Source organism: Triticum aestivum, chromosome 6D (genome assembly GCF_018294505.1).
Source record: "Triticum aestivum cultivar Chinese Spring chromosome 6D, IWGSC CS RefSeq v2.1, whole genome shotgun sequence".
NCBI classification, from domain to species: Eukaryota; Viridiplantae; Streptophyta; class Magnoliopsida; order Poales; family Poaceae; genus Triticum; species Triticum aestivum.
The window spans coordinates 339,968,203-340,040,291 of NC_057811.1; the positions used below are offsets into that span (position 1 = coordinate 339,968,203).

Sequence of the window (72,089 nt, forward strand, 5' to 3'; positions counted from 1 at the left end):
TATCCTTAAAATATTTCCGTTCTCATTAAAGGGTGATGCTAAGATATGGTTTAATTCTCTTGATCCTGGTTGTGTGCGTAGTCCCCAGGATATGATTTATTACTTATCTGCTAAATATTTCCCTGCTCATAAGAAACAAGCTGCTTTGAGGGAAATATACAATTTTGTACAAATTGAAGAAGAGAGTCTCCCACAAGCTTGGGGAGGCTTCTCCAATTACTTAATGCTTTGCCTGATCATCCTCTCAAGAAAAATGAAATACTTGATATCTTTTATAATGGACTAACCGATGCTTCCAGAGATTACCTGGATAGTTGTGCTGGTTCTGTTTTCAGGGAAAGAACACCGGATGAAGCTGAAATTCTATTGAATAATATGTTGACAAATGAAAATAATTGGACACTTCCTGAGCCAGCTCCTGAGCCAATTCCTGAACCTATTCCTAAACCAACTCCGAAGAAGAGAGGTGTTCTATTTCTCAGTCCTGAAGATATGCAAGAGGCAAATAAATCTATGAAAGAAAAAGGTATTAAAGCTGAAGACGTTAAGAATTTACCTCCTATTGAAGAAATACATGGTCTTAATCTACCGCCTGTTGAAGAAACATATGATCTTAATCCATTACCTATTGAAGAAACTCATGGTCTTGATAACCCGACACAGGTAGTAAAGGTAAATTCTCTCTATAGATTGGATGAATGTGATATTCCTCACTATAAGTCTGCTAGACAATGCTTAGAAGAGTTTGATAATTTTATTGTCAAACAAGAAAACTTCAATGCTTATTTTGGTAGACAATTGAAATACAATTCCGATATGCTTGAACACTTGGGTGATTATATGTCTAGAGTTAAAGGTGAACTTAAACTCATTACTAAACATGCTTCTATGGTTACCACTCAAGTGGAACAAGTACTTAAAGCTCAAAATGATTTGCTCAATGAAATGAATAGTAAGAAAAATGATTATGTTGTTAGAGTGGCTACTAGAACTGGTAAAATGACTCAGGAACCTTTGTATCCTGAAGGCCATCCTAAGAGAATTGAGCAAGATTCTCAGAGAAATAATATTGATGCACCTAGTCCTTCTAAAAAGAAGAAAAAGAAAAATGATAGGACTTTGCATGCTTCTAGTGAACCTATTGCTGAACCACCTGAGAATCCAAATGATATATCTATTTCTGATGCTGAAACACAATCTGGTAATGAACATGAACCTAATGAAAATGTTAATGATGATGTTCATGTTGATGCTCAAACTAGTAATGACAATGATGTAGAAATTGAACCTGCTGTTGATCTTGATAACCCACAATCAAAGAATCAACGTTATGATAAAAGAGACTTTGTTTCTAGGAAACATGGTAAAGAAAGGGAACCATGGGTTCAGAAACCCATGCCTTTTCCTCCCAAACCATCCAAGAAAAAGGATGATGAGGATTTTGAGCGCTTTGCTGAAATGATTAGACCTATCTTTTTGCGTATGCGATTAACTGATATGCTCAAAATGAATCCTTATGCTAAGTATATGAAAGCAATTGTTACTAATAAAAGAAAGATACCGGAAGCTGAAATTTCCACCATGCTTGCTAATTACACTTTTAAGGGTGGAATACCTAAGAAACTTGGAGATCCAGGAGTACCAACTATACCATGCTCCATTAAAAGAAACTATGTTAAAACTGCTTTATGTGATCTTGGAGCCGGTGTTAGTGTTATGCCTCTCTCTTTATATAGTAGACTTGATTTGAATAAGTTGACACCCACTGAAATCTCTTTGCAAATGGCTGATAAATCAACTGCTATACCTGTCGGTATTTGTGAGGATGTGCCTGTTGTGGTTGCAAACGTTACTATTTTAACGGACTTTGTTATTCTTGATATTCCCGAGGACGATAGTATGTCTATTATTCTTGGAAGACCTTTTTTGAATACTGCAGGGGCTGTTATTGATTGCAACAAAGGAAATGTCACTTTTCATGTTAATTGTAATAAGCATACGGTACACTTTCCGAGGAAACAACCTCAGGTCCACAGTATCAATTCTATTGGAAAAATTCCATCGATTATATTTGGAGGTTTTGAATTTCCTCTACCTACTGTCAAGAAGAAATATGATATTCTTATTATAGGGGATGTGCATATCCCCGTTGAGGTAACATAGTGTCATTCGAAATTTCTCCGGTTCCATGTTAGTCGGAATGAGTTTGTTAACAAGACTTGATCAACCTTGTTAGTGGATTCCTTTTGATGAGCATGAGATGGATGAAACTAGAAGGCACAACCTTCTGTACCCTCTCTCTACTTTCTGTTATTTAGTTGAAATAAAGTAAAAAAATAGTATTTTTTCTGTCTGTTTTCTGATTTATCCGTGCAATATAAAAATACCCCAAAAATAAAAGTTCTCCAAATGCCCTAAAAATGGAATATGATTTTTTCTAGAATATTTGAGAATATCTGGCACTGAGAACACAGCAGGAGGGGCAAGCACCTGGCCACGAGAGTGGAGGGAGCGCCCTACCCCCTGGGCGCGCCCCCCTGCCTCGTGGGCCCACGGTGGGCCCCCTCCACTTATTCCTGCACCCACACACTTCTTCTTCCTCCCACAAACACCAATATCCAGCTCAAGCACGAGTTCTAGCTCATTTTGCTGCGATTTTCGATCTCCTTGCTCAAAGCACCTCTCACAAAACTGCTTGGGGGGATTGTTCCTTGGTATGTGACTCCTCCATTGGTCCAATTAGTTTTTGTTCTAGTGCTTTATTCATTGCAAATTTGTGTTGCCTAGGTGACCATGTTCTTGAGCTTGCATGTAAAATTTATATGGTTCCAAGTAGTTCTAATGCTTGATATAGGCTCTAGTCACTTGTAGGAGTAGTTGCTATCAATTTTGTTGAGCTTGGTTCACTTTTATTTGAAGTTACTAAAAATTTCAGAAATTTTTCAGAGGAAGAAATATGCTTAGGAAAATGTTCCAAGGTGGTTCTTCAAGGAAGCAAGGACCCAGGCTTGCAATGCGTGATGCTGACGATGAGCCACCAAGGGACGCTCTAGTGCGGCCTTGTGAATGGCCTTCAGAGAACTTTATGGATCGAGCGGGAATCAAGGAAGAATTTAACGCATATTTGCGTAACGCTGATCTTGTGAGCTTCAAGGCAGAGAAGTGCAGCCAATACCACTATCTCACTAGTTCCTTTGTGAGGAGGTTTGAATTTTCATCTTCACGTAATTCTCCAACGGTCCTGTTTGATCTTTATGAAAAATCTTATACCATGGACTTAGAGGATTTTACTACTGCTTGCAAACTTCCACAATGGGGTAGTGCTAGTGAACCCCGCAAATCTGAATTTAGAAATTTTCTTGCTAGTATAACTGTGGGGGAATCTAGAGATATAGCACAAGCTACCATAGGGAACATTCATTTTCCTGCTATACATTATTTTGCTCTCTTCATAGGTAGGTGCATAAATGGTAAAGATGAAGCATGTCATATGTGTGTCCCTGACCTTAGTATTCTTAGGAGTGCCGTGTTGGGAGACAAATCTTATAATTTGGGAGCCATTGTTGCATGTAGGTTGCATCATAATAGATTTAATGGAGATTTCTTTGGAGGAATTTATGCAACCCGCTTAGCTGATTTTCTTGGTGTGGACGTTCGTGAGGATGATATTGAGTTGCCTCCTACTTATTTAGACTATAATGCTATGGTCCACCACTAGTTTGTCGAGAGGAATGAATCACCTCTCCGGTATCGCTTAATCTTTGACAGACGTCGTGCTGTCCGTATTACTCTCCCAACTCCTGCCTTCTTTGATTATCAGGCAAAAGGAAGATATGTTATTACCAGAGAGGAGGCAGATGAGTACGAGAGGAGGGCGGAGGCAGCTCGCCGCCACGCCGCAGCTCAGGAAGCGATAGCCGCTGCATCTCAGTATGACCTCGGCTACAATTACGGATATCCGCCAGGCCATCCGTGGCAATAAACCAACTTAGGCCAAAAGCCTAAGCTTGGGGGAGTACGTATTTCCCACCGACATTACATTTATGTCCACACACTCATTGCTAGATGTCGGTGCTCATACTCTTTCACTGTAATATCCATGCTAGTTTATTTTCTTTTTCTTGCTTTGTTCTTGTGTGTTTGTTAAACCTTAAGAAAAACCAAAAAAATAGTAGTAGCTTTTAGTTAGTTTACCTTTCTTGCTGTAGTAGTAATAATTAAAAAAGAAAACCCAAAAATATTTCCTGTTCTTCTTTTGCTTGTTGGGAGCTTTCCCGTGTAAATAGTTTGTATTTCTTTTCTTTTCTTTTCTTTGGGGGTCGATAGGAGAAGACCATGATTAAATTGTTGAAGTGGTTCTTATATGCATTATTGTTGATTTAACCAAGAGCCCATATTGCCTTGTCTTCTCCTGTTTATTGAATGCTCGCAGATTCCAGCTTAGTCCAATGCACGTGCACTCTTATTATTTTCACTTCGTTCGGTCGTGCAAGTGAGAGCCAAATATGACGATATATGATGGACTGACTGAGATGAGAAAAGCTGGTATGAATTCGACCTCTCTTGTTTTTGTAAATATGATGAGTTCATCGTTCCTGATTCAGCCTATTATGAATAAACATGTTTGCAATGACAATTAGAGATCATAGTTGCTCGTGCCATGCTTGATTAGCTATGAGTTATAATGGTTTACCTTGCGTGCCAACATGCTATTAAAATGGTTGTGATGTGGTATAGTGGGGTGGTATCCTCCTTTGAATGATTTAAGTGACTCGACTTGGCACATGTTCACACATGTAGTTGAAACAAATCAACATAGCCTTCACGATATTTATGTTCATGGTGGATTATATCCTACTCATGCTTGTACTCAATGTTTATTAATTTTAATGCATGTTCATGACTGTTGTCGCTCTCTAGTTGGTCGCTTCCCAGTCTTTTGCTAGCCTTCACTTGTACTAAGCGGGAATATTGCTTGTGCATCCAATCCCTTAAACCCCAAAGTTATTCCATATGAGTCCACTATACCTTCCTATATGCGGTATCTACCTGCCGTTCCAAGTAAATTTGTATGTGCCAAACTCTAAACCTTCAAATAAACATTCTGTTTTGTATGCTCGAATAGCTCATGTATCAACGAGGGTTGTCCGTATCTTCCATGCTAGGCGGGTTATTCTCAAGAGGAGTGGACTCCGCTCCTCATTCACGAGAAAATGGCTGGTCTCCGGGATGCCCAGTCCCATGCTTTATGCAAACTAAATCAAATTAATTGCAAACAAAACTCCCCTAGGACTGTTGCTAGTTGGAGACACTCGTTGTTTCGAGCAAGTCATGGATTGATGCTTGTTGGTGGAGGGGGAGTATAAACTTTACCATTTTGTTTGGGAACCGCCTATAATGTGTGTAGCATGGAAGATATCGCCATCTCTCGGTTGCTATGTTGACAATGAAAGTATGCCGCTCAAAATATTATTTATCTCTATTTCAAAACCGAGCTGTGGCACCTCTACAAATCCCTGCTTCCCTCTGCGAAGGGCCTATCTATTTACTTCTATGTTGAGTCATCACCCTCTTATTAAAAAGCACTAGCTGGAGAGCGCAGCTGTCATTTGCATCCATTACTATTAATTTATATTGGGTATGACTATGACTGGATCTCTTGTACCATGAATTACAATGTTTAGTCAGTCCTTGATCTTTAAAGGTGCTATGCATTTATGTTTTGCGGTCTCAGAAAGGGCTAGCGAGATACCATCTTATTATATCATATCATGATTGTTTTGAGAAAGTGTTGTCATCCGAGATCTATTATTATGGCTCGCTAGTTGATTATGCTATTGATATGAGTAAACATGAGACTTAGGAGTTATTGCAAATGTGGTTAGTCATAATCTTTGCTGAAAACTTGAATGCTGGCTTTACATATTTACAACAACAAGAGCAAACAGAGTTTGTAAAAGTTTTTCTTTATCACTTTCAGTTTATCAACTGAATTGCTTGAGGACAAGCAAAGGTTTAAGCTTGGGGGACTTGATACATCTCCGTCGTATCTACTTTTCCAAACACTTTTGCCCTTGTTTTGGACTCTAACTTGCATGAGTTGAATGGAACTAACCTGGACTGGCGCTGTTTTCAGCAGACTTTCCATGGTGTTATTTATGTGCAGAAACAAAAGTTCTCGGAATGACCTGAAACTCCACGGAACATCTATTTGGAAAATAAGAAAAATACTGGAAGAAAAATCCACGTCAGGGGGCCCACACCCTGTCCACGAGGGTGGGGGCGCGCCTACCCCCCTAGGGCGCCCCCCTACCTCGTGGGCCCCCTGACGCTCCACCGACCTCAACTCCAACTCCATATATTCACTTTCGGGGAGAAAAAATCGGAGAGAAGGATTCATCACGTTTTACGATACGGAGCCGCCGCCAAGCCCTAAAACCTCTCGGGAGGGCTGATCTGGAGTCCATTCGGGGCTCCGGAGAGGGGAATCCGTCGCCGTCGTCATCATCAACCATCCTCCATCACCAATTTCATGATGCTCACCGCCGTGTGTGAGTAATTCCATCGTTGGCTTGCTGGACGGTGATGGGTTGGATGAGATCTATCATGTAATCGAGTTAGTTTTGTTAGGGTTTGATCCCTAGTATCCACTATGTTCTGAGATTGATGTTGCTATGACTTTGCTATGCTTAATGCTTGTCACTAGGGCCCGAGTGCCATGATTTCAGATCTGAACCTATTATGTTTTCATGAATATATGTGAGTTCTTGATCCTATCTTGCAAGTCTATAGTCACCTACTATGTGTTATGATCCGGCAACCCCGAAGTGACAATAATCGGGACCACTCCCGGTGATGACCGTAGTTTGAGGAGTTCGTGTATTCACTATGTGTTAATGCTTTGGTCCGGTACTCTATTAAAAGGAGGCCTTAATATCCCTTAGTTTCCATTAGGACCCCGCTGCCACGGGAGGGTAGGACAAAAGATGTCATGCAAGTTCTTTTCCATAAGCACGTATGACTATATTCGGAATACATGCCTACATTACATTGATGAATTGGAGCTAGTTCTGTGCCACCCTATGTTATGACTGTTACATGATGAACCACATCCGCCATAATTCTCCATCACCGATCCAATGCCTACGAGCTTTTCACATATTGTTCTTCGCTTATTTACTTTTCCGTTGCTACTGTTACAATCACTACAAAACCCAAAAATATTACTTTTGCTACCGTTACCTTTACTTCCATATTACTTTGCTACTAAATACTTTGCTGCAGATACTAAGTTATCCAGGTGCGGTTGAATTGACAACTCAACTGCTAATACTTGAGAATATTCTTTGGCTCCCCTTGTGTCGAATCAATAAATTTGGGTTGAATACTCTACCCTCGAAAACTGTTGCGATCCCCTATACTTGTGGGTTATCAGTTACACCGCTGCATAGAGGGGGGGGAGTTGGTGATGATGGCGGTGAAGTTGTTGGTGAAGATTGCGGTGATGATGATGGCCACGGCAGCGTTCCGGCGCCACCGGAAGAGAAGGGGAGAGGGGGGCCCTTCGTCTTCTTCTTCCTTGACCTCCTCCCTAGATGGGAGAAGGGTTTCCCCTCTGGTCCTTGGCCTCCATGGCGTGGGAGGGGCGAGAGCCCCTCCGAGATTGGATCTATCTCTCTGTCTCTCTTTGTTTCTGCGTTCTCGTCTGCTGCCCTTCCACCGTTTCGTATATATATGGAGATCCGTAACTCCGATTGGATTCAAACCTTCGCCCAGATCTTTTTCCAAAAAATAGCTTTCTTGCGGCCAAAGTAGAGCATCAACCGCCTTACGAGGGGCCCACGAGGGTGGGGGGCGCGCCCACCTGGAGTGGGCGTGGGCCCCACCCTCGTGGCCACCTCGGGCACCGTCTCGCGTTGATTTTACTTCCCAAAAATCACAAATATTCCAAAATAATTCTCCGTCCGTTTTTATCCCGTTTGGACTCCGTTTGATATGGGGTTTCTACGAAACATAAAACATGCAACAAACAGGAACTGGCACTGGGCACTGGATCAATATGTTAGTCCCAAAAATAATATAAAAAGTTGCCAAAATTATATGAAAGTTGTAGAATATTGGCATGGAACAATCAAAAATTATAGATACGACGGAGACGTATCAGCATCCCCAAGCTTAATTCCTGCTCGTCCTCGAGTAGTTAAATGATAAAAAGATATTTTTTTATGTGGAATGCTACCTAGCATAATCTTGATCATGTATCTAATCATGGCATGAATATTAAGACACGAGTGATTCAAACCAATAGTCTATCATTTGTCATAAAAACAATAATACTTCAAGCCTACTAATAAAGCGATCATGTCTTTTCAAAATAACATGGCCAAAGAAAGTTATCCCTACAAAATCATATAGTCTGGCTATGCTCCATCTTCACCACACAAAATATTCACATCATGCACAACCACGATGACAAGCCAAGCAATTGTTTCATACTTTTGATGTTCTCAAACCTTTTCAACTTTCACGCAATACATGAGCGTGAGCCATGGACATAGGACTATAGGTGGAATAGAATATGATGATGGGGGTTATGTGGAGAAGACAAAAAAGGAGAAAGTCTCACATCGACGCGGCTAATCAATGGGCTATGGAGATGCCCATCAATTGATGTCAATGCGAGGAGTAGGGATTGCCATGCAACGGATGCACTAGAGCTATAAGTATATCAAAGCTCAAACTGAAACTAAGTGGGTGTGCATCCAACTTGCTTGCTCATGAAGACCTAGGGCATTTGAGGAAGCCCATCGTTGGAATATACAAGCCAAGTTCTATAATGAAAATTCCCACTAGTATATGAAAGTGATAACTCAAGAGACTCTCTATATGAAGAACATGGTGCTACTTTGAAGCACAAGTGTGGTAAAAGGATAGTAGCACTGCCCCTTCTCTCTTTTTCTCTCTTTTTTTTGGGCCTTCTCTTTTTTTTGGCCTTTTTTTTTCATCCGAAGTCTCATCCCGACTTGTGGGGGAATCATAGTATCCATCATCCTTTCCTCACTGGGGCAATGCTCTAATAATCATGATCATCACACTTTTATTTACTTACAACTCGATACTAGAACAAAGATATGACTCTATATGAATGCCTCCGGCGGTGTACCGGGATGTGCAATGATCTAGCGTAGCAATGCCATCAAAAAACGGACAAGCCATGAAAACATCATCTTACGATCATGCAAAGCAATATGACAATAAATGCTCAAGTCATGTATATGATGATGATGGAAGTTGCATGGCAATATATCTCGGGATATTTACGTGATCTACTTGATGTATGTTTTGGTGATCAACTTGCGGGTTCTGTGACCTTGTGAACTTATGCATAGGGGTTGGCACACGTTTTCGTCTTGACTCTCCGGTAGAAACTTTGGGGCACTCTTTGAAGTTCTTTGTGTTGGTTTGAATAGATGAATCTGAGATTGTGTGATGCATATTGTATAATCAAACCCGCGGATAATTATGGTGACATTGGAGTATCTAGGTGACATTAGGGTTTTGGTTGATGTGTATCTTAAGGTGTTATTTTAGTACGAACTCTAGGGCTGTTTGTGACACTTATAGGAATTGCCCAATAGATCGATCAGAAAGAATAACTTGAGGTGGTTTCGTACCCTACAATAATCTCTTCGTTTGTTCTCCGCTATTAGTGACTTTGGAGTGACTCTTTGTTGCATGTTGAGGGATTGTTATATGATCTAATTATGTTATCATTGTTGAGAGAACTTGCACTAGTTAAAGTATGAACCCTAGGCCTTGTTTCCAAGCATTGCAATACCGTTTTCGCTCACTTCTGTTACTAGTTACCTTGCTGTTTTTATATTTTCAGATTACAAAGACCTATATCTACTATCCATATTGCACTGGTATCACCATCTCTTCGCCGAACTGGTGCACCTATACAATTTACCATTGTAATTGGTGTGTTGGGGACACAAGAGACCCTTTGTTATTTGGTTGCAGGGTTGTTCGAGAGAGACCATCTTCATCCTATGCCTCCCACGGATTGATAAATCTTAGGTCATCCACTTGAAGGAAATTTGCCACTGTCCTACAAACCTCTGCACTTGGAGGCCCAACAACGTCTATAAGAAGAAGGTTGCATAGTAGACATCAAGCTCTTTTCTGGCGCCGTTGTCGGGGAGGTTAGTGCTTGAAGGTATATCTTTAGATCTTTCAATCGAATCTTTTAGTTTCTTGTTTTATCACTAGTTTAGTTTATAAAAGAAAACTACAAAAAATGGAATTGAGGTTGCCTCATATGCTTCATCTTTTTAATGTCTTTCATGAAAATAAGGATTCTGATAATTGTGCCAAAGTGTTAGAAGAAGAATGCATTAAAATGTTTGGTATAAAATCTTTGTATGATGAGCATGTTTGCAATGTTGTTAGTATGAATTCCTTGAATATCCATGATGCTAATGATATGCAAAGCCACAAGCTTGGGGATGCTATGTTTGATGAAGATGATATTTTTTGTCCCCCAAGTTTTGATGAAAATATTTGTTATGATGATAGCATGCCTCCTATTTATGATGATTATATTGATGAAAGTGGGTTTGGAAGAGTGTCAACTTTAGGTAATGATCCCACTATTTTGGAGGGTGTTCAATATTATAATATTTATGAAAGTGGATTTGGAGAGGTCATGACTTTATTTAGTGATGAATCCACTATTTCGAAAGAGGTTCCAATTGATTATGAGAACAAAGTTGCTATCTATGATGATTATTGTGATGACATGAATGCTATAAAGAACAATGATAACCATGAAACTTGTCATCATGATTTTAATTTTCAATTGGATTATGCCTCACATGATAGTTATTTTCTTGAGTTTGCTCCCACTACTAGGAATGCGAAGAACTTTGCTTATGCGGAGAGTAGTAAAATTTATATGCTTGTGCATCATGAGAATAATTCTTTATGTGATGGTTATATTGTTGAATTCATTCATGATGCTACTGAAAATTATTATGAGAGAGGAACATGTGCTCTTACATATTGCAATAATATCAAGTTTCCTCTCTATGTGCTGAAATTTTTGAAGTTGCACTTGTTTTGCCTTCCTATGCAAGTTGATTCTTGTTCCCATAAGTTATTTGCTCACAAAATCCTTGTGCATAGGGAGAGAATTCCTTATTTGGCCCTTTCTTAAAGTTTGGTTCCCTATTTGGCCCAAAATAAAATTTTCTACCCTATTTGTCACCTAAAGTAATTTTTGTTCCTTAAATGACACTTCCGTCCATTTTAGACACTAACGGCGTTAAGTGTGAGGTGAAAAGACCAAGTTGCCCCTAGTGCATTTGTGTAACTATCGTGAATGTAATAAAAAAAGCAAACAATTCACTCATGTTTTATGGATGTTCAACAGATGTTCAACGGATGTTGTGCATGCATATGCATAGCTAGTTTTTTTTGCTTTTTTGCGGTAAACTTGCATAGCTAGTTAATCGGCAATACCGATGAATCAGCGGCTGGTAGTTTATATTATACGTACATACATAGCATAACTAGCCTAGCCTCAAGATCGATCCAGCAGGCTGCTAGCTTTGGTAGCTAGCTTGCTACGTACGTGCGTGTTGTCTCCTGGAAGAATCGATCAAGCACGGCTTGTGTATTTACACGTTTCGCCGGAAGCAATCGGCAGGTCGGACTAGGTTCACATGGAATCAATCCACTTGGTCATCTGCCTACTTGGTGTGCACGTGCAGAATCAACTAGCTCGTCCGACTACCGCAGGCGCATCTTTAATCGCGACTGCCATGAATCGCCGCACCGACGGCTTTTCTGTATTTTCAGCACAAACTGATCCCACACGAATGGGACTACAACTTTAGTACACACGGCCACACTGCAAGTCTCGTACGCACTAGCTTAACTAACCACCACATTGGCCACTAACCGCATGCACCGGCTACCCCCTACATGCACGTACGAGCAACTACTCCGCTGGAAACTTTCCAATAGCAGCGAGCGTACGGCCACGGCCACGGCTGGCTGTCGTCGCTCCAGCGGCTGGGTGCACCGATCTCTTCCCCTGTGGCCAAAGCCGTAAGCCATTTACGTAGCGTCGGAGGCGGAAACACATGAAAGATGTACGGTCTTGGATCTGAAATGTCGAGTCGACGGCTTTTCTGGACTGGCGTCTTGCCGCTTTAGCTCCCAACTCTTATCCTATCTTTTCCTCTCCTCCTCCCTTTCTCCGCCTACCTCTTCTCCTCAATCTAATTGATTTCTCTCCTCCTGCTTCTCCTTTCCGTTCTTTGCAGTCCGTTTCCTTGGTTGCTTTGCTGCTTTTGCTGTTCTTGAGGATCTGTTCTTGAAGAAGAGGCTGATGGAGGGGCAAGATCTCGTGGAGGAGCAAGATAACGGAGTGCTCATGATTCCTCCAGGATCTCTTCAACCAGATCCTGGGATTGAAATCAATATGCAAAGCTTATCAATCCAAGATCCAGAAGTTCTTCATATTCAGGCAGACCAAAATAAGGAAGAGCAGGGACAAGATAGCAGGTACAATATACTTATGAAGCTTGCGGTTACTGGAGGATCTCTGAGAGTTCTTTCTCTACAAGTGGTTCAGCAGTCCATGTCTCGGGCCTGGAGAGAAAATTATCATGGGATTTCATAGCTTTCAAGGTACATCTTTGTTGCGCATTTCCGCTCTTTGGAGGCAGCTATGTTTGTGATTACTCGTCAGCCCTGGAGTATGGGTTCGGATAATTTCTTACTTGAGTGGATGGATCCAGAGGATCAGACTAGAAATATTCAGGACTACAAGTTTGATGTAATCTTCATCACTGTCCGTGTGTATGGTGTTCCTCCAAGATTTAGATCCTAGGAGTTGTTAACTAAGATTTTGCAAAGTGTTGGTCAATTATCAGAATTTCATCCATTCAGTCAGGCTATGATTCATGCAAAACCAGACTACATGTGGGGTACAATCAAGGCTAAGGTAAATATCTCAGTTAGAGATAAGATTTGGGTCTCTTTTGCCAAAGATCTTGCTGCTTGGATATACTTGTTTTATGAAAGGATTGGTCGAATTTGTACTTTCTGTGGGCTCATGTTTCATAGTGTTCAGTATTGTCCTACTAGGAACAATCTCCTCATTTCAAGGCAAAGGCTCCAGATTTCTCTTGATCAAATTCCTTCAGTTAGGTTTGGTCAATGGATGGTTAATGTCGACCTCATTCCGAAACACCTGAACTCCGAAATACAGGAGGATATGGATTCTTTCTCAACTTTTCTGAATCCGCAGCTAGTTCGATTGCAGAAACAATTCATGCAAAGTTCTAAGGAGAAATCTAAGGTCTCTGATGAGGGAGGTGTTTCACAAGTAGTTAATAAAGAATTATCACCGAAGGAAATTCATAAGCAGATTCAGCGACTTCAGCAAGGTGATACATCAAATTCAGAGATGCATTTTCAACAGAAGCAATTTCAGAAGAGTGTTGCTCCTTCCATGGTTGCTTAGTCTGCAGACCATGGTCCAAGCGGTGATGCCATGGTGTCAGCCGGAGTTATTTTGCGTCGACCTACTGCAGTTAATGATGATGTGCAAACTAAGCAGTGCAATAACGCGGGAGGCAATACAGTTCAATTGCTCACATTCTCAGCCCAGCAGTCTGCTTCTCTGTCTGTCCCGGCTCAGCTGGGAGATGCAAATCAGTCTGGCCCATTAACTCAGTCTCTTTTAGATCTCCCATACACACCTCATGTACAAGTGAACATTCTTAAGCAATGTGATGGCCCAGATTTGCGTTAGCAGAATATTCAACCTAGTCAGATGCATAAGGGACAGTCTACTTCTTTTGCTCAGTCCCCTTCTATTATCCCTTCGTCTTCAATCCCAGATGCCTTCCACCAGAATGCACCTGCAAATCCTATTTCTCTCCCATATTTGCCCAGTCTACCCGCTCACTCTGCTGCTCACATCATTCAGACTTCTACTGCTACTGCAATCTCAGCAGCTATGGAGGACAAAATTCTTAGTGAGAAAGAGTCTTTTATTCCTCTTTCCCCCCATAAGTCTCCTCCATCAGATTCCCATCGCCTTCCGCCGGCCTCTCCTAGATTCAGTCCCAAAAGGCCGTCGGAATCGCTCTCTGGTTTGGCTCTCCCACTGCCAAAGCGGCTCGGGGTGCCTGGTGATGGAGAAGGTGCTGAAGCGCAGAAGGGTTTCGCGGCTGATGCGGGTCCGATCGGAGTCGTGTCTCGTCCCAAGAGGCAGACTCATGCTGGATTGGGCATTCTCGGAGCTCCGCCCGCCGATGTTCTTGTCCACGGCCCAGCAGCTCAAGCTGGTACTTTGGGAGCCGCCACAGTTGCCCTTGCTACACCCAAACATACAGCAGATAAGGGAGCCAGCCGTCGATTTGGACCTAGCAAATGGGATGTTCCTCCATCTGGGAGGCCTACGGGTATGCGTCCCCATTTTAGTGGGATTTCTCGCCATCGTATTAGTCATTCCACTTGGCACCGTTCTGATGGCACCTCTCAAATGGGTTACAGCGCTGCTATGTGTGGAAGCAGCAGTAAGGTTATGACAAGCATGAATCTCGGGACCACTATTAGTCAGAGCGGAATGGTTGAGCAACGGAGCAATGAGGCAGCTGCTTGCTATGACCCATGGCCAATTCGGACTCCTACAGGATCTATTTCTGCAGATTCAGACAATTCCCGTCAAGGGGCTTTCTCTCCTCCTCAAGTGGATCACTTCAACAACAGGGGTGACTTGTCTGGAACTGGAGCTCAAACCATGATGGAAGCTTAGGATAACCTTAGTTCCTCTCGTCATGGCGGCACAGTGGATCTCAGGAGCAGTCAAACCGCGGATGAAGTGGACTTTCGTGGTCAACAGATTGCAGACTTGGCTCACTTCTCTTCTTGGGCAGCGGCGCATGGCCCTAACGCGCCTCGGGCGCCATGAGAGCCATTGCTTGGAATTGCCGAGGTATGGGCCGGGGCCTCGGCAATGACCGTATGCTTTACTTGGCTAATTTGATGCGGTCCACGAAAGCTCAGGTAACATTTGTTTCTGAAATCAAATCCTCCAAAGTTCGTTCTGTTGATTTGGTTAATAGGTTTAATGTTGCTAATGGTTTTGTTGTTCCTTCTAGAGGTGCTTCGGGAGGGCTTTGGCTTATGTGGACCGATGATCTTAAAGTCTCTGTTCATAGTACTGCTTTCCACTACATATTTAGCCAAAGTAGTTCATGTAGCTTCGGGGGTCAGCTTTTGTTTGATTTGTATATATGGTGACCCGTACCATAGGCAAACTAGTGCCATCTGGGATCAAGTTTCTACTTTTGTGTATGATAATCTGGGTATCCCCATGATGTGTTTGGGGGACTTGAATGACATCCTGTATGATATTGATGGTTGTAATGGCTATGTGAATTACTATCGTATGCATGCTTTCCGTTCCCTTGTCAAAAATTGTGGTTTGTTTGATATTGGTTATTGTGGTCCAGCCTATACTTGGCGCGGTAGACAACACACTTCTAATCCTATTTATAGACGCCTTGACCATTGTTTAGTTAATTCTGAGTGGTGCATGCATTACCCTAATACCAAAGTTCTTAATCTGCCTATTATTTTGAGTGATCATGCCCCCATTTTGGTGTCTACTGAAGGTAATTTTGTCAAGCCTCGGCAAACTTTCAAATTTGAAAATTGGTGGTTGATGGAGAAAGATTTTCATGCCTTTGCTAAATCTGCCTGGAATGCTAGTCCCTCACATTCTTTTGCAGCAAAGTCCTCTTCTTTGGCAGGGTCTTTGAAAATGTGGTGCAAGAAGAAGAAGCCTCTTCAGAATGATCTTTTGGAATTGGAAGCTCGTATCAATCAACTGCAGCAACTTCCTTTACAGCAACAGGACCATAATTTGGAAACTTCTCTCACTACTAGGTATGAGTTCACTCTTTCTAAACTTAATCAGTTCTATAAGCAACGTAGTAAGAACAAATGGGCTGTTGCTGGTGACCGTAATACTAATTTTTTCCACCAAGCTATTGTTAAGCGTAGGAAGAGAAATACCATTTGCTCTGTTAAGGATGTGAATAATATGATTCATTTCAGTCCTGCTGCTATCACGAATACCTTTGTTAACTATTTTCGCTACATTTTCTCTTCCCCGAATGATAATGTGGGTAATCCTTACCTTTCAACACAATGGCCCAGTGGCTCTTTGGATCCCACCTATGCTCTGCCTGACAATCATGAGATTTTGCAGATTCTGAAGGATATGAAACCTAATGCTTCTCCAGGTCCGGATGGTTTTAATGTTGAGTTCTATTTAGCTACTTGGGACCGGATTGGAGACGAGGTAACTCAGCTTGTTGTTAGTTTTTATCTTTCTGGAGTTCTTCCTCCTCATATTAATAACACCAACATTGCTCTCATTCCTAAAAAACTTGTTCCTCAAGTGCCCATGGATTACCGGCCTATTAGTCTTTGTAATGTTGTTTATAAGATCATTGCCAAATCTCTTGCTAACAGGATTAAACCTCACCTTCCTGATTATATAGATCCTGCCCAACAGGCTTTTATTGAGGGTAGAAGAATTAGTGATAATATTATTATTGCTCAAGAGATAGCTCACTCTTTCTCTCTCAAATCTTGGAAACATGATGCCTTCATGCTAAAAATTGATCTTGCTAAAGCTTTTGATAGACTTGAATGGGACTTCATTGTTCTTGCGCTTACTCGTAAAGGGCTGCATGCTCATTTCATTAATTTAGTGCATGCATGCATCTCTTCTCCCACATTTTCTGTTCTTATTAATGGGCAGCCTTCTCATAAATTTAAAAGGTTTCGAGGGATTCGACAAGGCGGTCCTATGTCCCCTTACTTGTTTGTTATTGCCATTAATGAACTTTCGATTGCTCTTAATGAGGCGCTTCAGGCTAACCATTTGCAGGGTATTTCTCTTGGTCCAAGTTGCCCTTCGGTTCATTCCCTTCTATTTGCAGATGACCTTTTGGTTTGTGGTCAGGCCACCCATCATGAAGCTCAGACTATGGCGAATCTTATTCAGCAATTTTGTGATCTCTCTGGCCAAACTCCCAACTGGAGCAAATCTGCAATCTTGTTTAGCTTGCATGTTTCTTAGGCTACTATTCAAGACATTAAGCATATTTTCCCTGTTTCTAATCTTGATGCTAATTTCACTCATCTTGGTCATCCTCTCATTCTCCCTGCTAATAATAGATTGGTTGCTTACAATTTTGTTCTTGATAAATTTTAAATAAGTTGCCTTCTTACAAAGCAAACATGCTCTCTCATGCTGCTAGACTTGAACTAATTCGCTCGGTTTTCTCGGCTATTCCTGTTTATTACATGGCAAATATCTTGTTTTCTAAGAAATTCATTGCTAAACTCACGACTGTTATAAGAAACTTCTGGTGGACAGGTGTTCGAGAGACTGACTCTAAAAAGAGTCTTTGCCTTAGGGCCTGGAAAGATATTTGTAATTCTAAAACAGAAGGTGGCTTGGGTATTAGGAATCTTAAAGCAATTAATAAAAGCCTCATTCTCTCAGCTGCTTGGAGGTTAGCTAAAGCCCCTTCTTCTCATCTATACCTTGCGCTTAAGGCTAAATACTTCCCGGATACTTCAATTTGGAGAGCCACTACAACCCCTCCTAAATCTGCTTTTTGGGCCTCTATTTTGAAAATGTTGCCTAAGCTGACATGTCATGCTTTTTAACAACTCACGAGTGGTAATCTTTCTTTATGGAGCATGCCTTGGTGTAATTTGTGGCATACTATTTATGATTCTCTTATTCCCCAACAAGCTGGTTTTATTTACCCCTCTCTTGTTAGGGAGCTTTGGCTGCCTGGTCAAAAAAGTTGGAATCATGATCTCATATTTTCTCTTTTCCAGCAGCCTCTTGCATCTCAAATTGTTAACAATGAAATTATTGATGATGATGGTCCGGATTTGCTGTGTTGGGATCTCACCTCAAATGGTATTTGCTCTTCTAAATCTGCTTACAAGCTTTGCCTCCAAGAGCTTCATAATAATCCTAGAAATGCCCCTATGGATATTCCTTTGGATTTGAAAGACTTTCTCAAGCTCATTTGGAAGCAAAAAAGTTTGCTCCCTCGTGTTCAAACTTTTGCTTGGAGACTTCTTCGTAGGGCTTTGCCTACGGTCATGAGAGCTGGCCGCTTCTCTGTTCACATCTCTCCATCTTGTTGTAGATGCGGACATCAGGAGGATGAATTTCACCTCTTTTTTCTCTGCGACTTCGCGAGAGCAGCTTGGTTTTCTTCGCCTTGGTTTATTCGAGCGGATGTTCTTACTCAAGGGCACTCTTCTATGCATTCCATTCTCATCTTTCTTATTAATATGAGTCACCCTCATGCTTTTATTCAGAATGTTCTTAATTTTTTATGGTGCCTGTGGAAAGCTCGAAATGATTTTCTTTTTGATAGGAAAAATCATCGTCCTCATCAGGTTAATATTGCTGCTACAACTTTGGACTTGGGCCATTTGCGTAATCTTCACAATCCTTCTTCTGAGCAGCCTCTTTCTACTAATCATCATTCTACTGATATTTTACCTAAGCAGGGCAAAACGCTTAAATCGGATTTGTTAATTTTTGGGACTAAAATTTTCTCGGATGCAGCATTTAGATCGTCCAAAATCCCAGGACTCGCTCGAGGACATGTGGGCACAGGTATAGGTGTTTATATTTCCATGCCTTCGGATCAAGGTGAGATCAGTATTCAGGTTCAAGCTTCGGCCTCTTCAACTTCAACTCCCCTTCAAGCCGAGGCAGTTGCCCTTTCTTGTGCAGCTCACCTTGCCGCTCAGCTTAATATTACTAATCCCACGTTTCTGACGGACTGTCTTTCTCTTGCTTCTGCTGCTGCCTCAAGAAATATTTCAGATTCTGCTGCTCATTGGAACATTAGAAAAGGGTTGGCTACTTTTCTCAAAGTTACGTCTAATTTAGCTGCTCAAGTGTTTCATGTTTCCAGGGAAATCAATGGTGTCGCTCATAATCTGGCTCAACAGGTTTTCCGATCTGTCGGAGAGACGCAAGTTGCTTGCTTTGCTCATGCTCACTCAAATTCTCCATGTCCAGTGGTGGCCCTTCTTTCAAACTTTCAACTTGCAGGTATTCAACTGCACACGGTGCATTGCTTCTAAGGCAGGTCAAGCATCTCTGGCACATAATGTTGTTGGCAGTTTTCTTGCCCAACGATTCATTCTTTGGGCTGCTTGTTCGGAGGAGATCAGAGTCTTCTTTGTTTTCTTTTTCTCAGATGTTTTTCTCCTCTAGTTCTGATCATGTTTGGCCACTTTGCCCTACTAGGATCCTTTCTTCAGCTCCCCCTCATAGTTTATGCATCTTTTCTTTCCATCTTTGGCAGATCTATGTAACACACTTTGTTCAATCTCTTTGAGCTGTATGAAATATGTGCCACCTTTTGGTGCCTTTGCTTGTTCAAAAAAAAAACAGCAGCGAGCGTGTGCGATCCGCCCGGCCACGCCCACGGCACCCACAACGCGTATGAGGCGGCCTGCTCAACACACCACCAAGGACACGGACATGCAAGCACGCACACACCCGCACACGCCATGGTGACCACGGGCGCACACACGTCATTGCGGCCTCAACACCGTGGGTCATCCACTATGCAGCCGCACTCGGCACTCGCACGTGATTAACTAACCAAAATATTGAAGCGTTGATCAATTGAAAGTAGAGTGGGTTTTTACACCCAAACTACATGTCGCGTTCTCCACAGGGACTAGGCGACGACAACTATGCTCGGCTAAATTTAGGTAACACAATATTGGGTGATGAAAGTGGAAAATAAAACCTAAACTAACAAGGTTATTCTTGAAGAACGTCGACTAAGAGAATGCGAACAAGCAAAAGAGAACAAGATTGTCTTCACTATATTTTGGTGTTTTCTGTTTTACTTGAGAAATAAAATGCTAACACAAGCAGACTTCAAATATAAGCTAGAAAGTAGGAAAATGTCTAGTTCAAGATTGTAAGATAGGAACAGAAATGGTTCATATAACTATCATGTATATCACAAGAAATTGAGACAACAAAAAGGAACACATGTACTGGAGCCTATCACAGGGACAAAGAATCAAACATGTTCATATATCTGACTTCACAATGAACAATTACAACACAAGATTCGCAACTAGTAACCTGAATGTAAAAGACAAATAACGAACGGGCGGTTCACATATATTGAAATAGTGTAAAACAGAGTACAATCTATCAAGTCTCCACTCTAATTGTTCACAGAAATTGCACGCACGCATGCACAGGGGGGTAGCAGCAGGATTTGAGGGAAAAAAGGAGAGAGGAGCAGCAGCAGTAGTAGGCAGGGGCAGAGGCAAGGAGCAGCAGGGGCGAGAAGAGAAGCAGCAGGGGCGCATCAAGAGAAAGGAGCAGCAGCAGATGCGTTAGGGGGGGAAGAGAAGTAGCAGCAGCAAGGGGAAGAAGAAGAAGAGCAGCAGTAAGGTTAGGAGAAGAAGAAAGGTGGAGGAGCAGCAGGGAGATGGATGGGAGGCGGCGTGAGGTGGTGAGGCGGTGCTGGTGGCGGCGTTGATGGAGGTGCTGGGCGGCGCGATGAAGGTGGAGGCGCGGTGGTGGATCGGGTTGCGGAGGCGCGGTGGAGTGGTGGAGTGGTGATGATGGCGCGCCCACCACGCCGGCCTGGCTGTGGCAGCGGCCGGTGTTGGAGAAGGAGGTCGGGGAGAAGGAGAGATGTGCCAGGCCCAATTTGGGAATGGATGCGTCTAGGGATTTTGATCCCCATCTGATCTGCCACTTTTATGATTTGGCCCTCCTCTTCTATTCATTTCTTCCCAAGAAGGTCCCCTGGATACTTCTTTTCTTCTCACTGAAGTCCTTGACGTATTTCTTTCATGCCCTTCTCTCTTCTGGTTAGCCATATAGTCTGGAATCTTGACGATTATAGTGCCTTTGCGCACTTTTCTGCAAAAGAAACAAGTGACAAGTAAATGAACCCTTTATATGATTCTCATTAAAATACGCAGTAATTCATAGCAAGAATTGATTGTCAGATCACAACAGATGCTATATTTGGGTGTCAAATTATATATATGAAATGTGCTTATCAAGTTCCCCCACACTTAAATCTTTACTTGTCCTCAAGTAAAGGCATAAGACATGAACTAGATAGTGAATAGTGAACTGACTAGAAAATGCTAAGTGAAGTAGATCTCCAAACAAGGCATGCTTCAGACTTAGCTAGTGAAAATTAATGGTTAAGAGTGCTACAAAGCAATATGATACTAGTAGACTCAATCATTTTAAACTTTTACAATGATAAAAGAAGATCAACAAGTTCAAACGATGATTGTGCCAAATGGTTCCTAAAGAGAGCATGATCCCAAGAGATACTTATTACTAGGAACACAACATTGTGGTAGAACCACTTATTGAATTTGAAGAAAGCAATGATAATATTTTATCAGTCTCACCAAAGGAACATACCACCGATCCCGAGAACATGGTATACACCTAGCTCGACCAATTATTAGTTTTTTTGTTATTGTCTCCCCAAAGGAACATACCACCGATCCAGAGAACATGGTATACACCTGGTTCGACAATTGCATTTTTATGAAATGATTAATTAATGTCCAAGCTAACCAAATTTCACATGCCACCGATCCAGGGAACATGACATGCTACTGTAGGTAGATTAGACTTATATTTATTATTACATATTGAACAAAGGAATTACAATGGCATGAAAACATAAGGAAACAAGAATCATCACTCATCCATGTCTGGTTCACATGCTACCGATCCAGAGAACATAGCATGCTAATCCATAGTGGTCAAGTGATTGCTCTGAATGGGAACACACTTGGCACAAATTCAGCATCTAACACTTGATGATCTAGGTGTATCAAAGTAAATGCAGAAAATGATTAAGTTTCTTAGTGTACTAGGGATTTGAGCAACTAATTTCAGCCAAGCAAGCATTGTGTAGATCACTAGTTTACAAGGCATTCAGCAATCAGTTCACATATTCACATCAAGCACCATATGTCAAAGGTAAAATACAGTGGGACAACATTTAAGAAATGGCTCAAGCAACCCAAATAGCAATTGATTGCAACATGTATAATGTATGATGGTATTCAGATTGGGGTCATGAAACAGCTCACCGGGCTTATGTGATGTAGGTCTCGCACAATCGCTCACTGAACTGCAGCTCTCTCCTTTTGCTTCCTCATACATGCTCCAGCTTCGCTCTTCCTCATGTGTGCTCATTGCTTCTCCTCATCACCATGCCGTGAATCCACCAGGATCCCATGGGATGTCATCTCGAACTTGATCAGCCCGCAATGAATGGTGCACAAGCGTAAACCTGAAAGAATACTCAACAAACAAGCCAATACAAGTGATAGGGACAATGCCCTCTAAGTCATCAATAGAGTATCCTATCACATAAGCATATCTATTGAGCATATGATAAATAGAAATCATCAACAAATCGCATGGTGCATAGGCAGTATCCATGATATGGCATATCTTGTCGAGAAAGTTGCGATCATACCTGAGATAGTTAGGAAGAAGCTTCAGGACTACCTCAATTGAAGATACCAAGTGAGGTGTGGTAGTAGAAATTTCCACCGGACTCGTGTCAACAAGTGAAATAGTAGAGCTTGGCTCCTTGACATCTGAATCCACCTCACCATAATCAACCATGAAGCTCTCCATCTCAGGCTCAAGTGTTGAGGAATCAATGCGGATAACATCATCGAAGGCGAACTTCTCCATATCTGGCTCTAGCAGCACATGGTCAATATCAACTAAAGGTGTCTCCTCAATATCAAAAGCAACTAACTGCAGCTCTAGCTCATCCATGGAAGAATCATCACAATGCAAAACTGAATCTCCAACACTAGTATCCATATGATCTGTAGCGTGCGTGTCAACTAGAATGGTATCATCATCGTCAAATATAATCCATGCAAGCTCAATCTTGTCACACTGAGATAGAGGTTCAGGCTTTTGTGTAAGAGATTCTTGCTGAGATGAAGTGACTTGTTGCAAGCAAGCAACTGAATCAGAGGTGGGCTCCTCATTGTACCACTGAAGTTGGTGGAAGGCTATGTTCTCAATCAGCAGAAAAGCATCATCAAGTGTCTTGTTTGTAATAGCTCCACCGATGCCATATCGACGTAAGCTCGAGTGTCCGAAGTCAATCCTCTATAGAATATCTGCAGCTCTAACCATCTCTCGAGCCCATGATTAGGACATCTCCTGAACAAGGCTTTGTACCTCTCCCAAGCATCATACAAACTCTCGCCTTCACGCTGAACAAAGTTGAAGATCTCATCTCGAATCACGGACTGCTTGTGTAGTGGGAAATATTTATCCAAGAATGCTTGTGATATCTCATTCCAACTGCATGACCTTGATGGCAAGGATCGGTACCAAGCACGAGCATCATCACAGAGAGATAATGTGAACAGCATGCACTTGATAGCATCTTGAGGAACTTCATGGTACTTTACTGTATCTGAATACTCCAGGACTCGGAGCAAGTGCTCGTAAGGATCTTCAGTAGGCAACCCTCCAAACTGATGTTGTTGAACCAAAGCAATAAGACCAGGCTTTAGCTCAAAATTTTCCGCCTCAAAAGACAGCCAAAGTGGCCCTGTGAAATAGCATTGGCTGCTTGGCATCCAAACATCACGAAGCATCGCCATATCTCCACCAAGTGTAACTATCAATCAACCTGTAAATAGTTCAGATTTCCTACGCACACTCATAAACCGTAAACACTAGTCAGAAAGTTAGTATCCTAATAAGCCGAAGCAACAAAAAGTAAAAAGGTAAGAGGAGCACATAAATAAATTTGACTGGAAATTTAAACAAAAACTATACTAAGCCTAGTCTATAGCTTCACACCGTCGCTCGACGCTAGTCCCCGGCAACGGCGCCAAAATGATCAATTGGAAGTAGAGTGGGTTTTTACACCCAAACTACGGATGCCGTGTTCTCCACAGGGACTAGGCGACGACAACTATGCTCGGCTAAATCTAGGTAACACAATATTGGGTGATGAAAGCGGAAAATAAAACCTAAACTAACAAGGTTATTCCTGAAGATCGTCGACTAAGAGAATGCGAACAAGCAAAATAGAACAAGATTGTCTTCACTATATTTTGGTGTTTTCTGTTTTACTTGAGAAATAAAATGCTAACACAAGCAGACTTCAAATATAAGCTAGAAAGTAGGAAAATGTCTAGTTCAAGATTGTAAGATAGGAACAGAAATGGTTCATATAACTATCATGTATATCACAAGAAATTGAGACAACAAAAAGGAACACATGTACTGGAGCCTATCACAGGGACAAAGAATCAAACATGTTCATATATCTGACTTCACAATGAACAATTACAACACAAGATTCGCAACTAGTAACCTGAATGTAACAGACAAATAACGAACGGGCGGTTCACATATATTGAAATAGTGTAAAACAGAGTACAATCTATCAAGTCTCCACTCTAATTGTTCACAGAAATTGCACGCACGCACGCACGCACAGGGGGTAGCAGCAGGATTTGAGGAAAAAAAGGAGAGAGGAGCAGCAGCAGTAGTAGGCAGGGGCGGAGGCAAGGAGCAGCAGGGGCGAGAAGAGAAGCAGCAGGGGCACATCAAGAGAAAGGAGCAGCAGCAGATGCGTTAGGGGAAGAAGAGAAGTAGCAGCAGCAAGGGGAAGAAGAAGAAGAAGAGCAGCAGTAAGGTTAGGAGAAGAAGAAAGGTGGAGGAGCAGCAGGGAGATGGATGGGAGGCGGCGTGAGGTGGTGAGGCGGCGCTGGTGGCGGCGTTGATGGAGGTGCTGGGCGGCGCGATGAAGGTGGAGGCGCGGTGGTGGATCGGGTTGCGGAGGCGCGGTGGAGTGGTGATGATGGCGCGCCCACCACGCCGGCCTGGCCGTGGCAGCGGCCGGTGTTGGAGAAGGAGGTCGGGGAGAAGGAGAGATGTGCCAGGCCCAATTTGGGAATGGATGCGCCTAGGGATTTTGATCCCCATCTGATCTGCCACTTTTATGATTTGGCCCTCCTCTTCTATTCATTTCTTCCCAAGAAGATCCCCTTCTTCTTTTAGCTTGCTCACTTGGATACTTCTTTTCTTCTCACTGAAGTCCTTGACGTATTTCTTTCATGCCCTTCTCTCTTCTGGTTAGCCATATAGTCTGGAATCTTGACGATTATAGTGCCTTTGCGCACTTTTCTGCAAAAGAAACAAGTGACAAGTAAATGAACCCTTTATATGATTCTCATTAAAATATGCAGTAATTCATAGCAAGAATTGATTGTCAGATCACAACAAATGCTATATTTGGGTGTCAAATTATATATATGAAATGTGCTTATCAAGCGTACATATACATGCGCAATATTCATTGAACATCCCTAAAACATGGATGATCTGATTGCTTTTTTACTACATCTAAAATGGTCACACAATACACTAGGGGCAAAACGGTCTTTTCACCTTACACTTACCACCGTTAGTGTCTAAAATGGACGGAAGTGTCGTATAAGGAACAAAAATTACTTTAGGTGTCAAACAGAGAAGAAAATCTAATTTGGGCCAAATAGGGAACCAAACTTTAAAAAAACGCCAAATAAGGAATTCTCTCATGCATAGGAAGTGGGTTAGACTTAAATGTGCTTGTCATATGTTTCATGATGCTCCCATTATCTTTCAATTCTTATCTTTTGTGTGAGCATCATTGAAATCATCATGCCTAGCTAAAAAGGCATTAAAGAAAAGCGCTTGTTCGGAGACAACCCAACATTTATACCTAATGTTTTTGTGTGTTCACATGATTATGCTACTGTAGTAATCATGTTTTGTAGCTTTTATTTCAATAAAGTGCCAAGTAAGACCTTTGGGATGGCTTACGGTGATAGTTGTTTTGATCTTGCTGAGAAACAGAAGCTTTTGCGCCCAGGAAAATAATTTTCATAATTCACATAAGCGTGATTTTGATCTAATTCTTTTTGCATCTGATTGGTACACAAATTTCCCAGGTTGTCCTAATTTTTCATAATTTTTAGAGTTACAGAAGTATTCAAGAGTTACATATTACTACAAACTGTTCTGTTTTTTGACATATTCTGTTTTCGATGCATAGTTTGCTTGTTTTCTAGTTTCTATGGCTTATATTGCTTAATATAAATTGTAGAAATGATAAGTTATAGTAGGCATCATGTGATAAAAACTATGAAACTTGTCTTGACAGTACCTAAGTGGTGAATTGCCTTATTATACTAACGGAGCTCACGAGTTTTTGTTGAGTTTTGTGTTGTGAAGTTTTCAAGTTTTGGGTAAAGTTTTGATGGACTACGGAATAAAGAGTGGCAAGAGCCTAAGCTTGGGGATTCCCAAGGCACCCCAAGGTAATATTCAAGGACAACCAAGAGCCTAAGCTTGGGGATGCCCCGGATGGCATCCCCTCTTTTGTCTTCGTTCATCGGTAACTTTACTTGAGGTTATATTTTTATTCACCACATGATATGTGTTTTGCTTGGAGCGTCATTTTATTTTATTTATATTTGCTTGATGTTATTTAGAATAAGGTTTTGTATCTTTTATTTCAATTAAAGTGTCAAGGATAGCCTTCACCATGCACAATTTGCAAGTATATGAGTTGCTGTTTCAAAACAGAAAATTTGTCGCTATTGAAAAAATTCCCTAGAAAAGTCAGAATGTGATAAAATGTTGATTTTTTTTTTGCAGAATAAGCTATGATAAATTCTCTACAGTGTGGTAAAGTTTCGGAATTTTTTGAGTTAAATAAGTATGATTCCTCTTGTATTCTTTACAGACTGTTCTGTTTAGACATATTGTTGTTATGTTTGCATTGTTTGCATATGTTTGCTTGTTTAATGATTCTATTTGAGGATAGGAGTTTTAAATATGCAGAGGCATTTAGTATGCAATGTCAAATTATAATTTTAGTGATTTGCTACAGTAGAGAACGATAAGGTTTATGCATTGATTTATACTAACTTATCTCACGAGTTCTTGTTGTGTTTTGTGTGGATGAAGTTTTTTAGATTTAGGGAAACCGCGATATGAAAGGAATTAAGGAGACACAAAAGCTCAAGCTTGGGGATGCCCAAGGACCTAATTAATAATTCAAGAAGTCTCAAGCATCTAAGCTTGGGGATGCCCCAGTTGGCATCCCACCTTTCTTCTTCAACAATGATCGGTCAGTTTTGGTTGAACCCAAGTTTTTGCTTCTTCACATGATATGTGCTATCCTTGCAATGTCATTTTATTTTGTTTTGCTTGCTGTTTGAATAAAGTACTTAAGATCTGAAATACTTAAGAGTCCTCACATAGCTAAATAACTATTTGACTACTCGTTGATCTTCACTTATATCTTTTTGGAGTAGTTTGTCATTTACTCGTGCGCTTCACTTATATCCTATGAGTAAATGGTTGAATGAATTGAATATCATAAATCTGAAATTATATATGTTTCATATGCTTATCCCATGGGGAGTAATGACTTCACATATAAGAAGTATAGGTGGTAAATTTATTGAAAGTTAGCAAACATTGTATTGGTCACTTGAACAATTCATGAAAGAATATTGAAGGAAGAGAGATTTCACATTTAAATATACTATCTTGGACATCTTCTATGATTGTGAGCCCCATTAATTATTTTCAAACCTGAGCAAATTAGTTGAAGTTGGAAAAGGAAGACAACATAATGAGTTATGCTTGGGTATATTTGTATAGAAGTTATATTGTTATGGATCCTCCAACATGTGGTGCTTGCTTTTTAGAATCTTTTGCTAGCCAAAATTTCTGTACTAAGTAGAGATACTACTTGTGCATCCAAATTCCTTGAACCAAGTTTCTTCCATGAGTGTCCACCATATCTACCTATATGAGGTATTTACCTGCCGTTCCAAGTAAATTTGCATGTGCCAAACTCTAAACCTTCAAATAATAATCTGTTTTGTATGCCTGAATCGCTCAAGTAGCGACTAGGGGTTGTCAGTATCTTCCATGCTAGGTGGGTTATTCTCACGATGAGTGGACTCCACTCATCATTCACGATAAAAATGGCTGGTAATTGGGATGCCTAGTCTTATGATCAAAAGATCAAAAACAAAATCGCAAATAAATTAAACAAAACTCCCCCAGGATTGTTGATAGTTGGACGGTAACCGTTGTTTCGGACTAGCCGTGGAATGTGATTGTTAGTGGAGGGGGGGGTAAAATCTTTACCTTTCTGTTCGGGAACCGCCTATAATGTATCTAGTATGGAAGATATTGGGAACTCTTGGTTGTTATGTTGACAATGAAAGCATGCCTCTCAAAATTATTTTCATCTCTGTTTTAAAAGCTTCGAGCTCTGGCACCTCTGCAAATCCCTTCTTCCCTCCGCGAAGGGCCTATCTTAGAGTCAGTAGTATTCCTTCTCATTCCAACCTACTCTTTAGTTGGCAAGCATCATGTGATGGGGAAAGATTTAAGCATATATGGCCATTCAAATATATTTGATCATGAATTATTATTGTTGACGATTATCTATATGATAAATAAGTTGGGAGGCGAAACATTAAGCCCCTATCTTTCTCTGTGTTCGATGGATGGTATTTGTTCTAAAAATATCCTTTGAGTGGTAGCAATCGTGGAAGACTATATGATAGTTGAGTATGTGGGATTTGCTAAATCAAAGCTCTTACATAGACCCTTCCTGAAAATAAGATGAATTGCAATTGTTTGATGACTGAGAACATAGTTTGTTAGTTCTCAAGAAAGTTTATGATCTATGCTTTAACATGTGAATAGCTTGCTACTTGATCATGAGAAGCTTTATGATATGAGCTATTGTTATGATATATAATGATGCTAGAAAAGGTGATTGGAATTATCATTGATCAAACTTGTGCACTAGATAGCATTCCACATAAAAATTTCTGTTTTATCATTTACCTACTCGAGGACGAGCAGGAATTAAGCTTGGGGATGCTTGATACGTCTCCAACGTATCTATAATTTTTGATTGTTCCATGCTATTATATTATTTGTTTTGGATGTTTTATATGCATTTTATATACTATTTTATATGATTTTTGGGACTAACCTATTAACCTAGAGCCCAATGCCAGCTTCTGTTTTTTCCTTGTTTTTGAGTTTTGCAGAAAAGGAATATCAAACGGAGTCCAATTGACCTGAAAATTTACGGTGATTTTTTATGGACCAGAAGAAGCCCCCAAAGCAAAAGAGTTGGGCCAGAAGAGCCACGAGGCCTCCACAAGGGTGGAGGGAGCCCCCACCCCCTAGGGCGCGCCCTCCGACCTTGTGGGCTCCTCGTGGACCCCCCCGTGACTTGTTCTCGACGCCAATAATTCCTATAAATACCAAAACTCCCAGAAATAAACCTAGATCGGGAGTTCCGCTGCCGCAAGCCTCTCTAGCCAGCAAAAACCAATCGGGACCCTGTTCCGGCACCCTGCCAGAGGGGGGAATCATCACCGGTGGCCATCTTCATCATCCTAGCGCTCTCCATGACGAGGAGGGAGTAGTTCACCCTCGGGGCTGAGGGTATGTACCAGTAGCTATGTGTTTGATCTCTCTCTCTCGTGTTCTTGATTTGGCACGATCTTGATGTACCGCGAGCTTTGCTATTATAGTTGGATCTTATGATGTTTCTCCCCCTCTACCTTCTTGTAATGGATTGAGTTTTCCCTTTGAAGTTATCTTATCGTATTGAGTCTTTAAGGATTTGAGAAAACTTGATGTATGTCTTGCATGTGCTTATCTGTGGTGACAATGGGATATTCACGTGATCTACTTGATGTATGTTTTGGTGATCAACTTGCGGGTTCTGTGACCTTGTGAACTTATGCATAGGGGTTGGCACACGTTTTCATCTTGACTCTCCGGTAGAAACTTTGGGGCACTTTTTGAAGTTCTTTGTGTTGGTTTGAATAGATGAATCTGAGATTGTGTGATGCATATCGTATAATCAAACCCGCGGATACTTGTGGTGACATTGGAGTATCTAGGTGACATTAGGGTTTTGGTTGATGTGTATCTTAAAGTGTTATTTTAGTACGGACTCTAAGGGATGTTTGTGACACTTATAGGAATAGCCCAATAGATCAATCAGAAAGAATAACTTTGAGGTGGTTTCGTACCCTACAATAATCTCTTCGTTTGTGCTCCGCTATTACTGACTTTGGAGTGACTCTTTGTTGCATGTGGAGGGATTGTTATATGATCTAATTATGTAATCATTATTGATAGAACTTGCACTAGTGAAAGTATGAACCCTAGGCCTTGTTTTCCAAGCATTGCAATACCGTTTTCGCTCACTTTTGTTACTAGTTACCTTGCTGTTTTTATATTTTCAGATTACAAAAACCTATATCTACTATCTATATTGCACTTGTATCACCATCTCTTCACCGAACTAGTGCACCTATACAATTTACCATTGCATTGGGTGTGTTGGGGACACAAGAGACTCTTTGTTATTTGGTTGCAGGGTTGTTTGAGAGAGACCATCTTCATCCTACGCCTCCCAGGGATTGATAAACCTTAGGTCATCCACTTGAGGAAAATTTGCTACTGTCCTACAAACCTCTGCACTTGGAGGCCCAACAACGTCTACAAGAAGAAGGTTGCATAGTAGACATCACTTCCAGGACAGGATTACCGTACCACTCTGGTGCGGAACGTGCTCTGTTCGACCTATGAGGTCCAGTAGTAACTTGATCCAAAGTTTCATGATCATCATCATTAGCTTCCTCTCTAGTTGGTGTAGGCATCACGGGAACGGATTTCAGTGATGAGCTATTTTCCAATTCGAGAGAAGGTACAATTACCTCATCAAGTTCTACTTTCCTCCCACTCACTTCTTTCGAGAGAAACTCCTTCTCTAGAAAGGTTCCATTCTCGGCAACAAAGATCTTGCCTTCGGATCTGTGGTAGAAGGTGTACCCAATTGTTTCCTTAGGGTATCCTATGAAGACACACTTCTCCAATTTGGGTTCGAGCTTATCAGGATGAAGCCTTTTGACATAAGTGTCGCAACTGACGGTGTCCTGGACTAGGGGGTACTCACCACGTCGTCTCCCGACCAGCTGGATCGGGCCGAGGACCCCCAGGGCGGTTCACTCATGGGCTAGTTCGGACAGCCCATGCCGCATACAAGAAGGACTCCACAAGACTTGGCGCCCAAGACAAGGACTCCCCTAAACCCTAGGCCTCTGGTGTGTTATATAAATCGAGGTCAGGCTAGTCAATAGACAATCTCATATTCATTACTACAATCTCGTGGTAGATACATGTACTCTGTACTACACCCATATGAAAACAATCAAAAGCAGCATGTAGGGTATTATCTCTTCAAGAGAGCCGAAGCTGGGTAAAACCATGTGTCCATGTTACCATCGCTCCAAGATGCCTAGCTTAGGACCCCTACTACGAGATACGTCGGTTTTGACACCGACATTGGTGCTTTCATTGAGAGCCTGATGGGTGGTCGTCATGGCATGATGGAATCTTCAACCGATACCGAATCAAGTGTTATATTTTCAGTTAAATTCGTGCCGCGTGATGTATTATTCTTTGAGAATTGTTGCTGCCGGCATGTGCAATTTTTGTTTACAGTGGTCTCCGTACGCGGCAGTTGGGATCAGGCCTGACCGAGGACCTATGCGCAAGTACGTGCGTATAATGGCAGCAGGCCGAGCACGGGCAACAGGCTTCATCAAGTCAAATCCGAGCAGATCCAATCGACCTTTCGAGAATTTGATGGATTTTCTCAAAGCTGCTAATACTACTGTTTCTACTAGGCGTGTGTTGCAGGTCAAAGTAACCTGGAGTTTGAAGCTATTGGCGTCTCACGTGATGGCCGCTGAGATTAACATATAGTGCTACCACTAGTAGTACTAATTTGAAGCACTTCTCCCGAGACTTCGTTTTCGTCTGTCTTTGATTTGGCCAGCCACTCATGTTACTGCCAGGTGCTACCTCTCCAAATTATTTTTAATGCATAATATTTTTTCTGGGGAATTATTACTTCGACCAGTGTTATTTTCTCCGCACAGATTGCAGTACGGCCTATGTTCACCTCCGCTGCTTGGCGATACATCGGATCCGGACTCAATCCGACCAACAGGCGATCCAGCCGAAGAGTTAGAGTGGAAGCAGCGCCCTAACAGGGACTTGGCTCCATGGGCTGCACACGTCAGGGAGAACTCTTTTTTCCTAATTATTTTATTCAGCATGTATTCGGCTCCTGGTTCTCTACTACTTTCTACCAAAAAGCGTGTTGACCAATGCTGCTACTTTACGTGTGAGTGGATCATCAAAGCGATCTGAGGGCTGTTAGTAGTATCGTGCATATGGTCTCCGCGGTCAGACAGCCCCTCGCCGTCCTCTAGGTCGGCTGACCTGTGTGGACATTGCCGCGCCACAACGCCGTCACGCCATCGACTCAACCTCGACGCTCATGCCATATCCACCATATTATTCGCTCCGCATAAATTATTTATGCACCTTTTTCTTTTAATTATCATTATTTCTTGCTTGCACTATTTTATGTGTGCATGTAATCAACTTCGACTACGTCACGCGGTCAAGTCTGTGGGCCGACGTCTTCATCCTGCCGGCATCGATCAAATTGTGGTCAATGATCCGGATTGGGCAACGCTGTCACCTCGGCTGGACCGAGGGCTTCGTCATCACTTCATTAACCTACTCCGGGGACTCCGGCATCATCAGCCGACCAGCTTCGTCAGCTCGGCTGGACCAGGGGCTGCTCCTCAACACGTCAACCGCGCTATGTCGCCACTTCGTCAAGCCGAGCTCTTTTTTCGGACGCTTCGGAACCGGCTTGGGAGCTGGGACCTCGGCCAGGCCGAGGACTATGTCTTCGTGCCGCCATAAGTCCGGACCTCATCATCAACGCCGAGCACATTAACCAGCTAAGTCGCTTTCATGCTAAAAAACTTTCAATTTTAAATTTTGTTCGGTTCGACCAAGCATTATACTTTTTTGGCAAAAAAGTTGTTTATGAAAAAATTCCTTGTCATAACTTTGTTTGTGACACACAAATTCAAATACCCCGTTTACTTGGGGGCTTCCTTTATGAAGCTTTTCCTCTTGCATATGATTATACTTGTATGGCTTCGTTCCTTGTTCGTGTATTACGCCACAATATGCACCATATTGACTTAAGTGTTCCGCAAGCTGGGTTGCCTTGCTCCTGTGTTTACCCCTACGTTCCCGATTGTTCGGCTAGGGAGTAAAGGGAGCACCTCTGCGATTGTCACGATCGGGTCATCCAAGCTCGGGCCTCAGAGTGGGGGAAGCCGAAAGCTAGCTCTCTTATTGTTTTCAATTATAGTCGGCACACAACGGAACTCATGAGTACAAAAAATCTATTGCACAAGTCTCATAGTAACAATGAGCAACCGAAGAAAGGTATCGGTGGAGGTACTATTTCCTTCGAAGATGCTTCTTACACTTCGTCAGTAATATAGCATAAGTTCCCTGAGCGCGCTTTGTCTGTTACAACCTTATGGCCTGATTGCCTGGTTATCGAAAACACCGTCGATATTCTCGACAGGTGGAGTACATAACACTTTTCGGCCCTTGACCGAAGAGGGAGAAGCCGACGGTCGGTTAAGACGCGTTTAAAGTTCGGGTGAACACGGATATGATATAAGTACTTCGGTACATACAATCGTTATACATAATTTTCTTTACCCAAGTCACTTGGTGGCTCTTAAATTTATATGAGCTGTTTTATAGTAAATGTGTTTTCTTCTTGGTCGTTGCAAAGTCTTTTTATACCGCTCCTTTTTCGACTCGAGTATATGGTCAATAGCCGGATAACCTGTCTTCTCTCTAAAAGTCGCTCGAGTGTAGTTCGCTAAACTGGCTTCGGAGAAGTACTCCGCCTTTGGGATAAGGAGCTTGAAGCCGTAGGCCGACTCGCGTGAACTCTTGAGATCGGTTGTGTCATGTTAAAGCACGACAGAAGCACAATTTTTTTCTTCCAATTTTCGGATTGGCACCGAACACTTGATCTTGTTCGAACGTCAAGTTTTTACTGACGTTTTTTGGTTTTCCAAGATTCTGGCACTTTTGAACTATTTGTGTGTTTGCAGCAGAAGTCTCGCAGTGCAACGCCGGACACCTTTAGAGATTCGGCAAAAACATTCTCAGATATTGCTATATATGCATCGGTTTCGAATTGTGTCTTCGGTCAATAGTTGGGTTGCCCGACTCCTGTGCTTGCCTCCTACGTTCCACTTTGTTCGGCTAGGTGTGCAACGGGAGAACCACTGCGATTGTGCTTCCAACTCACATGGTTAAGCACCTCAGTGGAGAAAGCCGACAACTGACTGACACAATAAGCGTGAACTGGTCAGCGATCCGATGACTGTGTTAAATGATGGGCCGTTCATAACATTGGCCGAAGTGTTTACGACTTGACCTCAGCTGTCGCGGAACACTAACCGGGGGCTCGTAGCTAGCTTCCCCAGTTTAAAGCTCCTATGACTAAGTGAAAGTTATAAAGCCCGGATATCTGATTGCCTTGTTTCCGCTAACACAACCGCCTTCGGGCACCGAGACGTCGGCTAAGGGTTGTCTTGTTATTGCGGAAACACCCTGCGTAGTATCTACAAAGGGGTAGAAGCCGACGATGGGCCACTTTCAACTGATAAACGGTCGCAATGGAGTCAAAATAAGTATATATCATCAGAGTTTGTATTCATTATACAAGCGTTGCCTTCCGTAATTATCGTTATATAAAGCCATAAATATGCATCAATTTGACTTAAGATTTTGGCCAAGCTGGGTTGCCTGGCTCCTGTGCTTACCCCTACGTTCCCGATTGTTCGGCTAGGTGGTAAAGGGAGCACCTCTGTGATTGTTACTACCAGGTCATCCGAGTTAGTACCTCAGACTGGGTGAAGCCGAAAGCTAGCAATCTTAAAGGACCACATTGGTCGTCAATGACGGAAGTGAAAATTTTGGTTCATTAATACCAAAGAGTTCGGGAACTTTCCCCGAACTAAATCCTCAATATTTTCCTCCCACGTTGATCGGAGGTGAGGTTTCATGATCATGATAAGCATGATGACCCAAAGAAAGGAACCGATAGCGGGACTATTTTCTTTGGAAGATGTTTCTTACGTTAAAAAGTAATATAACATATCTCTCTGCGTACCTTTGTTTATAAAACCGTATGGCCGGATTGCCTTGTTTGCCGTCAATCTTTGCCATCATAAAGGCTTTATAAAGTAGGACAAACACTCCTCGACTGCTGGCCGAGGAGGTTGAAGTCGATGGTCGGTCAACAAAGTTTTGTACAATGCGGATCCGAGCATTAATGATGTAGAGTACTTGGATACATAGAATCATTACACATAATTTGTGATTTTACTCTGGATATCGATCCTTAATTCGGCCACCCCTGCCCACATTAAGGCTCGGGGGCTACTGGGCTTCGTGCTTATAATTTACAAATATTAAAGGGGTACATCGATCCCCTGATCTGGTGTTGCCACCCGACCAGTGGCTCGGGGGCTACTGCATTGACAATCTAATGCAGAAACTTTAAAGTGCAATATAGTTTTTGAGGAGATTATGTTCCTCAGATTGGTCGGCCGCACCCAACCCGAGTCTCGAGGACTTTGCACACCGCTCTTTGTGTCCCGAAGTATTCTGCCGAGCTAGGAGTTGATCCCCAGGCCAATTTTGTGAATCAACCTAAGTCTCAGGGGCTACTGGGATCAGTGGTCTTGTGTCATCCTTTAGGTGCATCTCGGGTTTCAGACCGATACACACCTTGAGGGCTACTGGCTATATATCTCGGCAGAGAATAAATTGCACCAATCAAAAATATTGACAAAAAATTGGCCCGCAGTCGGGGTGGTGCACCACCTCGGAAGCAGTCCGGCATAAAGCTCGGGCGCCAGTGGCTGGCTCCATAGAGGGCATTTCCGGCATTAAGCTCGGCTAAACTCCTTCAACTTTTTTTTGAACCAAGGTGATCTATGACACCTCGGATACAATACGGCGTTGGGGCTTGGACATAGTCCGGCGTTGGAGCTCAGATATAGTCCGGTGCTGGAGCTCAAATGCAGTTCGACGTTGGAGCTCGGCTGTAACAATACTCTTCGGACATAGTCCGGCGGTGGAGCTCGGATACATTCCGGCGGTGGAGCTCGGATACATTCCGGCGTTGGAGCTCGGAAGCAGTCCGGCGTTGGTGCTCGGCTGCAAAAGATACCTCGAATGCAATCCGGTGTTGGAGCTCGGACGCAAGAGGACACTGCCGCCCGTGAACAACTTCATACCCGAGGTGTGTCATAAAAATAACAAGGCATTGATAAAGGCCAGAAACTTAAAGAGGCTCCTCGGATACCCGACGTGTAAACTCTTAGGATGCACTTTGGCGATCCTCAAGATCGAAGATGAGAAGATTTGTTGAACCAGTTTTCTAGACCGACGACCGAAGATGAAGAACAGTTCGAAAGAATCGAGGAGCGTCCCCAACTTGAAGACCGGTTCAGGGGGCTACTGATGGTGTCCTGGACTAGGGGGTACTCACCACGTCGTCTCCCGACCAGCTGGATCGGGCCGAGGACCCCCATGGCGGTTCACTCATGGGCTAGTTCGGACAACCCATGCCGCATATAAGAAGGACCCCACAAGACTTGGCGTCCAAGACAAGGACTCCCCTAAACCCTAGGCCTCTAGTGTGTTATATAAACCGAGGCCAGGCTAGTTAATAGACAATCTCATATTCATTACTACAATCTCGTGGTAGATACATGTACTCTGTACTACACCCATATGAAAACAATCAAAAGCAGCATGTAGGGTATTATCTCTTCAAGAGAGCCCGAAGCTGGGTAAAACCCTGTGTCCATGTTACCATCACTCCAAGACGCCTAGCTTAGGACCCCTACTACGAGATACGCCGGTTTTGACACCAACAACAACCAAATTTAAGAAACAACTTCTTAGGTTTCTTGCCAAACCACAGTTCATACGGTGTTGTCTCAACGGATTTAGACGGTGCCCTGTTTAACGTGAATGCAGCTGTCTCTATTGCATAACCCCAAAACGATAGTGGTAAATCGATAAGAGACATCATAGATCGCACCATATCAAATAAAGTACGGTTACGTCGTTTGGACACACCATTACGCTGTGGTGTTCCACGTGGCATGAGTTGTGAAACTATTCCACATTGTTTCAAATGAAGGCCAAACTCGTAACTCAAATATTCGCGTCCGCGATCAGATCGTAGAAACTTTATTTTCTTGTTACGATGATTCTCTACTTCACTCTGAAATTCTTTGAACTTTTCAAATGTTTCAGACTTGTGTTTCATTAAGTAGATATACCCATATCTGCTCAAATCATCCCTGAAGGCCAGAAAATAACGATACCCGCCGCGAGCCTCAACACTCATCGGACCGCATACATCGGTATGTATTATTTCCAATAAGTCATTAGCTCGCTCCATTGTTCCAGAGAACGGAGTTTTAGTCATCTTTCCGATGAGGCATGGTTCGCAAGTATCAAATGATTCATAATCAAGTGATTCCAAAAGCCCATCTGCATGGAGTTTCTTCATGCGCTTTACACCAATATGATCTAGGCAGTGCCACAAGTATGTTGCACTATCATTACCAACTTTGCATCTTTTGGCATTAATATTATGAATATGTGTATTACTACGATCGAGATTCAATAAACCATTTATATTGGGTGTATGACCATAGAAGGTTTTATTCATGTAAATAGAACAATAGTTATTCTCTGATTTAAATGAATAATTGTATTGCTATAAACATGATCTTATCATATTCATGCTCAACGCAAACACCAAATAACATTTATTTAGGTTCAACACCAATCCCGAAGGTAGATGGAGTATGCTATGGTGATCTTATCAACCTTGGAATTCGCTCTCTCTGTTCATTTTGTAACTCCTGTTTCGAGTTACTAATCTTAGCAACTGAACCAGTATCAAATACCCAGGGGCTACTATGAACAGTAGTGAAGTACACATCAATAACATGTATATCAAATATACCTTTGTTCACTTTGCCATCCTTCTTATCCGCAAAGTACTTGGGGCAGTTTCGCTTCCAGTGACCAGTCCCTTTGCAGTAGAAGCACTTAGTTTCAGGCTTAGGTCTAGCTTTGGGCTTCTTCACGGGAGTGGCAACTTGCTTGTCATTCTTCTTGAAGTTCCCTTTCTTTTCCTTTGCCCTTTTTCTTGAAACTAGTGGTCTTGTTAACCATCAACACTTGATGCTCTTTCTTGATTTCTACCTTCGCCGATTTCAGCATCGCGAAGAGCTCGGGAATCTTTTCTGTTATCCCTTGCACATTATAGTTCATCGCGAAGTTCTAGTAGCTTGGTGATAGTGACCAGAGAACTCTGTCAATCACTATCTTATCTGAAAAATTAACTACCACTTGATTCAAATGATTGTAGTACCCAGACATTCTGAGCACATGCTCACTGGCTGAGCTATTCTCCTCTATCTTGTAGGCAAAGTACTTGTCAGAGGTCTCATACCTCTCGACACGGGCATGAATCTGAAATACCAATTTCAGCTCTTGGAACATCTCATATGCTCCGTGGCGTTCAAAATGTTTTTGAAGTCCCAGTTCTAAGCCGTAAAGCATGGCGCACTAAACTATCAAGTAGTCATCATACCGAGCAAACGTTCATAACGTCTGCATTTGTTCCTGCAATAGGTCTGTCACCTAGTGGTGCATCAAGGACATAATTCTTCTGTGCAGCAATGAGGATAATCCTCATATCACGGACCTAGTCCGCATCATTGGTACTATCATCTTTCAACATAGTTTTCTCTAGGAACATATCAAAAAAAAATAGGAGCTATATCGCGAGCTATTGATCTACAACATAGATATGCAAATACTACCAGGACTAAGTTCATGATAAATTAAGTTCGATTAATCAAATTACTTAAGAACTCCCACTTAAATAGACATCCCTCAAGTCATCTAAGTGATATGTGATCCAAATCAACTAAACCATGTCCGATCATCACGTGAGATGGAGCAGTCTTCAATGGTGAACATATCTATGTTGATCATATCTACTATATGATTCACGTTCGACCTTTCGGTCTCAGTGTTTCGAGGCCATGTCTGTACATGCTAGGCTGGTCAAGTTTAACCCGAGTATTCCGCATGTGCAAAACTGTCTTGCACCCGTTGTATGTGAACATAGAGCTTATCACAACCGATCATCACGTGGTGTCTCAGCACGACGAACTATCGCAACGGCGCATACTCAGGGAGAACACTTATACCTTGAAATTTTAGTAAGGGATCATCTTATAATGCTACCGCCGTACTAAGCAAAATAAGATGCATAATAGATAAACATCACATGCAATCAAAATATGTGACATGATATGGCCATCATCTTGTGCCTTTGATCCCCATATCCTAAGTACCGTCATGATCTCCATTGTCACCGGCTTGACACCTTGATCTCCATCGTAGCGTCGTGGTCGTCTCGCCAACTATTGCTTCTACAACTATCGCTAACGCATAGTGATAAAGTAAAGCAATTACATGGCGTTTGCATTTCATACAATAAAGCGACAACCATAAGGCTCCTGCCAGTTGCCGATAACTTTACAAAACATGATCATCTCATACACTAACATATATCACATCATGTCTTGACCATATCACATCACAACATGCCCTGCAAAAACAAGTTAGACGTCCTCTGCTTTGTTGTTGCAAGTTTTACGTGGCTGCTACGGGCTTCTAGAAAAAACCGTTCTTACCTACAAATCAAAACCACAACGGTGATTTATCAAGTTTGCTGTTTTAACCTTCAACAAGGACCGGCCGCAGTCAAATTCGATTCAACTAAAGTAGGAGAAACAGACACCCGCCAGCCACTTTATGCAAAACTAGTTGCATGTCTGTCGGTGGAACCAGTCTCATGAACGTGGGCATGTAAGGTTGGTCCGGGCCGCTTCATCCAACAATACCGCCGAATCAAAATAAGACATTGGTGGTAAGTGATAACCCACAAGTATAGGGGATCAATTGTAGCCTCTTTCGATAAGTAAGAGTGTCGAACCCAACGAGGAGCTAAAGGTAGAACAAATATTCCCTCAAGTTCTATCAACCACCGATACAACTCTACGCACGCTTGACGTTCGCTTTACCGGAAACAAGTATGAAACTAGGAGTACTTTGTAGGTGTTTTTGGATAGGTTTGCAAGAATATAAAGAGCACATAAATAAAAATTAGGGGCTGTTCAGATGAAGACACAACTAAATTAGTTTTAGTAGAGAGCTTTTTGTCACCAGAAAGTTATTTGTCCCTAGGCAATCGGTAACTAGACCAGTAATCATTATTGCAATTTTATTTGAGGGGGAGGCATAAGCTAACATACTTTCTCTACCTGGATCATATGCACTTATGATTGGAACTCTAGCAAGCATCCGCAACTACTAAAGATCATTAAGGTAAAACCCAACCATAGCATTAAAGTATCAAGTCCCCTTTATCCCATACGCAAACAACCTACTTACTCGGGTATGTGCTTCTGTCACTCACGCCACCCACCATAAGAAAATCATGAACATATTGCAAACCCTACAGCGGGGATCCCTCACGCTTGCGCGACACGGAGAGCACCATAGGACAGCACCAATAATAAAACATGCAACTCAAACCAATCACGATCATCAAGTAGCCCATAGGACAAAACGGATCTACTCAAACATCATAGGATAGCCATACATCATTGGGAAATAATATATCGCGTTGAGCACCATGTTTAAGTAGAGATTACAGCGGGTAAGAGAGAGGTTACACCGCTGCATAGAGGGGGGAAGAGTTGGTGATGATGGCGGTGAAGTTGTTGGTGAAGATTGCGGTGATGATGATGGCCCCCGGAGGCACTCCGGCGCCACCGGAAGCGAGGGAGAGAGAGCCCCTTCGTCTTCTTGTTCCTTGACCTCCTCCCTAGATGGGAGAAGGGTTTCCCCTCTGGTCCTTGGCCTCCATAGCGTGGGAGGGGCGAGAGCCCCTCCGAGATTGGATCCGTCTCTCTGTCTCTCTCTGTTTCTGCGTTCTGCTATTCTGCCCTTTCACCGTTTCGTATATATATGGAGATCCGTAACTCCGATTGGCTTGAAACCTTCGCCGAGATTTTTTTCCTGAAAATTAGCTTTCTTGCGGCCGAAGAAGGGCATCAACCGCCTTACGGGGAGCCCACGAGGGTCAGGGGCGCGCCCAGGGGGGTGGGGTGCGCCCCCTGCCTCGTGCCTCCCTCGGGCACCGTCTCGCGTGGATTTTTCTTCCCATATTCTCCGAATATTCCAAAAATAATCTCCGTCCGTTTTTATCCCGTTTGGACTCCGTTTGATATGGATTTTCTGCGAAACAAAAACATGCAACAAACAGGAACTGGCACTGGGCACTGGATCAATATGTTAGTCCCCAAAAATAGTATAAAAAGTTGCCAAAAGTATATGAAAGTTGTAGAATATTGGCATGAAACAATCAAAAATTATAGATACGACGGAGACGTATCAGTAAGCAGTATGATGATCACCACCCACAACTCTTTGTGTTCTACTCGTGCATATCATCTATGCATAGACCTGGCTCGGATGCCACTGTTGGGAAATGTAGCATGTAATTTCAAAAAAATTCCTATGCTCACACAAGATCTATCTAGGAATGCATAGCAATGAGAGTGGGAGAGTGTGTCTATGTACCCCGTACTGCAAGCAGAAGCGTTTTGACAACGCGGTTGATGTAGTCGAAATTCTTCTAGCTCCGACCGATCAAGTACCGAACGTATGGCACCTCCAAGTTCTGCACACGTTCAGATCAATGACGTGCCTCGTCCTCTTGATCCAACAAGATGTCGAGGAAGTAGATGAGTTCCGTCAGCACGACGGCGTGGTGACAGTGATGGTGAAGTGATCCGCGCAGGGCTTCTCCTAAGCACTACGAAGATATGACCGGAGGCGTAAACTGTGGAGGGGCGCGCCGCACACGGCTAACAATTGATGTTGTGTACTAGGCGCCCCCCATATGTATAGGTGGGAGGGTGAAAGGAGCAGCCATGGGGCGCCCCAAGTAGGAGGAATCCTACTTGGGGGCCTTGTCCAATTCGCCCCCCCCCCCCCTTACCATATTTTCCGGAGGGGGAAGGAAGAAGGAGGGAGGAGGGAAGGAAGGGGGAGGCCGAATCCCTCCCCTTTCTTCTCTCTTGCCCTCTTTCCTTCTCCTTCTGGTTCGGCCCATGTGGGGGGCACAGCAGCTCCTACTGGCTGTTGCGTTTCCCCTCTTGGCCCATTAGGCCCATATCTTTGCCAGGCGTGCCCGAAACCCCTTCCGGTGACCCGATATGTACCCGGTACCCTCCGGAACACTTCCGGTGTCCGAATACTATCTACATATATATCAATCTTTACCTCTCGACCATTTCGAGGCTCCTCGTCATGTCCGTGATCTCATTCGGTACTCTGAACAACATTCGGTCGCCAAATCACATAACTCATATAATACAAAATCGTCATCAAATGTTAAGCGTGCGGACCCTACGGGTTCGAGAACTATGTAGACATGACCGAGACACCTCTCCGGTCAATAACCAATAGCTGAACCTGGATACTCATACTGGTTTCTACATATTCCACGAATATCTTTATCGGTCGTATCGCAATGACAACATCCGTTATTCCCTTTATTGTTCGATCGTCGGTATCTTCATACTGATACGTCTCCAACGTATCTATAATTTTTTATTGTTCCATGCTATTATATTATCTGTTTTGGATGATCAATGGGCTTTATTATACACTTTTATATTATTTTGGGACTAACCTATTAACCGGAGGCCCAGCCCAAATTGCTGTTTTTTTGCCTATTTCAGTGTTTCGAAGGAAAGGAATATCAAACGGAGTCCAAACGGAATGAAACCTTCGGGAACGTAATTTTCTAAACAAACGCGATCCAGAGGACTTGGAGTGGACGCCAAGTAATCAACGAGGAGGCCACGAGGCAGGGGCGCGCCTACCCCCCTAGGCGCGCCCTCCACCCTCGTGGGCCCCTCGTAGCTCCACCGACCTACTTCTTCCTCCTATATATACCTACGTACCCCGAAAACATCATAAGAGGAGCCAAAACCCTATTTCCACTGCCGCAACCTTCTGTACCCGTGAGATCCCATCTTGGGGCCTTTTCCGGCGCTCCGCCGGAGGGGGAATTGATCACGGAGGGCTTCTACATCAACACCATAGCCTCTTCGATGATGTGTGAGTAGTTTACCTCAGACCTTCGGGTCCATAGTTATTAGCTAGATGGCTTCTTCTCTCTCTTTGGATCTCAATACAAAGTTCTCCTTGATTCTCTTGGAGATCTATTCAATGTAATCTTCTTTTGCGGTGTGTTTGTCGAGATCCGGTGAATTGTGGGTTTATGAACAAGATTATCTATGAACAATATTTGAATCTCCTCTGAATTCTTTTATGTATGATTGGTTATCTTTGCAAGTCTCTTCGAATTATCAGTTTGGTTTGGCCTACTAGATTGATCTTTCTTGCAATGGGAGAAGTGCTTAGCTTTGGGTTCAATCTTGCGGTGCTCGATCCCAGTGACAGTAGGGGAAACGACACGTATTGTATTGTTGCCATCGAGGATAAAAAGATGGGGTTTATATCATATTGCATGAGTTTATCCCTCTACATCATGTCATCTTGCTTAAAGCGTTACTCTGTTCTTATGAACTTAATACTCTAGATGCATGCTGGATAACGGTCGATGTGTGGAGTAATAGTAGTAGATGCAGGCAGGAGTCGGTCTACTTGTCACGGACGTGATGCCTATATACATGATCATACTTAGATATTCTCATAACTATGCTCAGTTCTATCAATTGCTCGATAGTAATTTGTTCAACCATCGTAATACTTATGCTATCTTGATAGAAGCCACTAGTGAAACCTATGGCCCCCGGGTTTATTCTCCATCATATTAATCTCCCGTCAACTAGTTATTTCTATTACCGTTTATTTTGCTTTCTTTACTTTTATTATTTATCATAAAAATACCAAAAATGTTATCTTATCATCTCTATCAGATCTCACTTTTGCAAGTGGCCGCGAAGGGATTGACAACCCCTTTATCGCGTTGGTTGCAAGGTTCTTATTTGTTTGTGTAGGTGCGTGGGACTTGAGTGTGGTCTCCTACTAGATTGATACCTTGGTTCTCAAAAACTGAGGGAAATACTTACGCTACTTTACTGCATCACCCTTTCCTCTTCAAGGGAAAACCGATGCAGTGCTCAAGAGGTAGCAAGAAGGATTTCTTGCGCCATTGCCGGGGAGTCTACGCACAAGTCAAGACATACCAAGTACCCATCACAAACTCTTATCCCTCGCATTACATTATTTGCCATTTGCCTCTCGTTTTCCTCTCCCCCATTTCATCCTTGCCGTTTTATTCGCTTTCTTTTTCGTTTGCCTTTTTCTCGCCAGATCTATTGTTTGCTTGTGTTACCATGTGCCTTCTATTTGCTTGCATCTTTGCTTCCTAAAAATCTATTGTTATGGATCCACTTAAAGTGTTCTACTTGGATCATCTTCGATCCTTATGCGCTCGTGCTGAAACCCCAACTAGCCTAGTTGATGGGAAATCTTTAGATGAGCATGCTCATTTTGTGCGTCATCGTTTGTCTGAAAAGGGGAGACTCTTATGGGATCAAATAAACAGATTGATGTGTTATGCTTGGAATCTTTGTGAAATTTATGATTTTACTTGTTGCTCTGAAAACATTAAGAAACACCTTCCCTACCAATGTGAGTTTAGTGATAATGGAATCGTATCTTCGTATGCTAAGGGTGTTTATAATTATTATGATGTTCAACAAATTGAAGAATTTGTTGCTTTTAAGGGTGCTTATGAAATTGCTTCTTTGATTGAAACGTTTGATGCTACTCTTTACAAATCTGAAAATTTTGCCATACTTAAATATTGTTATGATAATTATGCTTCCAATGCCTATGTTAAACCATATATTGAGGACTCCTCCGCTGTCCAAGAAGAGGCTAATATTTTGCAGGAGTCTATGGAGGAAGAAAATAATGATATGCATGAATCTATAGATAATTATGATTCCGATGATTTGATTGAAATATCCCTTGATGAACATGATGCTTGCTATTCTTGTGGCCATGATGCCAATATTTATATAGATGAATTTGCTATAGTTCCATATGTTAAACATGAGATCATTGCTATTGCACCCATACTTGATAGTTCCTTTGATGAAAAGCATGATCGCAATGATGTTATAATAAATTCGCTTGATGTCAATTGTTCTAATAATATGCAAAACCCTAAGCTTGGGGATGCTAGTTTTGCTATGTCTACTACTTGTTGCAATGATCATGATTGGGGTGATTCTTTTTATGATCTTGAAAATCTATTTAAGCCCCATGATGAATATGAGATTGATAATAGTTTTTGCAATATTATTGAAAGTGGGTTTGGAAGAGTGTCAACTTTAGATCCCACATATTTGGAGAATGTCCAATCTTATGAAATTTTTGGTAAAAGTGGGTTTGGAGAGGTCATGACTTTAGTTAATGTTAATCCCACTATTTTGGAAGAGTGTCAACTTTGCATGCATGTGGATCGTGTTGAAAATATTTTATGTGATAGCTATTTTGTTGAATTTTCTTATGATCCTACATGTAATTATTATGAGAGAGTAAAATATGGTTGTAGAAATTTTCATGTTACTAAATTACCTCTCGTTATGTTGAGATTGCTATCGTCTCTTTCTTCTTCCTTGCATATGCTAATTTTTGCTTGCTATGATAATTTGTTTGCTTATAAAATGCCTATGCATAGGAAGTATGTTAGACTTAGATGTGTTTGCCACATGCTATATGATGCTCCTTTTGTGCTTCAATTCTTGTCTTTCATGTGAGCATCATTAAAATTATCAATGCCTAGCTAAGGGGCGTTAAACGAAAGCGCTTGTTGGGAGGAAACCCAATTTTATTTTTGTTTCTTGCTTTTTGGTTCTGCCTAGTAATAAATATTTGATCTAGCCTCTGGTTATATTTGTTTCTATGTTTTAATTAGTGTTTGTTCCAAATAAAACCTATAGGACCTTCTTGGATAATAGTTATTTGATCTTGCTGAAAATTCCAGAAACTTTCTGTTCATGAAAACAATTGTTAAAAATCACCAGAACGTGATAAAATACTGATTCAAATTGCAGTAGATCAATAAACAAATTATCTAGTCCTTCCTATTTTGGTAGATTTTTCTGAGTTCCAGAAGTTTGCGTTAGATACAGATTACTACAGACTGTTCTGTTTTTGACAGATTCTGTTTTTCGTGTGTTGTTTGCTTATTTTGATGAATCTATGGCTAGTAAGAGAGTTTATAAACCATAGAGAAGTTGGAATACAGTATGTTTAACACCAATATAAATAAATAATGAGTTCATTACAGTACCTTGAAGTGGTGTTTTGTTTTCTTTCGCTAACGGAGCTCACGAGATTTTCTGTTAAGTTTTGTGTTGTGAAGTTTTCAAGTTTTGGGTAAAGATTTGATGGATTATGGAACAAGGATTGGCAAGAGCTTAAGCTTGGGGATGCCCAAGGCACCCCAAGGTAAAATTCAAGGACAACTAAAATCCTAAGCTTGGGTATGCCCCGGAAGGCATCCCCTCTTTCGTCTTCGTCTATCGGTAACTTTACTTAGGGCTATATTTTTATTCACCACATGATATGTGTTTTGCTTGGAGCGTCTTGTATGATTTGAGTCTTTGCTTTTTAGTTTACCACAATCATCCTTTCTGTACACACCTTTTGAGAGAGACACACATGATTCGGAATTTGTTAGAATACTCTATGTGCTTCACTTATATCTTTTGAGCTATATAGTTTTTGCTCTAGTGCTTCACTTATATCTTTTAGAGCACGGTGGTGGTTTTATTTTATAGAAATTATTGATCTCTCATGCTTCACTTATATTATTTTGAGAGTCTTAAACAGCATGCTAATTTACTTTAATTGTGAAATTAATCCGAATGTGATAGGCATCCAAGTTGAGCATAATAAAAACTTCATATTGAGTTCATTGAGTATCATGAGAAGTTTGATACTTGATAAGTGTTTTTATATATAAAGGTGGTAATATTAGAGTGTGCTAGTTGAGTAATTGTGAAATTGAGAAATACTTGTGTTAAGGTTGGCAAGTCCCGTAGCATGCACGTATGGTAAAAGTTGTGTGACAATTTTGACACATAAGGTGTTCTTTTATTGCTTTCCTTATGACTGACGGTCGGGGACGAGCGATGGTCTTTTCCTACCAATCTATCCCTCTAGGGGCATGCGTAGTAGTACTTTGCTTCGAGGGCTAATAAACTTTTGCAATAAGTATATGAGTTCTTTACGACTAATGTGAGTCCATGGATTATACGCACTCTCAACCTTCCACAATTTCTAGCCTCTACGGTACCGTGCATTGCCCTTTCTCGCCTTGAGAGTTGGTGCAAACTTCGCCGTGCATCCAAACCCCGTGATATGATACGCTCTATCACACATAAACCTCCTTATATCTTCCTCAAAACAGCCACCATACCTACCTATCATGGCATTTCCATAGCCATTCCGAGATATATTGCCATGCAACTTTCCACCGTTTCGTTTATTATGACACACTTCATCATTGTCATATTACTTTGCATGATCATGTAGTGGACATTGTATTTGTGGCAAAGCCACCATTCATAATTTTTCTTTATACATGTCACTCTTGATTCATTGCATATCCCGGTACACCGCCGGGGGCATTCACATAGAGTCATATTTTGTTCTAAGTACTGAATTGTAATTCTTGAGTTGTGAGTAATAAAAGTGTGATGATCATCATTATTAGAGCATTGTCCCAAGTGAGGAAAGGATGATGGAGACTATGATTCCCCCACAAGTCGGGATGAGATTCCGGACTAAATAAAAAAAGAGGCCAAAGAAAAAAAAAGAGAAGGCCCAACAAAAAAAGGAAAAAAAGTGATGAGAGAAAAAGAGAGAAGGGACAATGTTACTATCCTTTTTCCACACTTGTGCTTCAAAGTAGCACCGTGATCTTCATGATAGAGAGTCTCCTATGTTGTCACTTTCATATACTAGTGGGAATTTTTCATTATAGAACTTGGCTTGTATATTCCAACGATGGGCTTCCTCAAATGCCCTAGGTCTTCATGAGCAAGCAAGTTGGATGCACACCCACTTAGTTTCAGTTTGAGCTTTCATATACTTATAGCTCTAGTGCATCTGTTGCATGGCAATCCCTACTCCTCTCATTGACATCAATTGATGGTCATCTCCATAGCCTATTGATTAGCCGCGTCAATGTGAGACTTTCTACCTTTTTTGTCTTCTCACATAACCCCCATCATTATACTCTATTCCACCCATAGTGCTATATCCATGGCTTGCGCTCATGTATTGCGTAAGGGTTGAAAAGGCTGAAGCGCGTTAAAAAGTATGAACCAATTGCTCGGCTTGTCATTGGGGTTATGCATGATGAGAACATTTTGTGTGACGAAATTGAAGCATGGCCTAACTATATGATTTTGTAGGGATAAGCTTTCTTTGGCTATGTTATTTTGATAAGCCATAATTGCTTGGTTAGCATGTTTGAAGTATTATTGTTTTTATGTCAACACTAAACTTTTATCTTGAATCTTTCGGATCTAAATATTCATGCCACAATAAAAAGAATTACATTGAAAATTATGCTAAGAAGCATTCCACATCAAAAATTCTGTTTTTATCATTTACCTACTCGAGGACGAGCAGGAATTAAGCTTGGGGATGCTTGATACGTCTCCAACGTATCTATAATTTTTGATTGTTCCATGCTATTATATTATCTATTTTGGATGATCAATGGGCTTTATTATACACTTTTATATTATTTTTGGGACTAACCTATTAACCGGAGGCCCAGCCCAAATTGCTGTTTTTTTGCCTATTTCAGTGTTTCGAAGGAAAGGAATATCAAACGGAGTCCAAACGGAATGAAACCTTCGGGAACGTGATTTTCTGAAGAAACGTGATCCAGAGGACTTGGAGTGGACGTCAAGCAATCAACGAGGAGGCCACGAGGCAGGGGGCGCGCCTACCCCCCTAGGCGCGCCCTCCACTCTCGTGGGCCCCTCGTAGCTCCACCGACCTACTTCTTCCTCCTATATATACCTACGTACCCCGAAAACATCAGAGGAGGAGCCAAAACCCTATTTCCTGAGATCCCATCTTGGGGCCTTTTCCGGCGCTCTGCCGGAGGGGGCATTGATCACGAAGGGCTTCTACATCAACACCATAGCCTCTCCGGTGATGTGTGAGTAGTTTACCTTAGACCTTCGGGTCCATAGTTATTAGCTAGATGGCTTCTTCTCTCTCTTTGGATCTCAATACAAAGTTCTCCTCGATTCTCTTAGAGATCTATTCGATGTAATCTTCTTTTGCGGTGTGTTTGTCGAGATCCGATGAATTGTGGGTTTATGATCAAGATTATCTATGAACAATATTTGAATCTCCTTCGAATTCTTTTATGTATGATTGGTTATCTTTGCAAGTCTCTTCGAATTATCAGTTTGGTTTGGCCTACTAGATTGATCTTTCTTACAATGGGAGAAGTGCTTAGCTTTGGGTTCAATCTTGCGGTGCTCGATCCCAGTGACAGTAGGGGAAACGACATGTATTGTATTGTTGCCATCGAGGATAAAAAGATGGGTTTATATCATATTGCACGAGTTTATCCCTCTACATCATGTCATCTTGCTTAAAGCGTTACTCTGTTCTTATGAACTTAATACTCTAGATGCATGCTGGATAGCGGTCGATGTGTGGAGTAATAGTAGTAGATGTAGGCAGGAGTCGGTCTACTTGTCACGGACGTGATGCCTATATACATGATCATACCTAGATATTCTCATAACTATGCTCAATTCTATCAATTGCTCGACAGTAATTTGTTCACCCATCGTAATACTTATGCTATCTTGATAGAAGCCACTAGTGGAACCTATGCCCCCCGGGTCTATTCTCCATCATACTAATCTCCCGTCAACTAGTTATTTCTGAAGGAAATATGCCCTAGAGGCAATAATAAAGTTATTATTTATTTCCTTGTATCATGATAAATGTTTATTATTCATGCTAGAATTGTATTAACCGGAAACATAATACTTGTGTGAGTACATAGACAAACAGAGTGTCACTAGTATGCCTCTACTTGACTAGCTCGTTGATCAAAGATGGTTATGTTTCCTAGCCATTGACATGAGTTGTCATTTGATTAACGGTATCACATCATTAGGAGAATGATGTGATTGACTTGACCCATTCCGTTAGCTTAGCACTCGATCGTTTAGTATGTTGCTATTGCTTTCTTCATGACTTATACATGTTCCTATGACTATGAGATTATGCAACTCCCGTTTACCGGAGGAACACTTTGTGTGCTACCAAACGTCACAACGTAACTGGGTGATTATAAAGGTGCTCTACAGGTGTCTCCAAAGGTACTTGTTGGGTTGGCGTATTTCGAGATTAGGATTTGTCACTCCGATTGTCGGAGAGGTATCTCTGGGCCCACTCGGTAATGCACATCACTTAAGCCTTGCAAGCATTGCAACTAATGAGTTAGTTGCGGGATGATGTATTACAAAATGAGTAAAGAGACTTGCCGGTAACGAGATTGAACTAGGTATTGAGATACCGACGATCGAATCTCGGGCAAGTAACATACCGATGACAAAGGGAACAACGTATGTTGTTATGCGGTCTGACCGATAAAGATCTTCGTAGAATATGTGGGAGCCAATATGAGCATCCAGGTTCCGCTATTGGTTATTAACCGGAGACGTGTCTCGGTCATGTCTACATAGTTCTCGAACCCGTAGGGTCCGCACGCTTAAAGTTTGATGACGGTTATATTATGAGTTTATGTGTTTTGATGTACCGAAGGTAGTTCGGAGTCCCGGATGTGATCACGGACACGACGAGGAGTCTCGAAATGGTCGAGACATGAAGATTGATATATTGGACGACTATATTCGGACACCGGAATGGTTCCGGGGGTTATCGGATATATACCGGAGTACCGGGGGTTACCGGACCCCCCCGGGGGTTTAATGGGCCTACATGGGCCTTAGTGGAGAAGAGGAGGGGCGGCCAGGGCAGGTCGCGCGCCCCCTCCCACTCTAGTCTGAATTGGACAAGGAGGGGGGCGCCCCCCTTTCCTTCCTCTCTCCCTCCTCCTTCCCCCTTCTCCTAATCCAACAAGGAAGGGAGGGAGTCCTACTCCCGGTGGGAGTAGGACTCCTCCTGGCGTGCCTCCTCCTGGTCGGCCGCCTCTCCCCCCTTGCTCCTTTATATACGGGGGCAGGGGGCACCCCAGAGACACAACAATTGATCTCTTGATCTCTTAGCCATGTGCGCTGCCCCCCTCCACCATAATCCACCTCGATAATATCGTAGCGGTGCTTAGGCGAAGCCCTGCGTCGGTAGAACATCATCATCGTCACCACGCCGTCGTGCTGACAAAACTCTCCCTCAACACTCGGCTGGATCGGAGTTCGAGGGACGTCATTGAGTTGAACGTGTGCAGAACTCGGAGGTGCCGTGCGTTCGGTACTTGATCGGTCGGATCGTGAAGATGTACGACTACATCAACCGCGTTGTGCTAACGCTTCCGCTTTCGGTCTACGAGGGTACGTGGACAGACTCTCCCCTCTCATTGCTATGCATCACCATGATCATGTGTGTGCGTAGGATTTTTTTTGAAATTACTACGTTCCCCAATAGTGGCATCCGAGCCTGGTTTTATGCGTAGATGTTATATGCACGAGTAGAACACAAGTGAGTTGTGGGCGATATAAGTCATACTGCTTACCAGCATGTCATACTTTGGTTCGGCGGTATTGTTGGATGAAGCGGCCCGGACCGACATTACGCGTACGCTTACGCGAGACTAGTTCTACCGACGTGCTTTGCACACAGGTGGCTGGTGGGTGTGAGTTTCTCCAACTTTAGTTGAACCGAGTGTGGCTATGCCCGGTCCTTGAGAAGGTTAAAACATCACTAACTTGACGAACTATCATTGTGGTTTTGATGCGTAGGTAAGAACGGTTCTTGCTCAGCCCGTAGCAGCCACGTAAAACTTGCAACAACAAAGTAGAGGACGTCTAGCTTGTTTTTGCAGGGCATGTTGTGATGTGATATGGTCAAGGCATGATGCTAAATTTTATTTTATGAGATGATCATGTTTTGTAACCGAGTTATCCGCAACTGGCAGGAGCCATATGGTTGTCGCTTTATTGTATGCAATGCAATCGCCCTGTAATGCTTTACTTTATCACTAAGCGGTAGCGATAGTCGTAGAAGCATAAGTTGGCGAGACGACAACGATGCTACGATGGAGATCAAGGTGTCGCGCCGGTGACGATGGTGATCATGACGGTGCTTCGAAGATGGAGATCACAAGCACAAGATGATGATGGCCATATCATATCACTTATATTGATTGCATGTGATGTTTATCTTTTATGCATCTTATCTTGCTTTGATTGACGGTAGCATTATAAGATGATCTCTCACTAAATTATCAAGGTATAAGTGTTCTCCCTAAGTATGCACCATTGCGAAAGTTCTTCGTGCTGAGACACCACGCGATGATCGGGTGTGATAGGCTCTACGTTCAAATACAACGGGTGCAAAACAGTTGCACACGCGGAATACTCAGGTTAAACTAGACGAGCCTAGCATATAATAGATATGGCCTCAGAACACTGAGACCAAAAGGTCGAGCGTGAATCATATAGTAGATATGATCAACATAGTGATGTTCACCATTGAAACTACTCCATCTCACGTGATGATCGGACATGGTTTAGTTGATTTGGATCACGTGATCACTTAGAGGATTAGAGGGATGTCTATCTAAGTGGGAGTTCTTAAGTAATATGATTAATTGAACTTAAATTTATCATGAACTTAGTACCTGATAGTATTTTGCATATCTATGTTGATTGTAGATAGATGGCCCGTGCTGTTGTTCCGTTGAATTTTAATGCGTTCCTTGAGAAAGCAAAGTTGAAAGATGATGGTAGCAATTACACGGACTGGGTTCGTAACTTGAGGATTATCCTCATTGCTACACAGAAGAATTACGTCCTGGAAGCACCGCTAGGTGCCAGACCTGCTGCAGGAGCAACACTAGATGTTATGAACGTCTGGCAGAGCAAAGCTGATGACTACTCGATAGTTCAGTGTGCCATGCTTTACGGCTTAGAACCAGGACTTCAACGACGTTTTGAACGTCACGGAGCATATGAGATGTTCCAGGAGTTGAAGTTAATATTTCAAGCAAATGCCCGGATTGAGAGATATGAAGTCTCCAATAAGTTCTACAGCTGTAAGATGGAGGAGAATAGTTCTGTCAGTGAGCATATACTCAGAATGTCTGGGTATAACAATCACTTGATTCAACTGGGAGTTAATCTTCCGGATGATAGCGTCATTGACAGAATTCTTCAATCACTGCCACCAAGCTACAAGAGCTTCGTGATGAACTATAACATGCAAGGGATGGATAAGACGATTCCCGAGCTCTTCGCAATGCTAAAGGCTGCGGAGGTAGAAATCAAGAAGGAGCATCAAGTGTTGATGGTCAATAAGACCACCAGTTTCAAGAAAAAGGGCAAAGGGAAGAAGAAGGGGAACTTCAAGACGAACAACAAACAAGTTGCTGCTCAGGAGAAGAAACCCAAGTCTGGACATAAGCCTGAGACTCAGTGCTTCTACTGCAAACAGTCTGGTCACTGGAAGCGGAACTGCCCCAAGTATTTGGCGGATAAGAAGGATGGCAAGGTGAACAAAGGTATATGTGATATACATGTTATTGATATGTACCTTACTAATGCTCGCAGTAGCACCTGGGTATTTGATACTGGTTCTGTTGCTAATATTTGCAACTCGAAACAGGGACTACGGATTAAGCGAAGATTGGCTAAGGGCGAGGTGACGATGCGCGTGGGAAATGGTTCCAAAGTCGATGTGATCGCAGTCGGCACACTACCTCTACATCTACCTTCGGGATTAGTTTTAGACCTGAATAATTGTTATTTGGTGCCAGCGTTGAGTATGAACATTATATCTGGATCTTGTTTGATGCGAGACGGTTATTCATTTAAATCAGAGAATAATGGTTGTTCTATTTATATGAGTAATATCTTTTATGGTCATGCACCCTTGAAGAGTGGTCTATTTTTGTTGAATCTCGATAGTTGTGATACACATTTTCATAATATTGAAGCCAAAAGATGCAGAGTTGATAATGATAGTGCAACTTATTTGTGGCACTGCCGTTTAGGTCATATCGGTGTAAAGCGCATGAAGAAACTCCATACTAATGGACTTTTGGAACCACTTGATTATGAATCACTTGGTACTTGCGAACCGTGCCTCATGGGCAAGATGACTAAAACGCCGTTCTCCGATACTATGGAGCGAGCAACAGATTTATTGGACATCATGCATACAGATGTATGTGGTCCGATGAATGTTGAGGCTCGAGGCGGGTATCATTATTTTCTCACCTTCATAGATGATTTGAGCAGATATGGGTATATCTACTTAATGAAACATAAGTCTGAAATATTTGAAAACTTCAAAGAATTTCAGAGTGAAGTTGAAAATCATCATAACAAGAAAATAAAGTTTCTACGATCTGATCGTGGAGGAGAATATTTGAGTTACGAGTTTGGTCTTCATTTGAAACAATGCGGAATAGTTTCGCAACTCACGCCACCCGGAACACCACAGCGAAATGGTGTATCCGAACGTCATAATCGTACTTTACTAGATATGGTGCGATCTATGATGTCTCTTACTGATTTACCGCTATCGTTTTGGGGTTATGCTCTAGAGACAGCTGCATTCACGTTAAATAGGGCACCATCTAAATCCGTTGAGACGACGCCTTATGAACTATGGTTTGGCAAGAAACCAAAGTTGTCGTTTCTTAAAGTTTGGGGCTGCGATGCTTATGTGAAAAAGCTTCAACCTGATAAGCTCGAACCCAAATCGGAGAAATGTGTCTTCATAGGATACCCAAAGGAAACTGTTGGGTACACCTTCTATCACAGATCCGAAGGCAAGACTTTTGTTGCTAAATTTGGAATCTTTCTAGAGAAGGAGTTTCTCTCGAAAGAAGTGAGTGGGAGAAAAGTAGAACTTGATGAGGTAACTGTACCTGCTCCCTTATTGGAAAGTAGTTCATCACAGAAACCGGTTCCTGTGACACCTACACCAATTAATGAGGAAGTTAATGATGATGATCATGAAACTTCAGATCAAGTTGTTACTGAACCTCGTAGGTCAACCAGAGTAAGATCCGCACCAGAGTGGTACGGTAATCCTGTTCTGGAGGTTATGTTACTAGACCATGACGAACCTACGAACTATGAAGAAGCGATGGTGAGCCCAGATTCCGCAAAATGGCTCGAGGCCATGAAATCTGAGATGGGATCCATGTACGAGAACAAAGTGTGGACTTTGGTTGACTTGCCCGATGATCGGCAAGCCATTGAGAATAAATGGATCTTCAAGAAGAAGACTGACACTGACGGTAATGTTACTGTCTATAAAGCGCGACTTGTTGCGAAAGGTTTTCGACAAGTTCAAGGGATTGACTACGATGAGACTTTCTCACCCGTAGCGATGCTTAAGTCTGTCCGAATCATGTTAGCAATTGCCGCATTTTATGATTATGAAATTTGGCAGATGGATGTCAAAACTGCATTCCTGAACGGATTTCTGGAAGAAGAGTTGTATATGATGCAGCCGGAAGGTTTTGTTATCCAAAGGGAGCTAACAAAGTGTGCAAGCTCCAGCGATCCATTTATGGACTGGTGCAAGCCTCTCGGAGTTGGAATAAACGCTTTGATAGTGTGATCAAAGCATTTGGTTCTATACAGACTTTTGGAGAAGCCTATATTTACAAGAAAGTGAGTGGGAGCTCTGTAGCATTTCTGATATTATATGTGGATGACATATTGCTGATTGGAAATGATATAGAATTTCTGGATAGCATAAAGGGATACTTGAATAAGAGTTTTTCAATGAAGGACCTCGGTGAAGCTGCTTATATATTGGGCATCAAGATCTATAGAGATAGATCAAGACGCTTAATTGGACTTTCACAAAGCACATACCTTGACAAAGTTTTGAAGAAGTTCAAAATGGATCAAGCAAAGAAAGGGTTCTTGCCTGTGTTACAAGGTGTGAAGTTGAGTAAGACTCAATGCCCGACCACTGCAAAAGATAGAGAGAAGATGAAAGATGTTCCCTATGCTTCAGCCATAGGCTCTATCATGTATGCAATGCTGTGTACCAGACCTGATGTGTGCCTTGCTATAAGTTTAGCAGGGAGGTACCAAAGTAATCCAGGAGTGGATCACTGGACAGCGGTCAAGAACATCCTGAAATATCTAAAAAGGACTAAGATATGTTTCTCGTTTATGGAGGTGACAAAGAGCTCATCGTAAATGGTTACATTGATGCAAGCTTTGACACTGATCCGGACGATTCTAAATCGCAAACCGGATACGTGTTTACATTGAACGGTGCAACTGTCAGTTGGTGCAGTTCTAAACAAAGCGTCGTGGCGGGATCTACGTGTGAAGCGGAATACATAGCTGCTTCAGAAGCAACAACTGAAGGAGTCTGGATGAAGGAGTTCATATCCGATCTAGGTGTCATACCTAGTGCATCGGGTCCAATGAAAATCTTTTGTGACAATACTGGTGCAATTGCCTTGGCAAAGGAATCCAGATTTCACAAGAGAACCAAGCACATCAAGAGACGCTTCAACTCCATCCGGGATCTAGTCCAGGTGGGAGACATAGAAATTAGCAAGATACATACGGATCTGAATGTTGCAAACCCGTTGACTAAGCCTCTTCCACGAGCAAAACATGATCAGCACCAAGGCTCCATGGGTGTTAGAATCATTACTGTGTAATCTAGATTATTGACTCTAGTGCAAGTGGGAGACTGAAGGAAATATTCCCTAGAGGCAATAATAAAGTTATTATTTATTTCCTTGTATCATGATAAATGTTTATTATTCATGCTAGAATTGTATTAACCGGAAACATAATACTTGTGTGAATACATAGACAAACAGAGTGTCACTAGTATGCCTCTACTTGACTAGCTCGTTGATCAAAGATGGTTATGTTTCCTAGCCATTGACATGAGTTGCCATTTGATTAACGGGATCACATCATTAGGAGAATGATGTGATTGACTTGACCCATTCCGTTAGCTTAGCACTCGATCGTTTAGTATGTTGCTATTGCTTTCTTCATGACTTATACATGTTTCTATGACTATGAGATTATGCAACTCCCGTTAACCGGAGGAACACTTTGTGTGCTACCAAACGTCACAACGTAACTAGGTGATTATAAAGGTGCTCTACAGGTGTCTCCAAAGGTACTTGTTGGGTTGGCGTATTTCGAGATTAGGATTTGTCACTCCTATTGTCGGAGAGGTATCTTTGGGCCCACTCGGTGATGCACATCACTTAAGCCTTGCAAGCATTGCAACTAGTGAGTTAGTTGCGGGATGATGTATTACAGAACGAGTAAAGAGACTTGCCGGTAACGAGATTGAACTAGGTATTGAGATACCGACGATCGAATCTCAGGCAAGTAACATACCGATGATAAAGGGAACAACGTATGTTGTTATGCGGTCTGACCGATAAAGATCTTCGTAGAATATGTGGGAGCCAATATGACATCCAGTTTCCGCTATTGGTTATTGACCGGAGACGTGTCTCGGTCATGTCTACATAGTTCTCGAACCCGTAGGGTCCACACGCTTAGAGTTTGATGACGGTTATATTATGAGTTTATGTGTTTTGATGTTCCGAAGGTAGTTCAGAGTCCCGGATGTGATCACGGACATGACGAGGAGTCTCAAAATGGTCGAGACATGAAGATTGATATATTGGACGACTATATTCGGACACCGGAATGGTTCCGGGGGTTATCGGATATATACCGGAGTACCGGGGGTTACCGGAACCCCCCCGGGGGTTTAATGGGCCTACATGGGCCTTAGTGGAGAAGAGGAGGGGCGGCCAGGGCAGGCCGCGTACCCCCTCCCCCTCTAGTCCGAATTGGACAAGGAGGGGAGGGGGCGGCGCCCCCCTTTCCTTCCTCTCTCCCTCCTCCTTCCCCCTTCTCCTAATCCAACAAGGAAGGGAGGGAGTCCTACTCCCGGTGGGAGTAGGTCTCCTCCTGGCGCGCTTCCTCCTGGCCGGCCGCCTCTCCCCCCTTGCTCCTTTATATACGGGGGCAGGGGGCACCCCAGAGACACAACAATTGATCTCTTGATCTCTTAGCCGTGTGCGGTGCCCCCCCTCCACCATAATCCACCTCGATAATATTGTAGCGGTGCTTAGGCGAAGCCCTGCGTTGGTAGAACATCATCATCGTCACCACGCCGTCGTGCTGACAAAACTCTCCCTCAACACTCAGCTGGATCGGAGTTCGAGGGACGTCATTGAGTTGAACGTGTGCAGAACTCGGATGTGTCGTGCGTTCGGTACTTGATCGGTCGGATCGTGAAGACGTACAACTACATCAACCGCGTTGTGCTAACGCTTCCGCTTTCGGTCTACGAGGGTACGTGGACAGACTCTCCCCTCTCGTTGCTATGCATCACCATGATCCTGTGTGTGCGTAGGAAACTTTTTGAAATTACTACGTTCCCCAACAATTTCTATTACCGTTTATTTTGCTTTCTTTACTTTTATTCTTTATCATAAAAATACCAAAAATATTATCTTATCATCTCTATCAGATCTCACTTTTGCAAGTGGCCGTGAAGGGATTGACAACCCCTTTATCGCGTTGGTTGCAAGGTTCTTATTTGTTTGTGTAGGTGCGTGGGACTTGAGCGTGGTCTCCTACTGGATTGATACCTTGGTTCTCAAAAACCGAGGGAAATACTTATGCTACTTTACTGCATCACCCTTTCCTCTTCAAGGGAAAACCAACGCAGTGCTCAAGAGGTAGCACATACCTAGTTCAATCTCGTTACCGGCAAGTCTCTTTACTCGTTCCGTAATACATCATCCCGCAACTAACTCATTAGTCACATTGCTTGCAAGGCTTCTTATGATATGTATTACCGAGAGGGCCCAGAGATACCTCTCCGATACTCGGAGTGACCAATTCTAATCTCGATCTATGCCAACCCAACAAACACCTTCGAAGATACTTGTAGAGCATCTTTATAATCACCTAGTTACGTTGTGACGTTTGATAGCACACAAGGTATTCCTCCGGTGTCCGGGAGTTGCATAATCTCATAGTCGAAGGAATATGTATTTGACATGAAGAAAGCAATAGCAATAAAACTAAACGATCATTATGCTAAGCTAACGGATGGGTCTTGTCCATCACATCATTCTCCTAATGATGTGATCCCGTTCATAAAATGACAACACATGTCTATGATTAGGAAACTTAACCATCTTTGATTAACGAGCTAGTCTAGTAGAGGCTTACTAGGGACACGGTGTTTTGTCTATGTATCTACACATGTATCAAGTTTCCGGTTAATACAATTCTAGCATGAATAATAAACATTTATCATGATATAAGGAAATATAAAATAACAAATTTATTATTGCCTCTAGGGCATATTTCCTTCACTGAAAACCGCCTCAAACACCTGGTCATAGACTGGTAAACAAACGACCCCACCCGGACGCCTCAACCCGGCCTCAAAAGCCCGAGCTGTCCGACACCCCTCATATCCAGCCCAAATGTAGGGTGGATATGGGGCGGCCCTGGCGCCCCCTCCATGTCAGCCCGGCCCACCGCCACAAATATCCTCTCCGGTGAAACCCTAGACCACAGTCCGCTTAGTCCACTCCACTCTCTGTGTCCACTCCTCTTCCCAATCCGTCGTGTCCTCTCCGTTTCTGATCCATGGCGGATGACTGCGGCAGCTTTGACTTAGGCGGCGATGAAAGCAACATCGATGTGGTCGCTTCCACATCGCTTCGCACCGCTCGCGTCTAGATCAGGGCGGCAGCTCACAGAGCGACACGTCTCCTTTTGCCCGATGTCGCGGTGTGGGTGATGTTGCCGCACCCTCCCGTCCGGTGTGCAACACTGGTGCGGGCGCCGCCCGCTCCGCCCCACTCCAGCTACGATGTCCCCCTGCCACCACATCCAATCAACCTCCGGAGGGCGTCCGTGGGCACCGTTGGGTGCTTGTGCCCTCGCCGGTGCCGGGCCGGTTGAGCAAGCCCGAGTCGGAGACGCAGGCCTTACGACGCGAACGGCGGTGGGCGATGCGCAGTGGCGGCGCCAGGAAATGAAGGCTGGGTATTCATCCAAAAAATTTAGTATATGAACCAAACAACACAACACTAGCAATATATGAACAAAACAACACTAGCATAACGGCAATAGCAATATTTCAATGTATCTGACCATAACAACATGAATACATAAGTACCTTTTGATTGATAAAGTGATGATATCCTTCTTACAATATAACTTTGCGGTCGCCTTTTTGGAAGAGATTGATGACATCTTCATCCTTCACTTGATCGAAAAATTCTCTCTCAACAAATGTAACCAAGCAATTGTTCAAATATTCATCACAAATTTTGTTCCTTAGCTTATTATTCACATAGCTCATTGAAGAGAATACCCTTTCAACACTAGCAGTAGCTACTGGCAGAATCAATACCAACTTAAGAAGCTTGTAAACAATATGATATTGTTCATGCTTGTTTGTCTCAGCAAGCATAACTGAAAGCTGACACAGATTTTTTAGATTTTGAAACCTTTCATCTCTACGCACATTAGTAACATACATGTTTAGTTGCCATGGAAGTCTTGCCAGTTCATCACTTGTAAAATCAGAAGCATAAAACTTTGTAGCAAGCCTAACCAACTTCTCTTGGTCATAAGCAGCAAATAGATGAAGTGGACAGAATGCTGCCATGCAAGAAAGTAGCTCCGTGTTTACCTCATCGAATCTGCCATTCAGCTCACTGATTTGCCTATCAATGACACCCACAAACATATCAACCTTGAAGCGGTGGTAATTGCTCACACCATTACATAAACCCCTTCTAGGCCGGCCAACGGAAAAGTAAGGACCCTCCATATCAACAACTTTGATCTTATGCTTTGTACAAAAAGATGTGACCTTTGTGAGAAAATCATCCCATCCAGCATCGGTCCTCAAAGCCTCCAAGTAATACTTTGTGTCACCAACAAGCTCAATAGCATGAACAATATCTTCGTCTTGCTTTTGCAAAGCTCTACACAACTCATCTGTGTATCCAAATATTTCTGGCATCAAGTGTGCCATGAAAACAAACTCAAATGATCGAAATATTTTCTCTATGGATAGAGCTGCTTGTGCCTCCGCACCATGGTACTCATCTCCAATCTTGCGAAGGACTCGTCGTAGTGTACCATACATAGAGATGACACGGTTCACAGTTTTGAAGTGAGAGCTCCAACGTGTATCACATGGCCTTCCCAAACCCATTTCCTGATTCAGCCCACTCCCTGTTTCTACTTCTTCCAATTCCAATGCATCAATGAGTTCTTAAGCCTGAGCTATCCGAAGCATTCTCATATTTTTACAAGACATGCCAAGAGCATTTAACAAGTGTGCAAGCTGCTGAAAGAACCAAGTACAATCACCACTCTCCTTAGCAACAGCAACAAAGAGTTAACTGTAGTTGATGGGCAAAACAATGAACATAGTAGGCAGAAGGGGACTCATCCATAATCAGTTTTTTCAGGCCATTAGCATTACCTCTCATGTTACTAGCTCCATCATATCCTTGCCCACGAACCATTGCAAAGGTCAAATTGTAGTCCATAAGCATTTTCTGAATTGCAGCTTTTAGTGTCAAAGAGGTAGTATCTTCAACGTGAGCAAGACCAAGAAATCTTACAACCGCCCTTCCTTTCTTATCAACATAACGCAAGCAAACAGCCAACTGTTCATTCTGATAAACATCACTAGACTCATCTGCAAGTATTGCAAAATGACCACCATCAAGTTCCTCAATGACTAGTTTAGTAGTCTCTTGTGCACAACATTTTATCACCTCTTGCTGTATATCATGGTGAGTCATCCTGCAGTTCCGTGGAGCATTCTTGAGAACAACCCTGTCAACCTCTTCAAAATTTCCTGCTAGCCAATTTAGAAGCTCAAGGAAATTTCCTTTATTTAGTGAGTCTTCACTTTCATCATGTCCTCTAAATGCGAAGCCTTGGCGCAACAAAAATCTCACACACTTGAGTGTCCATGTCAAACGTTGTTTGTACAAAGCCTTGTATTGTGAGGTGTTTGAAGCAATAGACTCCCGAATTGATGTTTGTGGTGTAGTGAACCTATCTTACTTCTCTTGAGCTTCAGCATGAGCACTACAAACCTCACCTTCATGTTTCTTCAATCTCGACTTCATGTTCCAGTTATTAAATCCCTTCTTCACAAAATCATCTCCACCGGGACATCTTTTTTTATCCTTGAACAAAAAGCAAACGAAGCAGAAAGCGGCTTCTTTGTCCACACTATACTCAAGCCACTTGTAATCCTTAAACCAAGAAGGAGAAAAGCGACGCTGTAATCCACTTATATCTCTATACTCAAAATTATGTTTCTTTGGTTGACATGCCCCCAACTCGATGTATCTCCTTCTAACTTTATCCTGGTCATTGACATTGTACCTAGAGATGGGCATCCGTTTCCCAGGATCAGACTCAAGTGCTTCCAAATCTACTTCAAACTGAACTTCATCATTTGCTTCATCATCTTCTACAATTGGGTTGGGGAGCCAGCTGCACTCTCAGGTTCTGTGTGTCCATCATCAGGTTCATGTGCTTGCACAAGTGCCAGTTGCAGATTGCTCTCAATAGTAGGAGGAATGATACTGCTCTGAACTTCAACATCAGGAGGATTTGGTGTAGATGTCGAAGTTCTTTTATTTGCCTTGGAAGCTCTTTCCCACAATGCAACAATGCTAACACCCTTCTTCTTCATCTGTGATACAAGATCAGAAAAAATAGATCAGCAATCTAGTAATCTAGTAAGTTGGTCGTTCTAGCAAACTGGTTCAGGTGCATACATGTACTAGCAAATAGCAACCTGTCGTTCTAGTGCATACATGTACTAGCAAATAGCAACCTGGTTGTTCCACCAAACTACAAATATGCAAGTAAGAACTATGTATTGTGTATTTCTGGTGTCAGTCTTATTTTTCGTGCTATGGAAATATAACAAAGCCACTTTAGACAAAATTTATCCCAGAGCCAGCTTACTAGCTTAGTAAAGTTATTTGCATTTTAAACCGGCAGTCACGCTAACTGTGCTAATGATACACCATGTGAAATATGATTCAGAATAGTTGTGTAGCAACGAAACAGTAACCGGGAACATGTATGCACTAGAAAACATCTCCCATCCAGCTGCTCCCATCCTCGACTCATTAGTTCAGTTCAAGAGCAGAAACTACTCGATTCGAGGAAAAAAGAAAAGCAGAACCTACTCATGAGCTGACTGAATCTGAATTTTGAAACACTAGAACTAGGAGCAGCACTGACTAGGAGAAGAGGAGAATAGAACCTGGTCCGCAGGTCGCCCGTTCAGCGGCTCCGCTTGCCGCGCTACTGCATGCGGTCGGTACTGGCCGCTACTCGCCGCCGCCGCCGCCGCAGCAGCAGGCGCTAGGTTAGGTTGGGTGCTTGGGGAACGGCCGAGTGGGGGCTTGGGGAACGGCCGACTCGGGTTGAACGAGTCGGGGGCTGGGGAACGACTGCGCACGCGCGGTAGCTTCCGCCCGATGGGTTGTGCCGCTGTGGGCTTGTGGCTTGTGGGCTGCTAAATAAGACATATATTATTATTTTTAGGCTAAATCTTGGGTATTCACATGAATACACCTGGCGCCGCCGATGGCGACGCGTCAGTGAGGCGCCGGTCAATTGCGCCGGCGCTGGTCTATCCTGAGGACGCGCTCATCGTGTCCTCGTCCGATGCGCCCTCTGCAAGGGGAAGGGGGTGAGGAAATAGTGTTTTACTCCGCCCTCCCCCGTTTAATTTAGTTTTTTTATCGTATGTTTACGTACTGTCCGACTGAAACTGCATATTTTGGTTGTTCGATAGTCATTTATGCTTAAATTATGTCTGAGCTAGTTCATTGATGTACGTATGTTTATTGTCATACGTGTAGGTCTTCCATGGATATGAGGGACCGGATTTGAGATACACGGATGCAGATGCACCAAAATGAGGAGTGCCTGGTCAGTGCCCGCGGACGTGTCTGAATGCGTCTGCAAGCATTTGAGAGGTTGGATTTAGTGGCTTCGCCTGTAAATGCTCTCAGGCATGTAAAAATAAGGACATTTTGAGGTGAATGCACATACATTATAACCAATTTCCTAAGTAGAAACACCATTTTTAGGTGAATGCACATGCATTTTAACAGAGAAACTAGATGCTGCTTCCCGCCAGAGCTATATGTCGCCCGCAGCGATTGCTAATGTGTCTCGCCTATAGCGCCAGATCCACTCACTGCTTGTGGTTTGGCCCAGAAAGGAACGTGTTGAGGAGCGGTTTTGCATCGGTTTTTTCTGCGGTCTTCCTCTTTTTCTTCTATTTTCGCTTTTTTCTTTGACTTTCTTTGTTTATTTTTCAGTTTTCTTTGGGTTTCTTTGTTTCTTTTCTCGGTTTTCAATGTTTTCTATGTTTTATTATTATTTTTATTTTTCTAACCCATGTCTATATTTTCATATGGATTGTACATTTTCGTATACGATAGGAACATTTTATTTAACCAAATACATGATTAATATTTGATTTGAACATTTTTCTGAATATGTGTTGTGTTAAAAATATTTTCAAATACACATTGAAATATATTTTTGTACTATGAAACTTCTCTTACATCGAATAAACATTTTCTAAAAATGTCACAAACATTTATTTGGCACGCGTGAACATGTTTTACATTTATTTGAATGGTACATTTTTTAATTACACGAACATCATTTTTACATTGTATGACATTTTCTTTTAAAATGCTACGTACATATTTTTGAAATTAGTGAACATTTTTGAAATGTTCATATGTTTTTTTGAATGGTAGAATCATTTTCTAAAATTTGAGCCAACACTTTTTATACTGCTTTTACATTTTAGTAAGGTGAGCCAAGTACCCTAGTAAGCTAGATCTCATCGGGGAATGTCCAACCTCCGGCGAGGCCTCCCCCCGAAAGATAATCTCAATAACATAAGCAGGAGTAAGATGTTATCTCCTCCCGGAGGGCCCGAACCTGGATAAAATATGTCGCCTCCACGCTTAGCCGTATCGGTCCACTGATTTCCCTTTCTACCTAACAAATCATTGAGCCCCAATGATACTGCCGGTAGAAAAACACTAACAGTAGTGGATATGAAATAAAAAAGAAAAACGTCGGTTGCCTATAATACAAGAAAGGATTGGATATAAGCATACAAGCAAAAGCCAATAAAAATGACATATAAAGCGACATAGGAAAATAAAGTAAAAATAGGGTCATCCATCTGTAAGTTGATTGAGATTTTCTCAAGTCTCAATCGATTTTCTGACAAGTGCATTCGTAGGTTCCAATTCTTAGAAAATTAGTTTCATGATGCATTTAATTATATTGATTTAATATTATAAATCTTGATATTTTCCTATAAAGTTGGTCAAACTTTACGAAGTTGAGTTTAGACAAATTTCACATGCAAACTAAAAAGAAACGAAGAGAATACTTATTAGAGATTCGTCTGACCATATTTATAGGAAAAAATATCAACATCAACAATACTAAAGTTATACAGCATGGACATTAATTTCATGAAGCATCTAATGATATTGATTTTGTATTGTAAATGTTGATATTTCTTTCCATAAAGTTGGTCAATTTTTTTTAAGTTTGACTTCAGACAAATGTTACATGCGGAGTAAAAAGACTTAGGGTACTAGAGAAGAGAGCCATGCACATGAGCTTGCCCTTTATTTATTTCTTGTGGGCTCCATGTTATAAGCTCTTATAACCTCCTTACACTATAGAATTTTCAGCTAGCATAGAGGTAAGTTCGAGGGGCCAATCATATCTTTTACACAAAAAGGCGGGTTGCAATCGCCTTATTGTTAATTCGGATAATATGGAAGTCAATGAAGAATGGAGGACCGTCTGCGGGAGTGGCGGCTGCAGTTTTTCGATGACTGTTATTTTTTGCCTTGTGATTTTTCTCTTGCTAGTTTTGAACACTGTAATAGTGAAACGAGTAAGGTTGCCCATAAACTTGCTAGGTTAACAAAAATTTCAGCGACAAGGGATTGGTTTGAGGAACCCTTGGATGAGATTGTATCTCTTCTTATTGACGATGTAAACGTTATTTACAATTAATAAAATTTTGTTATTATTGAAAAAGAAGTGCGCGGGCCAATCTTAGAGACGGGTTTGCCTCCAAACACTATTGATGCTCCTAGACAACAACTTTTGCTTGAACCGCAAAAGGGTCTATTTTTTAAAGAGAATTAAAGGGGCATGTGGTTCTGATTTTACCGTTTGAGAATTGAGAGTAGCACCTTTTAAAGGGACTGACTAGTTGTGGGTTGACTATCTTTTTTTGCCAGTTGATTTGGTTAAGCCGTTAGGTGCAAAATGAATGGTCAGATTGCTTTCTTTAACCTTGCTCGACCTCCTGTTCATTTTCTTCTCTGAACCGCTCAACATACCACCCGCCGACGGCCGGCGGCGCCCCCGCGCCTGCCTCGTCGCCTCACCCTTCCCCAATCACCGCCCACCGCCGCGCTTACGCTACCCCCCGGTCATCCCTCTAATCTCGACCAACCTCCAGATTTTCCTGTCGAACCCGCACCCCCTCCCTCCACCCTCAAGATAGACACCCGACGAGTCGGCCACCCTAAGATAGACCCAGAGGCTGTTGCTTCACTGGTGAGCCGACGGCTGCTCCTTGTTGTTTCCTTCATCTGAAATTGTCTGACCCAGGTATCATTTCGACTCGACTGACATCTAGCTAAACCGCCCTTTTAAGCATCTATACCAGTGGTTAGCTAGCTCCCCTTGTTGGTTGCTGGATTAATGTGTTGAAAGGACGTGTCACTGTTTGCATGCGCACCACCCTGAATAGAGCTAGTAGTACGTACCATGGTTGGTTTATTTGCTGCCAATCGAGCAACAGATGTCTCGTCCTGTGAAAAACAACTGGCAGTAGCAAAAGACGTGCATGTCGTCAACCCGGGCACCCGTGCGAAAGCAAACACTGCGCCCGGAGCGACATGGACAAGTCACGTTTCCCTGGGATGAAAGTTGAGAACTCGCATCTACTTGGGGCAGTAGCAGACTAGCAGTAGATGGAGTTGGTTGACCCAACGGTCCCAAACACCGTCCCAACTAACAGAACAAGCTTTGGCCTGTAATCCGTGTGACATGGAGTCGTGTCTCTCCCAACCAAGACGTAGCAAGCAAGCCCCAATTAACTAGTAATCGCCAGAGCTTAGCCGCACCGCACATGGCGCTGCCAGGCCGCACGCCGACATCGCTCCTTCAAGGAGGCCGGCTGGAGCTGGCCGGAGTCGCCGCGGCGTTATTGTTTCCGCTTCGTGTCCCTGCATGCACAGCTGCACTGCACTCCACCCATGCACAAGGCAGCACCGGCTCGTTGGTACGTACAGTGCTGTACAGGGAAGGGAAGGGAAGGGAAGGGAAGGGAAGGGTGCATGGTGATGGTGGGTTGATGATGGACGGACGGACGGTTGGATCTCCATTTAAGCGTCTCCACACCACCACCCTCCACCCTCCCTTCAATGCATTCAATGGGCTCCCTCCCTCCACCGTTGGGTAGCTAGGCGATCGATCGATCGAAGCCGGGTGATTGGCTTGGCTGACCAGTTGGTTTCTCCTTTGCTTGGGCCAGTTGGGCGCGCCCTGGTCGCTGGGTCGACCGCCCGTCCCAACGACCCCCGGCGGCAATTTATGGGCCACCACCTCCCGCCCCGTTTCTTCGTTTGTTCATCGGTCCAGAGCCCGCCCGGTCACTACACACACACGCAAAGAAATGAAAAGAAAAGAAAAACTCAAGGCTGGCTCGCTCCCTCGCCTTGCGAGTAGAATCGAGACGTACGTATATGCAGGTATCCTGCTGTAGATCGTACTAGTACGTAGTACTGCATGCATCTACAGCGAGACGCGCTGGCAGGCTACCAATAAATTGCCAGCCATCTCAACCAACTCTCAACACTGCACTGCTCCCATCGATAACCCACCACTTCTATAAAACCCTAGTCCCCCCCTGCCATCCTCCTCGATCGCTTGCTCCATGTGGAGTCACTTATTACGCCCAGCCCAGCCCAGCCAGCACCTTAACTCGGCGATCCACCCCTTGGATCCACTCTACCCAGCTCGCTAGCCAGCGGGGTACATACACGCACGCACGTACGCGCGTACGTACACTCGCAGAGCTTGCTTCAGGGAGGCCGGCAATGGAGGTGGGGACGTGGGCGGTGGTGGTGTCGGCGGTGGCCGCGTACATGGCGTGGTTCTGGCGGATGTCCCGCGGGCTGCGCGGGCCGCGGGTTTGGCCCGTGCTCGGCAGCCTGCCGGGCCTGGTGCAGCACGCCGAGGACATGCACGAGTGGATCGCCGGCAACCTGCGCCGCGCGGGCGGCACGTACCAGACCTGCATCTTCGCCGTGCCCGGGGTGGCGCGCCGCGGCGGCCTGGTCACCGTCACCTGCGACCCGCGCAACCTGGAGCACGTCCTGAAGGCGCGCTTCGACAACTACCCCAAGGGCCCCTTCTGGCACGGCGTCTTCCGGGACCTGCTCGGCGACGGCATCTTCAATTCCGACGGCGACACCTGGCTCGCGCAGCGCAAGACGGCCGCGCTCGAGTTCACCACCCGCACGCTCCGGACGGCCATGTCCCGCTGGGTCTCGCGCTCCATCCACGGCCGCCTCCTGCCCATCCTGGCCGACGCGGCCAAGGGCAAGGCGCAGGTGGATCTCCAGGACCTCCTCCTCCGCCTCACCTTCGACAACATCTGCGGCCTGGCCTTCGGCAAGGACCCGGAGACGCTCGCCCAGGGCCTGCCGGAGAACGAGTTCGCCTCCGCGTTCGACCGCGCCACCGAGGCCACGCTCAACCGCTTCATCTTCCCGGAGTTCCTGTGGCGCTGCAAAAAGTGGCTGGGCCTCGGCATGGAGACCACGCTGACCAGCAGCATGGCCCACGTCGACCAGTACCTCGCCGCCGTCATCAAGAAGCGCAAGCTCGAGCTCGCCGCCGGCAACGGCAAATGCGACACGGCGGCGACGCACGACGACCTGCTCTCCCGGTTCATGCGGAAGGGTTCCTACTCGGACGAGTCGCTCCAGCACGTGGCGCTCAACTTCATCCTCGCCGGCCGCGACACCTCCTCCGTGGCGCTCTCCTGGTTCTTCTGGCTCGTGTCCACCCACCCTGCGGTGGAGCGCAAGATCGTGCGCGAGCTCTGCTCCGTTCTCGCCGCGTCACGGGGCGCCCATGACCCGGCATTGTGGCTGGCGGAGCCCTTCACCTTCGAGGAGCTCGACCGCCTGGTCTACCTCAAGGCGGCGCTGTCGGAGACCCTCCGCCTCTACCCCTCCGTCCCCGAGGACTCCAAGCACGTCGTCGCGGACGACTACCTCCCCGACGGCACCTTCGTGCCGGCCGGGTCGTCGGTCACCTACTCCATATACTCGGCGGGGCGCATGAAGGGGGTGTGGGGGGAGGACTGCCTCGAGTTCCGGCCGGAGCGATGGCTGTCGGCCGACGGCACCAAGTTCGAGCAGCACGACTCGTACAAGTTCGTGGCGTTCAACGCCGGGCCGAGGGTGTGCCTGGGCAAGGACCTAGCCTACCTGCAGATGAAGAACATCGCCGGGAGCGTGCTGCTCCGGCACCGCCTGACCGTGGCGCCGGGCCACCGCGTGGAGCAGAAGATGTCGCTCACGCTCTTCATGAAGGGCGGGCTACGGATGGAGGTACGTCCGCGCGACCTCGCCCCCGTCCTCGACGAGCCCTGCGGCCTGGACGCCGGCGCCGCCACCGCCGCCGCAGCAAGTGCCACAGCGCCGTGCGCGTAGAAGACCTGGCACCGGCACGCGCCATGCATGATTCGTGCGTGCTAGCTGTTGAAGGGACGCCGGACATTGAATGTGTAGATAGGGCAGCAGTGCAAGACCGTAAGTAAAATTGATGATGGGTTTGGTGACAACATTGAAGCCACTCCTTTCCAGAATTTACGACCCGGATAGGAGAAACAGGGAAACTTTGCAGATCACAACACAAGATCTAGCCAGCCGGGGATCTGATCTGATTTGCGTCTGCTCGGAGCACGGGTGCATGGGAGACCAAGGAGGAAAACAAAAAATAACAGAAACAGAGTGAGCAATATTTGTGATTGTAGCCACGGGAAAGAGAGAGGAGTAATTAGTAATTCAGATTTGTTTGCAGTAGCTCGGTGTTGGTGACCAGATCATAGCCAACTAGGCTATTCTATTCTATTCTATTTTTGAAGATGATTTTTCAAAGCCGTGTACTATTCTATTCTAGAGCAGTGCTACGCAGACGACACTTGCTAGCCGAAATGTGCACGACGCTACTTCAGGGACCATCCATTGGCAAGCCTGGACAGCCCTAGGCCCTTGGATTAGCTATCGTGCATGTATCGTTCAGCAAAAGATCGTCCGTGAAGTAGTTCCGTTGCTTCTTTGACATCATGTTCATCCATGACAAGTTTCTTCTTTAGGGGCCTGATTCGCTGCCGTACGTTTCTAGCTTCTCTAGCTAGCTAAGCTTGGTGCTCGATCTGCATGACGATGACATTCACTCTCGTGCATGCATGTATCGGTGCCTTGATGAGGTTTCTTGCGCGCGCCGTCCGATCTGGTGAAGGATAGCAACCAAGAATCTCAGGTGCGTAAAAGTTTGATGTGGATGGCTCCCAACATCAACATGTACATATTTGGCAGCTGTTCTCTCTGGCCTGCAGGCTCGTCCTCATGCACTCTCTCTAATTGTCGTTGTTACGACAGCGATGTTCCCACCCTGTAAGGATCGCGCGATACGAGAAAAAAAGGAACTGAAGTTGACGCGGTACGATTTAGACGAGTGTTTGTTGGCATGGTTGGTTCGTTTGATGCAACGATTTTAATCTACCTCTAGCTACCTTATGTTCAGAGTGTCTTTATGACTTGATTTGATCGACAGAATTATTTCCCACAACGGTATCAGTATTTTTTTTTACTAAATGACCCTTCGATAAACTTTAATCCGCTCACTGCCCCCTAAAAAAACATTTTCTTTTGTGGGAAATACTTCGTATTACTCAAGAAGCCATGGTACCCTCCAGATTACATTGTTCAACAACTTTGTCCGGTCCATCAGGGTTCAAGTCCTGGTGCTCGCATTTATTCCTGTATTTATTTCAAGATTTTCGGCGATGCGCATTCAGTTGGGGGAGACGTTTCCGTCGACGACGAGGTGCCTACGGTGACTTCGTAAATTTCAAGATGATATGCCGGCTCAGTCTTTCAGAGGTGCTCATAGGGGTAGGGTGTGTGTGCGCGCGTTCATAGGGGTGAGTGTATACACGTGTATATAAGCGCTTGCGTCTGTACCGTGTTAGAAAAACAACTTTGTCCGGTCCAAAACCCAGTCATACAACAGTTCGGCCATTAGCTCTACCATAACTTGCCAAACAATAACTAACAAGATTG

At 43.4% G+C, this 72,089-nt stretch overlaps 1 protein-coding gene and 1 non-coding gene across 2 annotated transcripts; both read left to right on the forward strand.

The window, feature by feature from the left end:
• The first annotated feature begins 23,329 nt into the window (after positions 1-23,329).
• LOC123146527 (small nucleolar RNA R71) lies at positions 23,330-23,433 on the forward strand. Its single transcript, XR_006472781.1, has one exon. It is a non-coding gene; the product is annotated as a small nucleolar RNA R71 (small nucleolar RNA).
• A 45,151-nt stretch (positions 23,434-68,584) lies between these two features.
• Positions 68,585-70,901, forward strand: LOC123145001 (cytochrome P450 86A2). The gene has a single exon (XM_044564279.1). The coding sequence runs from the start codon at positions 68,829-68,831 to the stop codon at positions 70,452-70,454; it is 1,626 nt and encodes a 541-aa protein (XP_044420214.1). The 5' UTR covers positions 68,585-68,828; the 3' UTR covers positions 70,455-70,901.
• Positions 70,902-72,089: the final 1,188 nt, after the last annotated feature.

Bases quoted from the DNA above. Each gene is read 5' to 3' on its own strand.
- LOC123145001 (XM_044564279.1), top strand. From the start codon at position 68,829: ATGGAGGTGGGGACGTGGGCGGTGGTGGTGTCGGCGGTGGCCGCGTAC.